This window comes from Gadus morhua, unplaced genomic scaffold (genome assembly GCF_902167405.1).
Source record: "Gadus morhua unplaced genomic scaffold, gadMor3.0, whole genome shotgun sequence".
Classification (NCBI taxonomy): domain Eukaryota; kingdom Metazoa; phylum Chordata; class Actinopteri; order Gadiformes; family Gadidae; genus Gadus; species Gadus morhua.
In genome coordinates this window covers 524948-597036 of record NW_021964142.1, presented here as the reverse complement: position 1 = coordinate 597036, position 72089 = coordinate 524948, and the positions used below count along the sequence as shown (strand labels likewise).

The 72089-nt window shown below is 44.9% G+C and overlaps 2 protein-coding genes across 3 annotated transcripts in view; both read right to left on the bottom strand.

Moving 5' to 3' along the window:
• LOC115539077 (uncharacterized) overlaps nt 1-4980 on the bottom strand; it is a 5533-nt gene extending 553 nt beyond the window's left edge. The window contains exons 1-10 of one of the 2 annotated variants that reach the window (XM_030350277.1): nt 4868-4980; nt 2269-2369; nt 2011-2169; nt 1708-1901; nt 1399-1535; nt 1215-1308; nt 790-1122; nt 515-686; nt 194-321; nt 1-67 (exon numbers count right to left, since the gene is read on the bottom strand). The exon at nt 1-67 is cut by the window's left edge and continues 553 nt beyond it. In XM_030350277.1, coding sequence (XP_030206137.1) covers nt 1-67; nt 194-321; nt 515-686; nt 790-1122; nt 1215-1308; nt 1399-1535; nt 1708-1901; nt 2011-2169; nt 2269-2362 — 1378 coding nt within the window. In that variant the 5' untranslated portion in view covers nt 2363-2369; nt 4868-4980. Of the gene's footprint in view, nt 68-193; nt 322-514; nt 687-789; nt 1123-1214; nt 1309-1398; nt 1536-1707; nt 1902-2010; nt 2170-2268; nt 2370-4863 lie in introns of both variants that reach the window. The other variant, XM_030350278.1, reaches the window with a different exon arrangement.
• A 55382-nt stretch (nt 4981-60362) lies between these two features.
• On the bottom strand, nt 60363-60967 carry LOC115539079 (zinc finger protein 461-like). The gene is made up of 2 exons (XM_030350279.1): nt 60667-60967; nt 60363-60581 (listed from the first exon to the last, which is right to left on the bottom strand). Exons 1-2 carry the CDS (start codon nt 60898-60900, stop codon nt 60366-60368), a joined length of 450 nt encoding a protein of 149 aa, XP_030206139.1. The 5' UTR covers nt 60901-60967; the 3' UTR covers nt 60363-60365.
• Nucleotides 60968-72089: the final 11122 nt, after the last annotated feature.

Sequence of the window (72089 nt, the reverse complement as noted above, 5' to 3'; positions counted from 1 at the left end):
CAGTGCAGAGGAGGAAAGGCTGTCTGGCATCAACTTTCTCCAGGAATGTAGTGAGGCTGGCTCCATGCTATAGTTACAAAGACACAAATGGATATGCTTAGCATACTATAGTAGATAAACAGCTCCCGTCTTAGTCCTTTGTCAACCTACATCTCAAACTTATTTACACACAGTACAAGTTCATGGTACATACCTTAACAAATCTAACAAGATGGTCCTCTGCCTGTGCGGCGCTGATCTTGACAGTTTTCTTATGGCCTCTTGATGTAGGGGGCAGAAGATGCAACAGCAACAGGAGAGCTGACATATCACTATCCCAGCCTTGAAGACAAAAAAGGACAGAACACGGAAAATTAAAAAAAAAGTATCACCTTTCTTATAGGGTTAGGGTTAATACATTTGCCATTTAGCTAAAAGAGCAGCTGATCATTATGTTAAAAAAAGCTGAACTGCATATGTGAATAATTAAAACAAATTGAGATATTATTGATACAGGAAGACTATCCACATTTACCATGATCATTCTCAGTCTCAGGGTTGCAACCTGCCCGCAGTTCCTCAACATGAAGACTGAAAGGAAGACTCTGGCTTTCTCTGATGACTTTGGGCTTGAAATATGAAGGCCACTTTGCAAGAAACTTTCCAGACACTTCGTCCCCAAACATCAGTGAGAAATCCTGGTCAATCTTTAAACAGAGATACACCATCCATTTACAGGTTACTTGCATTTAGAAGGATTCAGTATTCAAATATTTATAACACTATCAAATAGTCTATAGATATCCTTACCAGTCCGGGTATGTCAAGGAAACGAGGGAAGACGTCAAAGACTGAAGATGTTGCATCCTGGTCATGAACCAGCTTCTGTCTGTATTCAAAGGTGGCTCTCATCTTCTCTTTGACCACGGATTCATCTGTGGAGTGTCTTATTACAGACACGGCCTCTCTGCACTCCTCATCCTTGAGCTGTTCAGCAATCAACAAAGATTCTCGTTGGGTTGTTGGGCTGCCCTGGGGATTGGGCCTGGAATGCCCACGGAGGCCATCGTGCGTGTTGCGTTGGACCGTCTTGAGTCTCCAAGCAAGATAGCCAGTATTCGCCTCAGGGTCATAGTAATGTTCCTGTTCACACACAAACAAAACATTTAGAAATATAAGGCAGAAATATAGATTGATGATGAAAACAACTGTTTTTGGATATCAAAAAGACTTACATATCCATGCTCTGAGTACGGATCTTGTAGATATGGGAAAAGGTTCACAATTCCGAGCGCATAACTAGTCCTGACACTTCTGGGGGGAATCCTCCTTTGAAAAAATAAATAGATACACACATACAGTTTATTACATTTGTTTCTTATTAATGTTTTTGCTCTGTCATTTGAAAGGATTTCTTACCCATGTGAATCTGTCATTTCTGCAACCAGAATGTTGATCATATGTCTGCGTGTTGTGTCTGACAGCGTCTTAGTTTTGTCATATTCTTTGAAGATTTCTTCACCTTTCGGGTTGGACCTCAGAATAGTATCAACTTTCTGCAAAAACATTTTTTTTTTTAAGTAACCAGTAGCTTCACGTTTAAACAAATGTATTATTTAATTAGGGCCCTAAGCTTTGTTACATTAGTTTAGTAACACTATATACTGTTATAAATTAATCTAATAATCTTAAAATCCAGTACATTTTACAGACAGTTTCAAGGTTTACCTGTCTTGCTTCATTACGTTCCAGCTCTACCAGGCCTCTCTTCCTCCTCTCTTTAGTGGATGGGAGGATGATGGTCGAATCTGAATTTGCAGAAGCTGGTGATGCGGGGGGTCCTGGCAATGAAACTGGTGATGCTGTGGAGTCTGACAATACGGAGGACTGCGAGTTGTATTCCACCAATTCAATGTCCAACTCTAGAAATGAAGTCAAAAATACATACACACCGATTAGTGGAAAAGCATGAACATGAACACCCTGCCTCCATAATATACGGGTGCTTGGACTCAAAAGGTTTATCCTTACCCGTCACTGAGTACTTGCGGTATCCAACCTTGAAGTTTCGGACCCCTGACTTTATCAGCTCATCAAATGTGTCTGCATCAACCTCGGTATCTGATGCATCAGTCAAGGCTAACACACCCTCGGATAGAGGTTGAGCCTGCAGACTAAATTTGTCCGTTGCTGGGAGAAATAAAAAATAAATAAAAACTTAAGCCACCTCATCCATTATCAATATAGCTATTTGAGCAATAATTATTCCTTTGTTTGAATTACACAGACCTTCTTGAAGAAACTGGAGGAAATGGAAATTGTCATCAGTTTGAGGAACTTTAATGTATTTTTGGACTCCCCCATATTCCACTTTTGCCAGCATTTTCAGCCTGCAATCAAATAAATGAATGAGGTTAGCATTCTGCACAATAGACTACGCAAGTTAAACCTAACCATTTCAGTGGTATTTATTCTATGCATGTACTATTGTGATAGATGTAATAATAATAATTAATTCCCTTATGTAATAAATGTACATTATTATTTTTTTAACAATGAGCAATAAATATACTCAACTAAAACAGTAATCATTTCAGAATGACTTACAGTACCAAGACATAAGATTTCACTTTAAGCTAATATAGTCTACACAATAGGCTAACCCGTATAGGCTTTTAGCACAACACATACACCATATTAACCAGGGACGGCTGGTATTAATGGGCTAACAGGGCTAAGCCCTCCCTACCTTTTACAGTAAACATGTTTTATTTTATATAATTATTATTAAAAAACGTAGAACATATTCTTTTATATTTTGGTAGAACCTAAAGCAGCAACAGCAGCAAAAAGTGACAGAAAAACCCAGGATATATGATATATCTTGGGTTTTTCCCCGTGAATGGGCTAAATGTATTCAGCCCAAGCGGTAGCGTAAGCTTCCATAAAATTTTGAATGACAGGTATCGTGACACGCCCCCTTCATATGCTTCCCATATGGGCTAAAGTCATTTAAACCAGAATGTTTAAATGTGTGTTCGAAACCACCTACTTGCTTACTACCTACTCAATACTTGGCTTACTTCTCGAATCCTTAAATAATGATTGAGTAATCCATTTTGAGTAATCGACGTTCGGAAGACCGTTCTTACTTAACCACCTCAGATGACGTGAATCAAATGACGCGTCAATAACCTACCGGCCGGGCGCCGTTAATAAATATTATAAATAAATATATAAACGTCACATTTAACGTCACAGTACATCTTCAACCTAAGGATTTGCGGTGATATGTTAAAAACAATTATTAAACAATTATTAAAAGCACTGCTGCTGCGGCTCCCCGTTTAGCGCCATTGCTTCCACTGTTCTTTTGAATAGACGCAGTGCATTCTGGGGCAGTTGAGTACGTCTAGTAAGCTAGCGATGCTTACACAAAATCTTTCCGGAAGTAGAAGACATTCGGATACTACTCGCTTACCTAAAACTCGCTTACTACGTTCTGCATACTCAATTTGACGTCATAGTTAGTAAGAGTAGTAAGCAAGTACGCGGTTTCGAAAACACCGACCCGGTGTGTTCGAAACCGCGTACTTGCTTACTTCAGCCCAAGCACATGGGTAAGCGGCCATTTCATTGTGATTGGCAGGTGTCGTGACACGCCCCTATTTGGGCTAATTTCATTTAGCCCGCCAGAATATGGCCGGTAATAGTGCATTTGTAAGCGGGTCAACAACGTTTCGTATCGATACATTAAAACAGCATATGTCTAAATAACCCAACATGACGAGTGTGGAGAGCTGCATTTCAGCGACAGGCAGTAACAATAAGGTTCTCTAAGGAATCAGAAATGATCAAATATAATGTGGCATACAACATTGCCAAAGAGGAGTTGCCCTTCACCAAATTTAAATCCGAAATTATTCTCATGAAGAAAAATGGATTAAACGTCAACCCAACGTATAGCAATGAGATGGCATGTGCACAATTCATTGCAGTAATAGGCGACACCTTAAAGCAAAAGACAGCTGCGGACGTCGGAAACGCCACATACATGTCCTTCACGATCATGTTCACGATTCACGGCGAGACAGACGTCTCGACCAAAGAGTGTGTGATCGTCTACAGCCGCATTTTTTCGCAAAGGGAGACCGGTCAACATTTTAATTGTTTAATACTTTAAGCACGAAAAAATGTTTTATTTTGCTTAATGGTTTAGTTCGAAATGTTCAATTTCAGCTCAGTGAAGCACTTTAAACACCTTACTTTTCTTTATAATTGTGCTTCAAATAAAGACACGCATTTCTCTACAACTTATTCTTAAAAATCATTCACATTATATGAAAGTTATGAACAGAGATATAAAGGTGACCTCATGGCGTCTGGCCCTGTGAAGTATTGATAAATGTTAGCCCACCCACCTAAAAGCACCACCAGCCGTCACTGATATTAAGGCCACACTCACACTGGCAGATTTTAGCACGGTTAGGTGTGAAAACGGCCACGGCAAGATGGCCTAGTGTGAGTGCACCCTAACACATTGAAAAGTAGCTAACAATTAGCATCAAGCTAGCAGACATTAGCATGTCCAATTTATACATTAGCCACACTACATCTGTCCTACATCATGACGCAATATTGATCCCCTTTATATGAGGAAGGATGCATATTATATACTGAACTTGTAATACCGAAGCCAAGTCATACACCTTGAAAACAAGTAGGCCTAAAGATAGCAAAATATGCGTGACCATTTTATCAGTTTGACCACCAAATGAAATAGGCCTACAAATGATCCCGGTTTAAAATACACAGGGGGCCGGAGGCGAAATATAGCCTTAATATGAGAAACTAATGTTAAAAGAAATACAAAAGTTGACTTACTTACCGAATCACAAGAGGATGCAGGTTTCAAACAGACTCCTTGCACCGTTGAGACAAGACTGCGTAGTGTGTACCACGTCGGCTTTATAGGCTATGGTGGGGGAGGGTCAATTTACCAGAAATTACACCTGAAGTGTCACTTCCAGGTTTGGAGTTAAGTGTTCAATTATTCAGAGTTAATTTTACTACAATGACACTTACAGATTTGATTTGAAGATAATTCGTTTTGACACCCTGTTTTAACACCAACTCTTTGAAAAATTAGAGTTAAATATACGGGATTTGACTCTTTTCAGAGTATATTTAACTATGCTCTAACTCAAACTTCCTCAACACCAACATTTTAACTCTCCTCAATTTGCTGTGTACCTTTATTTTTGAACAGATCCTGTGGCTAGAGCATTTGTCTCGTGGGCACTCCGAGGCATTGGTGGAATCGCCAGTTTTCTGGTTGTTTTGCGATACCTCCGGGCTTGGTGCTTAATTCATCCCACCACGAGCCTGTTTGAAGATCCGCGTTTAGTTGCAATTTGGGTTTAAATTTGAATGTTTTTTTGCTTATGTTATCGCTGGGCTTCCCTGTTTAGTTTTCATTGTTTGGTGGCGTGGAGATTTGGCTGATTCCGTTGATCAGCAGGTGTGACGCGTTAATCACTAAAAGGATGACGTCACTTGTTGCACAGTTTGTTGAGGAACCCTCCAGGGCTGTCTTCAATGCGTTAACTAAGGATCAGTTAATGCAGTTGGCTGCCCATTATAGCATCGAACTTCCTTCCACTCGGCTTAAAAGTTACGTCAAACTTTCGGTGAAGTTGGCGTTGTGCGCGAAGGGTCTGATTAACGCGCCCGACTTTAGACCCGAGTCTGACGAAGAGGATGAGGAAGAACCTCTCGATAATTTAGTTGAGGACCTCGGAAACCCTTCGTTTGCAGACGAAGAGGAAGGTCCGTCTCGTAAACCTGCGGCAATGCTGTCTTTTGAGCAGCAGAAAGAGTTGCTTCAGATGCAGCTGGATAACAGTAAAGTTTTGCAGCAGTTGCAGTTCGAAAGGCTCCGCTTCACTGAGGAGAATGAACGCGCACGGAGGTCGTTGGAACACAAAAAGATGGAGCTTGAGGCTCAGCGTTTGGATCTCATTCGGCAGGGGAAAATAACGTCACCTGGTGCAGCAGGTCATAGGCTCGATATAGCAACTAGTCTACACTTGCTTTTCGATACATTTTTTCTTCTGTTTGAGCGTGTGGCTGATACACAGGACTGGCCTGGTTCACACCGTGCGCTTCTGCTCCAGAGCCGTCTCACAGGAAAGGCACAGCGGGCTTTCTGCCTTTACTGTGAAAGAGGCCCGTGATTACGACCTGGTGAAAGCTTCAGTGTTGCGGGCATATGAATTAATTCCGGAGGCGTATCCTCAACGCTTTAGGAATATGCGGAGACGTTCGGACCAGACGAACGTTGAGTTGGCAAGGGAGTTGCGTCTGCAATGTCAGCGATGGTGTGTTGCTTGTAAGGTTGAGTCTTACGTTGATAGATTTAATTGTCCTCGAACAATTCAAGAACACATTGCCAGAGCGTGTTGCAACGTACGTTGTGGAGAAGCAGGCAACTAGTGAGTCTGTCGCTGCGGTGTTGGTAGATGAGTACGAGTTGACTCACAAAGCTCATATGCGCTCATTCTCCGTGACACAGGAGCGTCAGAGTCGTTCATTATGGAGTCTGTTTTGCCATTTTCTCCCACTTCAAGTTCTGGAAGATCTCTTTTAGTTTGGGGAATTGACCTCACTACTTTTGAAGTTCCATTACATAGAGTCATGTTGTTTTCTGAGTTGGTTGAGGGGGAGCTTGAGTTGGGAATTCGCCCTGCCCTCCCTGTGGATGATGTCCACGTGATTCTTGGGAATAATTACGCGGGAGGAGCTGTTTGGCGGAGTAATCCTGTGTCTGTAGTATCTTCTTCTCCTCAGCTGAGAGCGGAGACTGCTGATTCGAAGCAGTTCCCTGACGTGTTTGCAGCTTGCGCCGTGACCCGCTCAGCTACTCGTGCTGCGGCGGACGCCGTGCAGCTCAAGGTACCTCCCGAGAAGACTAGGTTTGCCTTACCAGATTTTCCATTGAATCTCTCGTATGGAGACCTAGTCAAAGAACAGCTTGCCGATCAGTCTCTCTGTTCATTGTTTGAACGTGCTGTCCCAGCTGACACTTTTGAGAGCTTGGCTCATGGCTGCTGTGTAAAAAATGGTCTGCTTGTGAGAAAATGGACGCCGTCCACTGACACTTCGATGGGTGAGCCATGGTTACAGGTTGTGGTGCCTGAAACCGCTAGACGAGCAGTCATGAAGACTGCCCATGACATGTTGGGGCACTCTGGTGTTAAGAAGACGTATGACCGCATTATGCGTCATTTTTTTTGGCCGAAATTGAAAAAAGACGTGGCTGCATACATAAAGACTTGCCACATCTGTCAGATGACTGGTAAGCCAAACCAGGTTGTTCAGCCTGCGCCTTTGCAGCCAATACCAGTGGAGGCTGCTCCGTTTGAGTACTTGCAGTTGGACTGTGTTGGGCCTTTGCCTTCGTCGAAAACTGGGTGTAAATATTTGTTGACCATCATGTGTCAGGCTACTCGTTACCCTGCTGCCTACCCATTGCATGCGATTACCACCAGGTCCATTGTGAAGGCTCTTTCCCAGTTTTTCTCAATTTTTGGTATTCCGAAAGTCGTTCAGACTGACCAAGGCTCTAATTTTATGTCTCGTGTTTTTTCTCAGGTCATGCGTCAGCTTTTTATCAAGCATCACACTTCCTCGGCTTATCACCCTCAGAGCCAGGGAGCCCTTGAGCGTTTCCACCAGACGTTAAAGTCTCTGCTTCGTGCTTACTGTATGGAGTTGGGACGGGGCTGGGAAGAAGGCCTTCCTTGGTTGCTGCTGGCCTCTAGGGAGGTAGTACAGGAGAGCGCAGGGTTTAGCCCTAATGAGCTTGTCTTTGGCCATTCAGTGCGTGGTCCTTTGGCTGTGCTTAAGGATGGTGCAGGCCTCCAGGAGCCACCACTTGCCTTAAGTGATTATGCTAATGGATTTAAAAGACGTCTGTATGAGGCAGTTCGTCGAGCTCGGGAAAATCTGACAGCCACTCAGGCTAAGATGAAGCAGCGCTACGATCAGAAAGCTAAGCGCCGTGTGTTTGAAGTGGGGGATAAAGTCCTCGCTATTTTGCCGGTCCTGTCCTCACCATTTCAGGCAAAGTTTGCTGGTCCGTATACGGTGACCAAAAAGGTGTCGGATCTTAATTATCTGCTGGCTACCCCTGACAGGAGAAAGAGCTCGCAGCTATGTCATGCCAACTTGCTAAAGCCGTATCATGAACGTCCGAACGTGCCTGCAGGAGGCGCTGTTAGTGCTGTGGCTCTGAGTGAGGGTGTTCTAGCGCCTACTTCTCTTGTAAATCCTTCGGTGGAACCACAGGAACAAGAAGAGATCAGGGCTCCTGACGATGACGTCTTGCGTGCCCGCTTAGATAATTCTGAGACCCTGAAGCAGCTTCCCCATATGCTGCAGCACCTGTCTGGGGACAAGCGTGCAGAGTTAATTCGTCTTATTCAAGAATTTCCAATGTTGTTTTCGGATACCCCAACTCAGACACATTTGGTGGAACACGATATTGATGTTGGCGATAGCTTGCCGATCAGACAACGTTTTTATCGCGTTTCTCCCCAGAAAAAGAAACACATAGACAAAGAGGTGGCCTATCTCCTCGAAAATGGACTTGCTGGCCCGTCTTCATCAGCCTGGGCGTCGCCGTGCCTTCTAGTTGGCAAGCCGGACGGTACTTTCAGGTTCTGCACAGACTATCGTAAACTCAACGCTGTTACAAAACCAGACAGTTTTCCACTCCCGAGGATCGAGGACTGTGTAGACCAGGTCGGTGCCGCCAGGTTTGTCAGCAAGTTTGACCTACTAAAAGGTTATTGGCAGGTGCCCTTGACTGACCGTGCGAAGGAAGTCTCCTCTTTCATTACGTCAGAGGGATTGTTCTCGTACAATGTGATGAGTTTTGGGTTAAGGAACGCACCAGCCACCTTCCAGCGGCTTATGAACACCGTTGTAGCTGGACTGGACGGCTGTGCTGTGTATCTAGCCAAGTGTGAGTTTGCGAGGGCAACAGTCACTTATCTAGGAAAGGTGGTAGGACAAGGACAGGTGCGTCCTGTTCGGGCAAAAACTTTGGCCATTGACCGGTACCCATCACCCACAAGTAAAAAGGACTTGATGCGTTTCTTGGGCATGGTGGGGTTTTACCGTGGTTTCTGTCCTAGTTTCTCATCTGTTGTTGCGCCGTTGACGGATCTTTTGAGGTCCTCGTGAAGTTCGACTGGACTCCGGTATGCCAGTCTGCTTTTGAGAAAGTAAAAGCGCTCCTAACATCTTCTCCTGTTTTGGCCGCGCCGCAGTTGGACAGGCCGTTCAAGCTGCATGTGGACGCGAGCCAGGTAGGAGCTGGTGCTGTGTTGCTCCAGGAAGATGAGCAAGGCATCGATCGCCCAGTTAGTTTTTTTTCGAGGAAGTTTCTCTCCTATCAGTACAGTTACTCTGTGATTGAAAAAGAAGAGGCGTTGGCGTTAATTTGGGCGCTTCAACATTTTGATGTTTATGTAGGGGGTGCTGTTTCTCTGGTGGTCTATTCTGACCATAATCCTTTGACTTTTTTACAGACACTTCAGAACCCCAACCAGCGGTTGATGCGCTGGGCTCTTTTTCTTCAACCATTTAGTTTAGATATACGTCATATTAAGGGTTCGCTTAATGTGATTGCTGATACCCTGTCTCGTGCTCCCACTGACTAGGTGTGGTCATGTGGTTTCTCCATGTTTTCCTTTGTCTGCTTTGTTTTCCAGAGCCCTGATGACAACGTTTTGGACAAAGTGGAAAACGCCTACCAGGGAAAGGGGTTTTAGTTGGAGATGGGTTCGGAAATTTAGTTGTTTTGTAATTGTGGTGTCTTTTGATACTCTGCAAGCTCCTTCTTAAGGGGGGGGGGGTGTTACGGCCACATTGGCCTTTCGGTTGTCGTGGTATGTGTGCTCCGTGTTTTGTCTGCCTTTGCTCTAATAGGCCTGGACCCGCATGTTCCAGGATGGGGGTGTGCCCGCGTACGGGGTGTGTCCCCGTGTACGGGATAAAAGGGGGCCTGGCCTGTAGAGAGGCGGAGCGGGAGCGGGAGATTTGATTTGTGCTTTGCACCATGGTTGTTCTTATCTGTAGTTTGATTCATTGCTTTGAGGCAATTAAATTAAGAAACATTGACTTTCCGCGCTGTCTCCTGCCCCGTTTCTTTGTTGCGTTTGAGCCGCGTAACACTGCTGTTGCCTCAGCAGGCTCAGCCCGATTTTGGGGGGCTATTTCCGGGCAAGTTCTGACTAAATGCCCTTCTTTCCCGCAGCCTAAACACTTCAGAGTTCCAGAGTTTACAAACACAGCATAGTCAAAGTCATCCACCCTTAATTGAAAAACTAAACTCAGTTCACTGTCCTTCTTGTTCAGAATCATGTGCACTTGCCGTCTGTGTGACACTACATGCCGCAGCAGGAGAGACTTGGATCCCGACGGCAGCTTCCTGATTGCAGACACTATTTTCCCGTGCCTCGATAGTTCCCGAACCAGAACCTGGTCGCCGATGAACGGAGGGATGTTAGAAATAGAAATCCTCGCTGCCGGCGTTGTAAGCGATCCCAGATTCCACCACTTGGTATGCCTTGGCCACGCTGTCCACAAATATAATGACCCCTCCGTTCATCCGGGCCGCGGACCTGATGCTGCTGTGCCCGACAACGTCTGCCACTCCCAGACTGCAGTCCTCCCCTGACATGGGAAGGTGGTGGAGATCTTGAAGCCATGCTTGCGGCTGAGCTCCCCGAACGCCGCCATACTCCAGGCGCACCGACCACCTGGTCGATCGCGAAAAAAACACCCCAAAGTAGCACCAAAAAACCACCAAGCACCTTGCAAAACCTTCACCCAACCATATTTACAACATTTACCGAAGAAAAAATTACGTAAAAGGTTTGCAAAAACTTCTCAATCGCTCTCACACGCGCTCCGCAAAACTTACTCCTTCCGCTCAGAGAGAGAGAGAGAGAGAGAGAGAGAGAGAGAGAGAGAGAGAGAGAGAGAGAGAGAGAGAGAGAGAGAGAGAGAGAGAGAGAGAGAGAGAGACGGGGAGAGAGAGAGAGAGAGAGAGTGTGTATCCGGGCGTTTCTTTCTACAACAGACACAGAAACACTGAGGCACCCCCCCCCCAACCAAAACCCAGGGAGGTGGTCCAAGAATAATATCGGAAAAACATTTGTTGTTCTATTAATAATTTTTCTTAAGGCACTTATGGAAGCATTATTAACTAATGCAACGAGAAATCATCGGCTAAACACACGAGAACATTCAGTTGGATCCAATGAGTTGTTTATTGCAATTATGCTTCATTAACAAATAAGACAGAAAAATAGTCCCTTACATGTACACAATTAACACGAGGACTAAAACAATAGAAGCAGCAGACTTTACAAATCATCTACAGGTGAGCACGTATCTTTAATAACTGAACATGTTCTGCGACCGCTTGGTTCCGAACAGAACACAAAAAATCAAGATTCAGACTTAAGTAATTTACAACATTATCCCATCTTGGTTACTATGAATAAAATATAAAATCTGCTTTAAATCAGGTCGTAAATCAGGATTATGACAAAAATGAATTCTGAAAATATACAAACATTGACCATCAATAGGTATTTTATGTACATTTCAAATAATAAATGTGCTTATCTAACTATGGGAGATCTTAAAAGCCTTTTCATGGTTTATCATGCTATACCGAGAGAGAGTGAGAGAGAGTGAGAGTGAGAGTGAGAGAGAGAGAGAGAGAGAGAAAGAGAGAGGGGGGAGAGAGAGAGAGAGAGATGGGGGGAGAGAGAGAGGAGGGGGGGGGAGAGAGAGAGAGAGACTATGTGTGTGTGTGTGTGTGTGTGGTGTGTGTGTGTGTGCGCGCCTGTGCGTGTTCGTTTGTGTGCGCGCCGGGGCGGAGGGGGCTGCACTTTTTTTTTGTCTGCACCCCCCCCCCCCCCCCCCCCCACAGAGGCCCCGGGGCCCGGCGGCCATTTTGTTTTTCTACAACCGACACAGAGAGGCTGAGGACCCCCCTAGGGCCCACCCTACCCCCAACCCCGGGAGGAGGTCCTCCTGGGTGAAGGAGGACCAGAAGGTGTGGATGTGTGTCAGTGTGTCTGAGGACCCTCCTCCACCTGGGGACACTCTGTAGAAGGACAGAGAGCCAGCAGGCCGGTCCAGATACACTCCTACTCTGGTGGAGCCAGCGGGGGGGAGAGGGAGGGCTGTCTCTATACCGTTGTACCGGGCAGAGTAACCAACATGAGAACAATGAAGACTCCAGGACTTGTTGTTCCATCCAAGCCTGCTGTCATCACCACCTCCTCTCCTTGTGATTCCTCTGTATGTCACTCCTATATCAACCCATCCTTCCCACTCTACCTCCCAGTAACAGCGGCCAGTCAGAGCCTCTCTACCCAACACCTGGGCCCAGGAGTCAAATCTCTCTGGGTGATCCGGATACGACTGGACCTCTCCACCCCCCGTCACCTTCCTGTTGTCCTCAGACAGAGGGAGTCGTCTGTAGGCCGTGTTGGGGTCCAGTGTGAGGTCACAGGCATCTGAGGGAGAACCAGACATGATGAGCTGCTGAACCGCTCTTCATCCTCATCATCATCACTAGTACTGTTCTCCTGCGCTCTGTGTACATATACATAAATATGAACACATACATACATATACATATGTACACAAACATAGATACACACACCTCAACAATAACGTTATGAAAACATCAACAACAATATTATGAATACATCAACAACAGTGTTATGAATACACTCATTCATCACTAGCACTGTTCTCCTGAACATGACATGTGGGTGGGGGGGGTCATGTGATGATAGTTACACTATTGCTTCAGACTCCACCTCCCCCCTCCTCAGCCCCCTCCCCCTAACCGACCCCCGTAGCCCCCCTCCCCCTCCTCAGCCCCCTCCCTCCCCCTCACCGCCCCCCCGTAGCCCCCCTCTCCTTCCTCAGCCCCCTCCCGCTCACCGCCCCCCGTAGCCCCCCTCCCCCCTCCTCAGCCCCCTCCCCATATCAGACCCCCTCACCCAGGACCGGGACCCTCAGCACCCCCCCTCCCCTCAACGCCCCCCCCCCCCCCCCCCCCCCCCTCAGTAATGTGAGGGGGGGGGGGGTTCATGTGATGTTATAGTTACTCTATTGTTACATTAGTTTCACTATAGTCCGGGATCCGGGACAGGACCCTCAGCCCCCACTCAGCACCCCCACCGCCCCCATCACCGCCCCCCCCAGCCCCGTCACCCCCCCTCTCACCCACCTCCCCCCCCTCCCCCGAGCCCAGACGTTAGCTTCATGATGATTATCATGATTATGTCTGATAATAATCACTACACTATTAACTATCTGATACATAATATATCAATGTAATACCTGCTGGGTTTTATACAAGCAGGTTTAATGTGATGGTGGACAGTATTAATATACGTAAGATACATGATGTCAGCCATCATCTTCATTCCCAGTAGGATGTGACCTCACTTCCTGCTGTGTGGACGGACTTTCCATCTCAATAGTGTGTGTGTCATGGGATGAATCAAACAGACACTCACATCTCTGTGGAGCTGGTTTAAGCCTCCACACTCCACCGTGCTCCACACTGGGGGGGAATCAAAGTGATAGCAGCATGTTGAAACATTAACCTTCATCATCTGCTGTCTCATAACGTTCTACACAACATGAGTGACAGCTGCCTCTTCAAACCACTTCATCTAGCAGCGACATGAATCCTTGTAGGAGACTCTGTCCCTGAGTGGTGAGCAGTCCTCTCCATACCTGAGAGTGTCCAGTCTCCAGCGTGGATCCTCCAGTCCAGCAGAGAGCAGCGCAGCTCCAGAGTCTCCTGGGTGATTGTAGCTCAGGTCCAGCTCTCTCAGATGGGAGGGGTTGGAGCTCAGAGCTGAGGCCAGAGAAGCACAGCCTTCCTGTGTGACCAGGCAGCCAGACAAGCTACACACACACACACACACACACACACACACACACACACACACACACACACCACACACACACACACACACACGTAAAATCCTGTGTTTTTCCAGTCTGCCAACCACTTAGTAAACGTCCTACTCCAAACACAAGTGCCGTTGCCTTGATGAAGTATTTGTGGATAAAGAATTAGCAATTAAGATAATGAGTACTGGATATTAGGGGTGTGAACGGTTACAATAAATTGTAAACGTTTACACAACCCCTACTTTTTCGTGTACACGGTTAACCGTTTCTTTATTAATGAATGAAGCTTTAATTTAATTTTAAAGTGGACCGCAGTCGCGCTATAGGGGGATTATTTGTTTATCAACACGGCGGATGCGCGAGCAGAATGATCGCAGAAAGAACATTTGTTTGACCGGTTGCCATGGTTATCTCCATGTGGTTCATTTGCAGTTGTGGTGTTAATTAGGATGTTGTCAGCTTACTGTTACATTAAACTGTAATAAAAAAAACACGGTTATAGTATAGACCCTATAGTATCCGTGGTATAAAGGCTGGGACGAATTTCAAATAATAAATATGTACACTTTATGTTGAAAGTATAGACCGTCGCCAGGGGCGGATCTACTGGGGTGGCATGGGGTGGCAACTGCCACCCTAAAAAAAGCATTGCCACCCCAGCTGCCACCCCAGTTGGCAGCGCAAAATTCATTATTTATTTTTTTTTTTTGATTTACAAAAGCGAGTTTCAAAAGTCTGACTGCAAGTCAGGCACTGATTTTGAATACAAGGAAGGCGATAGAGTCCTCCAAACGAACGAAGCAAGCGGCACGGCAGAGAGACTACATTCTTCAGGTAATACTGATCAACCGTCTATCTATAAAGAAATTATAATGATTAGAAGAGAGCAGGGCTGTGTATTACAGAAACATCATAGTTAAAGACTTAAGTTAAGATTGGAATGCCTTATAGCTGCATAGCAGGCGCATGCCGTATGGGCAGGTGGGGCGGCGAACTCCCTGCAAAAGCATTCTCCCAAAAAAATACTTCCTCAGTAAATCATTGCTCCAAGTTTATTTTTAATAATGTGATTGTCACATTAACTATCTATAGTTTCTGTAGGCTTTCCGACTATTTTTGTTCTGTTGATATCAAATTGATGGTGGCGATTCTAGTTGAGTTTAACGTGTCATGCAATGTGGGGCGGCGGAGCTCAACGACCGCGTCCCTCCGTATGTTTCTCGCATAACCCTGCAGGCTGCAATAAGAATTGCAATCCGCGCTAAAGACGCGCTAACAAACACAAACCCTTCTACACTCAGCTGGTTTTCCTGACCGTTAACTTCATGTGCCTCCTTTTGTATCAACAGTCATTCGATTTGATTATATTAAACTTTATTGTCATTGAACCAAGTAACAGGTACTTGGACAACAAAATGCAAGTCATCTTCTGTAAATTATTTACAAATGGCCATCTCTAATCTACTTGGTTGCACACCTGTCTGAACTTTTATAAACCAATATAAGTCATCAATAATTAATAATAAACAAGCTTCACATCAAGAGCAAAAAAAATAATAAGGTCAACCCAAAAGGTCTTAAATACTTAGAAATTAAAGATATAAAAAAAGAAAGAGCGGGAAATCTTTGATAGCACTTCCCCTGAATCCCCATTTGGCTCTTCCAAGCATGCAGGTAATACACTCTACTTTGGGAGTTATTCTATGTCACCGCACTTTGAGGGTGGCATTGTATGTAAATTATTGGAATTGGTGAATAAAGTGATATTTGCACTCAAGTTGGGCTGATGATTGACATCTGATAGGAATATCTCATGGACCAATGCCAACTTATTGTTAACTAAAGTACATATTGCAGCTCTCTTTGCATATATTTTTAGCCCCATGCCCTGCTGGTGTAATAGTGCAGGTGTTTGTTGTAAGGCAGGTTGATTTTGCAACTATTCAGTAGTAATTTATAACATTTTCTCTGAAACCTTTTATGTTTAAAATGTAAGGCTTAACTCATCCCACAATAAATTAAATATAATGTTATTGAGTCAAATATCTAAATGTGGGGGCTTTCCAAGTAAATATTGATTGATATGGCTTTAATTAAATCGGCATATTGTATATAGTTCTGTCAGAGGGTGCCACCCCTCAAAAATCTCCTGTCCCCCTCTTGCCACCCCTCTGAATATTTTTCTAGATCCCGCCCCTGACCGTCGCTATTCCCATTGAAACGAATGGTGCGGTGATTATTCTTCATAACGTGAGCTGGTAAATTGGGAAAATGAATTACACTGTAATCAGACAACGCGGTTATATGCTATAGACCAGTGGTTCTCAACCTTTTTTGAGCAAACGCCCCCCTGACCTTACCCTGATTCTCTGGCGACCCCCCGCCCAATCATTTTTTTTTAATAAACTAACAACCCCACTCACACTCGTGTTATATTGCTTAAAGCTGTTATTGCATATTTTTTCAATGATTTTGCAGGGGTCACTAATAGCAATGAATGCCCTCTGAGTCTGTTTTGGTGAAAAAAATACACAAATATTAATGAATATTCATGACATGCTAATCTCTCACCTCTGATTGGCTAACAGCACTGTCCATCACTGTAATAAACCCAAGTAAATTTCCAGAGCGACGAGAGCGAGAGAGCGAGAGAGAGCGAGAGAGCGAGAGCGAGAGAGCGAGAGCGAGAGCGAGAGCGAGAGCGAGAGAGAGAGGCCACGTCTCCCATCTTCCTTTGGCACAGTGACCGTGACCACGGCACTCCCGCGACTCCCGCCGTGCCCCGTGAACGAATGAAAAAATGGCCCGGAAACCACGGGCACCGCGGCCCGGGCAACTTGGGCACCACGAAAACAGATCGCGCACATAGGCCTAATTAGGCCTATATATTTTGTACTTGAAATGCAATGTTTTTTCACCCCAAAATGTAGAAAACCATGACAGTTAAAAAAAAATCACGTTCCCAGCGCCCCCCCCCCCAGGTTGTGCGAACGCCCCCGTTGAGAAACCATGCTATAGACCTAGAGTATCTTTGGTATAAAGGCTGAGACGAATATCAAATTATAAATATGTAAACTTTATGTTGAAAGTATGGACCGTCGTGATTCCCATTGAAACAATGGCGCAGTGAATATTATTATTTCTTTACGGTTTTTCGTTTACTTATTTTTCCTAAATAGTTATGATTTACTAACCAGTTACACGTGTACCCGTGAACACCCCTACTGGATATATTAAGCTTTAAAATAAGTTTTGAGTGACAATTGCAAGTTTCAAATCTTTTTTTTTATATCTTTCCAGAGACCCTCTAAAATGTTTCTGTTGAGGCTTTCAGGGGGTCTGAGGTGTCCAGCTAGGGGTAAGACCGTCCAAAGACCCCCTGTACTTCACCCTGCTCTAAACTATCACCGTCCCGTATACGGGGGACAATATAATTTTATTTTGAGCTCATTTTTATTTTTATAATTGAAAGGTTGCAGGCATATGGATGTATTAGAATATCCACCTGATCAAAAGGTGTTACAATGATACAAAATCATGGATGCAGTCATCACAGGTACTGAGTTGTAAGCTGAGTTATATAACCGTCCTCTGATGTAGAACTTGTGGTGTAACTGTTTGACCATTGAGTAAAACTGACCTGAGAGTTTCCAGTGTACAGTGTGGACTCCCCAGTCCAGCAGAGAGCAGCTTCACTCCTGAATCCTGCAGATCATTGGTACTCAGGTCCAGCTCTCTCAAGCTAGAGGAGTTGGAGCTGAGAACTGAGGCCACAGCTTCACAGCATCTCTCTGACAGATCACAGCCCTTCATCCTTCACACAAACAATAAAAAACAAAATGTTAGGAACAGTGATGCATTTCTTATTTGAAATTTGTCATAAGACATGTTTTATTAGTTTAACTAAATTTCAATACAGTAGATATTTAAAATATGACATACTAAGAGGTCAGATAACTGAAGATTTAAAATAACTCCTGAAAATGTCCATAAAAAGAGGCAGTTCTGACTTCCGGTATGATAATGACATGATAGGTAGCAAAGGAGAAGCACTCGCGACCAATTGAGCAAAAAAAATAAAAATAAAGCTTCCACTCAAACTTTGAATAATATAGGTCATGCGTACATCTCAAAGTGTAAAGGTAAAAGAGAAAAGAAGAAAGCAGAGAAAACAGAGATATGCACATGAGGTAGAAGGCAAACAGGTGCTCCGGTCTAGCGCAGAGGTAGCTAGCAATGCCGACCAACCTAGCTGGGTGTCTGAGCTACAGGCTAGCTTACAGGCTGGTCTGGACAAGATACAGGCTAAAATGGATATAGCCCAGCACAGAATGGATGACAAAGTGGACAAAATTGGAAAGCAAATGGAGGAGATGAAGCAGGGGATGGAAGCCTCGGAGAGGAAACTGATCGAAAATTCGAATCCGTGGACGTTTACACGCGGGCACAAAGAAAGAATTCCCAGAAGATCCTAGAAGAACGTACAGTTGAGGTGGAGGAATGGACTTCAGAGGTACAGGACATTCTCACTACTCCACTCGAACAACAAAGTAGGCTACAAGAGAAATTAACCGACTTGGAAGGGAGGTCAAGGAGAAGCAATATTCAAATTTGGGGGCTTAAGGAAGGGGTTGAGGGAGACTCGGTTGCTGATTACCTGGATAAATTTATTCCCAAGGAGCTGGGAATGTCTGAGGATATTGAATTGGATATTCAAAGGGCACACAGAGCATTAACACCGAAACCACTCGCGCTATGACTTGCGCTAGGACCATGGGTCCTTTCCCCCTCTGGACGGAAACAGGCGGGCGGTGCAGTGAGCGCAATGCACTGTTGTAGTTGGAGGGTTTCTTACTTTGAGCCAGAGAGACACTTTCTGCCTTTTCTCAGGCTAGGATGAACTGATTTCAATTTTTTTTGCACATTTAGAATACATATAATTATTTACTTCATATAACCTTCATATCTCCACTGGTGAAGTATCCCTTTAAGACATTTAGAGTATCCCAACTTTTGCCAGCACCACTACACCACTGCTTACAGTAGGGATGGTAATCGAGAACCAGTTCTTGTTCAGAACCGGTGCCCAGTGAACCAATTCCTTCGAATCCTTAGCATGCCTGCTTAACGATTCCACTTATCGGTTCTGGTCATTCCAAATGCGTCACGACGTCACACACGTGCCACCTTGTTTTGGTTCAGAACGCAGCAAGCAGGCGCCGAGGCAGAAGCGCTCTAAAGCTTGGTTGTATTTCACGCGAAAAGATGACAATATGGCCATTTGCAACAATTGTATAGTTTTCAATTTCGTCAAAATGAATAACTACCTCCAATATGCGAAACATTTGGCTACACAGCATGCAATTCATTTGCAGGAATGTTGCGTTTTTGATACACTACTTACTAGCGACGCAAGTGAGTCAAAAAGCAGCGGAGCTATCGGGAGGCCATCTGTTATTAATGCTAAATGTGTGTGTATACATATATACATCAGTGGCGGCTGTTGGTTTTTAAAGTGAGGGAGGAAGGACTGCGCGCTTGGTTGCCATTGGCCTTCTTGCACTGTTAGTATATGGTGGCATAAGAATGTGAGACTCAAGTTGTTTCAGGGTGTTTTGGTGAACTACAAAATAGTAGGGAGGGATAGTTATGTGAATAAAATTGATACAAAGCCATCAGTGGCATCACTGTAATTTGAAAGCTGGTTGGCTTGTCTTTGAAGGAAATGCAGCCATCACAGGTACTGAGTTATAAGTTGAGTTATATAAGTGTCCTCTGATGTGGAACTTGTGGTGTAACTGTTTGACCATTGAGTAAAACTGACCTGAGAGTTTCCAGTGTACAGTGTGGACTCCCCAGTCCAGCAGAGAGCAGCTTCACTCCTGAATCCTGCAGATCATTGGTACTCAGGTCCAGCTCTCTCAGACTAGAGGAGTTGGAGCTGAGAACTGAGGCTAGAGCTTCACAGCATCTCTCTGACAGATGACAGGCATTCAGCCTGCAAACACAATAAAGAGGACAGGTTAGGAACTGTGATTAACATAAATTACATCTAAAACTTATTACAAAATGAAGAAATGTGTCATTCAATATTGGGTGTAAAATGTATAACTATATCAAAGTTGTTGTGAAGGGGCGGCAGTTGCTCCGGAGGTACAGCGGGTTGGCTGGTAATCTGCAGGTTGCTGGTTCAATCCCCGGCTCCTCCTAGCTGAGTGTTGAGGTTGTCCTTGAGCAAGGCACCTAACCCTAACTGCTTCCAGACGAGCTGGCTGTCGCCTTGCATGGTTGACTCCGCCATCGGTTGTGTGTGAATGTGTGTGTGAATAGTGAATGTGATGCAATATTGTAGAGCGCTTTGGTGGCCAATGGTTAGAAAAGCGCTATATAAATGCAGTCCATTTACATTTGTTTTGCAGTGCTTGAAAACCGTTTTGTATATTAGTATTACCTATTTTTATCAGTATTATGTATATTATGTATTGTATTGTAATTCATGTTATTAGTTAATCTAAAGCAATGTTTTGTATATAATAAGAATTCTTCTTCCAATAATTATGGTACATTATGGTTTGAGGAGAATAAATATCATAGCGGAATAGGAAAACACTTTGCGAGCACGAGAACTAAAACAGCATTTGTGCGCTTGGGGGGTCAGTTTGCGTGCTGCTTCACTTTATGCACATACTGTTTATGGATGTATATCTGTTAAATGTCTTCTGATATTGAACCTTGTGGTGGAACTGTTTGACCATTGGGTAAAACTGACCTGAGAGTTTCCAGTGTACAGTGTGGACTCCCCAGTCCAGCAGAGAGCAGCTTCACTCCAGATTCCCGCAGATCATTGGTACTCAGGTCCAGCTCACTCAGACTAGAGGAGTTGGAGCTGAGAACTGAGGCCAGAGCTTCACAGCATCTCTCTGACAGATCACAGCCCTTCAGCCTTCACACAAAATAAAGAGAACAGGTGAGGAACTGTGATTAAAATAACATACATCTTTAACTTATTTAAATAATGAAGGAATGTTATTGGTTTAACAAAAAATACTAAATAATTATTAGATGTATAAATTGTTAAATTTTTGTTTAGTTGAGATTGAAAATGTTTTTTAAATGAATACTCCTTCTATATTCTATTGTTGTGAATATTCTCTTATGTGTACTGTAATGCATTACACGTTAAAAGGACACCTACAGAGATGTTTTGTATATTATTACATCTTTATTCTGTTATGAGAAGAATAGTAATACATGTTGTTATGAACCTACAGAGATCTTTTTTCATATCATTTAACCTTATATTCCAGTTGTAACTATATTGTGTAGTGTGTATGTAATACATGTTATTAGTGAACCTACAGAGATGTTTTTGGAGGCTTTGACCAACTGCAGCAGCCTCAGAAGACCATCTTCTGAAGCAGAATATTTCTTCAGGTCAAACACGCCCAGCTCCTCTTCTGATGTCAGTAAAGATGAAGACCAGAGCTGACCACTGAGCAGGGAGAGAGAGATTCTCCGGAGAGACGTCCTGATGTCAGGTACTGTTGGATCTCCTTCACTAGAGAACAGTCGTTCAGCTCATTCAGACAGTGGAACAGATGATGCTTCTCTCTGGAGATAGATCTCCTTCTATTCTTCTCCTTGATGTAAGACACTGTTCCCTCATTGATCGGTGACACTGTTCCCTCATTGATCTGTGACACTGTTCCTCGTTGGTCTGTGACCTACTTCCTGTCATTCGCAGCAGACCTGTTTTAATCTGAGTGGTCAGTGAATCTTTTTTTTCTGTCCCATCAGACCTCGTAGGAAAATCTGATTGGTCTCCAGAGAGAGGCCCAGGAGGAAGCGGGAGGAACAAGTCCAGGTGTCCGTTCTCACTCTGTAGGCCTTGTCCACAGCACTCTGGTAGAAGAGGAGTTTATCTTTCCTTGAGGTTGAGAGCAAATTGACCCATTGTTGATAAAGGACCAGAAGACATAAGGGCAGCCAGAAACTCCTGGATGCGCAGATGGACAAAGCAGAACACCTTGTCCTGGTACAGCCAACACTCCTCTTTAAAATCTGGGTGAACACTCCTGAGTACACTGAGGCTGCTCTGATATTGATGTCACACTCTGTCATATCTTCCTCGTAGAAGATCAGGTTGCCTTCTCCCAGCTGGTTAAAAGCCAGTTTTCCCAGAGAAACAATGATCTTCCTGTTTCTCTGAACTCAGTCTGGATCTGTTTCAGCCCTCCACATGGTACTTCCTGTCCCCCCTGTATGGATTGAACCCTCAGGAAGTGGCTGTACATCTGAGTCACGGTCTTGGGCATCTCTTCAATCTGGGATGTTTTGAAGATGTCCTCCAGAACTGAAGCAGTGATCCAACAGAAGACTGGGATGTGACACATGATGTGGAGGGCTTCGTGATTTCTTGACGTGGGAGATGATTGTGCTGGCCAGCGTCTCCTCTTTAAATGTCTTCCTGAAGGTACTCCTCCTTCTGTTGGTCGGTGAACCCCCCTCACCTCTGTCACCATGTCAACACACTCAGCAGGGATCTGATTGGCTGCCGCAGGGCGGGTGGTTATCAAATGCGAGCAGATGGGAAGCAGGTCGCCCCTGATGAGGTTTGTCAGCAGCACGTCCACCGAGGTGGATTTTGTGACATCATTCCATATCCGGTTGTTCTGGAAGTCCAGAGGAAGTCGACACTCATCCAGTCCATCCAAGATGAAGACAACTTGGAACCGGTCGAATCTGCAGATTCCTGCTTCTTTGGTCTCAAAAAGAGGTGATGAGAAGTTCCACAAGCTAAACTCTTCCCTTTTAGTAAATTCAGCTCTCTGAAAGTGAGGGAGAAATGTGAAATGTGTGTCCTGGTTGGTTTTGCCCATCAGCCCAGTCCAGAGTGAACTTGTGTGTTAAGACGGTTTTTACCAATTCCGCCACTCAGTTGTCATTATCGTCCTGATTGGTTGATCGTGTCCAGGTAAGGGTTTAAAAGATGTCCTCACATCTGATTGGTGTTTCTTCCTTGCCAGTTTCTTGGAAGCTTTTCAATCAGTCGGACCTCATGTTCCTTGTTGACCTCTCCACTGCCTCCCTCTGTGATGAACGATCTCTGTGTAAGAAGTCGTTCAGATCTATTCGCTTTCCTGCTTTAGCGATTCCTCAATAGACACTGAACTTCTTCTTCAATGAGACTGCATTTTATGTTGGCAATCGACAGCAGCAGATCCTAAATGAGAAAACAACAGATGACATCAGTTAGTGGATGGTGATCAGTGGAACCAGGTCAATATTTCTGTTAATTACCAACTTCATGGATATTAGTGCTTCATTACTTGTGGTCGGAAAAGCTGGTTGTGGAGGACTGCATGTTACAGATTCAAAATGTTAAAGACTAGGGCTGTGCGATTAATCAAATTTTGAATCACGATTTCGATTCTTGGGTCAAACTATCTCCAAATTAATAAAATCGAGTTGGAACGATTCTTGGAATTTTCCGTTGTCTATGAGGTTTTGTGAAAAGAGACTCACTCATAGCGCAATTCAGTCCCGCCCCCAGAGCGTTCAACACGGCACCCGCGAGCTGTGTGTGTGTGGTGACCTTATTCAGAAAACCGCGCGAGCGAGATGGCAGAGGGAGTAGACAGCCGCGTTTCCCTCGATAAAAAAGGGTAAAACCATGAAAACTATGCTTTTCGAAGTAAAAAGCATAGTTTTGTATGCTTTTTGTAGTGTAGGGAACAGGTAGACGGAGGCTTTCAGAAACGATGACGTTCGGTTGTCCTTGCCACTGTGCCATGACGCTGCCACAAGCTTGCACTCGGAACTGAGACGCTCATCAAAAAAATGGCAGGTGAAATGCAAAAGATTAACTCTCTGTACAATGTACTAATTTATCTCCAAGATACAACTCGACATTGATGACTTGATGACTTGATGTTCTTAAGTGATGGTAAAAAAACCGAAGACGGCAGTTCAAACCGTACCTTGAAGTACTTGAACCGTACTATACTTCTAGTATATTTATTTTATTCATTGAAAGTTTTATAGAAATAACAGAACAGCTGGATACATAATTTATTTGTTCATTATTTTTTTATTTGAACAGTTTGTGTAGCGTGTAGTTTAAGAATTTTTAAAACTCAGTTAAAGGGCTAGTTCGGAATTTTGGACATAGGGCCTGATTCCCAAGTGAGCATTGGTATTCTATATCACTGGAGACAGTTTTCAACACATTTCATTCAGTCCTTCTAGTTGCAGAGTTCGCAGTCGTGCTAGGCTAAGACGCACGTCAACGGGCAATGCTAGCCTGCTATTAAAAACGTGTTACCCACTCCACAGTACAACCCGAGGTAAATCATTATAACGACAGACTATAAATTTAAAGGTCTGTTTATAGAATAATGTTAGAAATAAAACCAAACCTTGCATTGCATTGCATTTTGAGGAATTGCTGGGTAGCTCAAGCAGCAGTGTTATACTTCCTGTTAGTAGGCTACGGCAGCGCGGACTGATACTAGGTTACCGGCTCTAGTTTTTTACCTGCGCGCTGTCATTGCTACAAACGCAGAGTACAGTGAACGAAGGAATTCTATTAGCGTATTCAATTAACGAGATATGGCACGTTTGGAGAAGTTAGCGATGCATCTGCTTTTGAATGACGATTATGAGGGAATTTGTTTTCCAAAACGAACCGTACGAGCCGGTGTTTGATGTCCAAGCCAGCAGCAACCAAGCCCACAGTTGAGTCCTTTCTGGATCTCGCACTGGAAATTGGTGGAAACTTTGTGTGGTGCCCATCTGTAGCGTTTACTTCTACAATTTCTAAAAGCACACTGAACCACCATGTTGCCTAGTCGTTAAATTGCGCTTCTGTCCCACGCTTCTCTGTTTACGTTCTTCTGTCGTGATTCGGTTACAAACCTAACCAGCCCATATTAAAATTCCGCTTCTTCTGAGAAAGTAGTCCCTCGATGATTCATGCGATGCAAGGTTAGTTTTATTTCTAACATTATTCTATCAACACAGACATTTAAATTTATAGTCTGGCGTTATAATCGATTTACCTCGGGTGTACTGTGGAGTGGGTAAGACTTTTTTTTAATAGCAGGCTAGCATTGCCCGTTGCCGTGCGCTAGCCTAGCACGAGCGAACTCTGCAACTAGAAGGAATGAATGAAATGTGTTGAAAACTGTCTCCAGTGATATAGAATACCAATGCTCACTTGGGAATCAGGCCCTATGTCCAAAATTCCGAACTACCCCTTTAAGTGTTTATTTTTGAAATGCCGAATAAATGCATTTCTATTTTCAAACTCAACAAGAATCGTTTGAAGAAGTCGTGATTTCAATCTTGACCTAAAACAATTCAATTTTTCCAAAATCAAGCTGCCCTGTTAGGACTTTTATTGCACAGCATATGATTGGTCTAATGATAGGTAATAATGATAGCGAATCAGTGTAAAGTGATTTGCTATGCTGATACAACAAGACGAGGGGTTTCATCACTTCCACTGGGTTTTCTGCTGTTGGTCTGCAGTATAATGATTAATATTAATGCGGCTTCATAACTTTTGGTTGGAGAGCTGGTCGTGACAAAGACGCATGTTACAGATTCAAAATGTTCAAGGACTTTTCGTTTTACCACAGCGATATGATTGGTCTAATGATAATAATAATGATAATGAATTGGTGTAAAATGACATGCTGATACAACATGATAGTGCTGCGTCTCTTCCACAGAGTTATTCTGCTGTTGATCTGCAGTTTATGTTTAATATTAATAATAATAATAATAATAATAATAATAATAATAATTACATTGAATAACATTTTATTTCAAGGCGCCTTTCACGACACCCAAAGGTCGCCTTACAATTCATAAAACAATCTAGGGTCAAAAACAGCAACAGCTGCATCGCCAACAGCATGATCAAAACAAGACATAAGACCAAAGTAGGAGGGGTTTAAGTGGTGCTGAGAGCCCTAGCACCCACGGTGCTGAGAGCCCTAGCACCCACGGTGCTGATGCGGGACAACGGGACGGTGAAGACCAGCTGAGGATTACGAAGGGAGCGGCAGGGCCTGTCCTCCTGGAGGAGGTCAGGGGGATAAGTGGGGGCCACGTTGTGGAGGGCTTTGTCGGTGAGCAGAAGGGTTTTTAAGGTCAATCTGGTGATGGACAGGGAGCCAGTGTAGTTGGACGAGAATGGGGGTGATGTGGTCGGGTGATTTGGTGCTGGTAATGATGATGTTTAACATTCTTTAACCTGAGACCCCCACCATTACCCTACATATCCGGATCAAACCATTTAACCTGATACCCCAAAACAACACCGACATACTGGATCAAACCATTTAACCCCAAAGAGGAAAGATTGTCTCCACATGGAAGTTTGAACTGTATAAGCCTCACATTATGTCATTTAGTTTGAACAGAACAAATATAATCCTCTACTGCTCATCAAAATGTGTATTTCTTCTCTGTTTTCAAGATAAGAGTCTCTTACCGCTCAACAGTTTGTCGGCCAGTTCCTCCTGGTTCATCTCCATCAGGCAGAGCTTTGTGATGTCCACCACTCCCTCTATGGCACGCCCTCCTCTGCTCCTCCTTCTCACCATCCAACTCCTCCTCCTCCTCCCTCTGACCCTCTGAGCATTGTGGGTAATCTGAGAAGAGATCCCTCCAGAGCTTCTTCAGCTCCTTGTCTAGGAAAGCGTGTGCGTTCTCCTCAGCCCTCTGGAACAGAACAAACATCAAGGACAACTTTACCCTGAACTACTGAGGACATCAGAAGCCATCTTTCCTGGATTCACTTCCCGCTGGACAAGAGATCTTTCTAATGTTCATGGAGAGCTGAAAGTCAAACGTTTTGGGGGACATTTACACACCTTCATCAGCTCTGTTTGATGCTGCTGTAGAGACTGAGCACTGGTAACCTTTGACCTCTTCTGGTGTCTGTGGGGAACACACACACACACACACACACACACACACACACACACACACACACACACACACACACACACACACACACACACACACACACACACTTATATTTCACCAGACTTTTAGACATCAGTATCAGTAGAGTCTGATTACAACCAACTGGTCTGTTTTCCTCGTCTGTTTGAAACTCCTACCTCTCCTCTCTGGAGGAGCGTCCATCTTTAAAGTCCCATGGTATACCCATAGAGAGATCACTCTTCATGGAGACACAGCTGGGTCCAGGGGAGTCTGCTCTCTCCTGCTGGTCTCTTCTAGAAAAAAAATAACCATGGATTTATGGACGTTGTGATAGAAGCTGTTTCTTTATGATCTCTGATAAATCCTCACCTCTTCTCAATAGACTGATTTCATCTTTAAAGTTAACAGGAAGTCCTCATAGAGTGGTCACTCTTCAAGGAGACCACAGCTGGGTCCAGGGGAGTCTGCTCTCTGCTGCTGCTCTGGGCTTCAATACACCACCGGCATACGCACGCACGGCACACCACGCACACGGCACACGCACACCACACACACACTTTAATTTTCCCTGCCTTGGAAACATCAGTACCAGTAAAGTCCTGATAACACGAGTCTGCTCTCTCCTTCTGGACTCTTCAAGAAACACAAGAACAGGGATTTATGGACGTTCGATAGAAACTGTATCTTTACTGATCTCTGGTAAATCCTCACCTCTTCTCAATAGACTGATTTCCATCTTTAAACTGGCCAGGATGATCCATAGACCAGTCACTCTTCATGGAGACACAGCTGGGTCCAGGGGAGTCTGCTTTTCTCCTGCTGGACTCTTTCTAGAAAAACAAGAAACAGGATTTATGGATGTTTTGATAGAAGCCTGTACCTTTTTAATATGTGATGAATCCTCACCTCTTCTCATAGACTGATTTCCATCTTTAAAGTTAAGAAGATGTCCCATAGAGCGGTCAATCTTCAAGGAGACACAGCTGGGTCCAGGGGAGTCTGCTCTCTGCTGCTGATCTGGGCTTCAACACACACACACACACATAGGCGTCGATTTACGGGGCAGGGGGCGGGGGGACATGTCCCCCGCACTATGTTAAAATACGAATTTTGTCCCCACCACTTTGAACAATGTGCAACCAATTGCGACCTGAAAATATCCCCACACACTCAACCGAAAAAAGTCTAAAATCATGCGATAGGCGCGCACGAAACATCATTTATTAGATAGGCCTACCTAATAAAACCGTTGGAACACCACAAGACCGGAACACCCATAGCACAGCCGGTAAACAAACCCCGACTCCCGAGAAGCCAATCCCTATGGAGCTCCCCGCGCCTACTCGGCCATCCGAGGCACACAGAGTCCGCCTGTCAAGACGAAAGTATTCGGCCGGTTTTCCTCTCGCGAAAATTCGCCACCCGATAAGCATCTGTCCGTTCACTTTGTATGGGATCCGTCGCCCCGTCGCGTTTGGTGTGAAGTTGTGAACGCACTGAGAAGTTTCAAGACAGACAGCCAAATTGTCATTTTTATTCAGAAAATAGCCGGTCCTTTTGCTTACTGTAAAAAGCATGTTTGTGACACTGGATAACGATATGGATACATCTCTAGCCTGCTTGTGGAGGGCCACATAAGGTAGAATTGGTTTACGTAAACTTTGCTGCTGGTTCTGTTTGCTCGTGATGACCTGGCAAAGGTTACCCTGGTCCTAAGCGATTGTGATCTGATTCTGGTTGGTGCTCCGCTAGTAGTGCCATTGTTTGTATTATATAGATTGCAGCTAGTAGCAGCTACACACGATGCGATTGCTATGCCAATGTGGTTATAGTTGTTTGTTCTGATTGAGATATGTGACGACTTGGAGCCTGGTAGGCCTATCCTGACATAAATATGTTCTCGCATAACCTTTGTGATTATCCTAAACTGTAGGGGATTTTATTTGGCGGGCAATTTTTCTTATGATCGTTGTAACGAGTGAAGTCTACATTGGTCCTTCGCAAGTGTTTACTGGTGGTCAGGATTTGACAGATGCAATTCTCCTCTGGGCGCTTGTTTTTTTTTTTCTTATTTTAATGCAGCATAACATATGCTACCAGCAGCCCTTGCTCGTCTTCAAAGGCTGATGCTCAGTACCGCGTTTCAGTTTTCGTACCCCCTTTACAGTCTGGCAATTGTTTGTCTGGTAAACTTTGTGTGATGTCAAGATAAGTGTTAAATTGCCAACACTGTTCTTTGTCCTGTGTGTATTAGTATTACATATCCCGAGCCAATACCCTGGTGTTTCCAACGCCGTTTTGCAAAACACAGCCAAAACACAAACTTTGGTTTTCAACTTTTGTTCGAATAGGATATTCAACACCTGACAAATACGCTGTAGAGCATATTGTAATGCAGCGTTGAAGGAGGAATAGCTTACATAAGGGTACACCAGCAACTTTTTCAAACCACAGCTTATAGTTATTGTCCACACCACTTCCTAAAAACACAAACTGACGCCCTGCTTGCACACACAACACACACACACACACACACACACACACACACACACACACACACACACACACACACACACACACACACACACACACACACACACACACACACACACAGCTTCTTACTCAAGGACTAATGATGGAGTCAGATGCATCACTGCTGAGCTCTGAGATAGACAACAGTCACCGACAGAGAGTTTCCTTTCTTACCTCTTAGCTTTGCTCCGGCGGCCATGTTCCCCGACAGAGTGGTCTTAGAGGTAGGACCCCCCTCGTCCTCTCCCTCATTCATAGTAGACCTGGAGACCTGGACACAACAAACAACTCATCCATCACTTCAATTGCCTTTTGAGCTTTAGCTGTTTATTGAGAGAAGATCATTGTGACTGTGTCACACTAAAGCATTATGGACGTCATAGACCATCAATATGAACCCCACAACATAACCACACTGCCCTTACTACAGTACAGATGTGTACAGCAGATGACAGATTAATTATTAAACACCTTGGAGACTGTAACTGTGCTTAAACTACAACACAAAAAAGATATACAATAAACTTAAAAGAAATGCATTGTGGTACAATTAAAAGAAAAGAACGTTACTTTCATTTGTGTCAAGTACAGTGTTATATTTTTATATGTTAAGCTATATATTTAGATGGCAGTGTGCGAAATACCCGTCAATATTCGGGATGTCCTCATCCCCAGATTGTTGCGCAACATCAAACTAAATAAATATGCATGAATTTCTAACCAATCAGTGAAGGGAAATGCCAGACTAAAGTAATGCATTGTGAGAGCTGCAGTGCCTCCATGTTACGCCTTAACATAAAGCTGTGTCGACTTTACTAGTTTCTATATAGTATAAGTGACTACAATATCTTGACCACCAGTAGCTAGTGGAAAATACATTTGTGTCTAGTACAGTATTAAATTTTTATATGTTGGGCTATATATTGAGATGGCAGTATGCGAAATACCCGTCGATATTTGGGGATGTCCTCATCCCCAGATTGTTGCGCAACACTGATCTAAATGTTGTCAATATGCAGTAGGCCTAGGCAATAACATTACAATATTTCATGGATGCAAGCCAAGTCTATATCTAGCCTACATGACAACACACACACACACACACACACACACACACACACACACACACACACACACACACACACACACACACACAACACACACACACACACACACACACACTTTAAACACACTGGTAAAGCAATAGGAGCCTGCATTGGCTAAAGTTGTTGGGATGTACGTTATTTTATAACAGCTAGAGTCAAAGTTGTGCATTACAATGCAAACACGACAATAATTGGCACCATTCTGGCGCGCTCAGAAGAACAATGAACTGAATAAATGCCAGGTATATAGCATATCGGAGACGGGCACACAATCAGTGCACTTGCAAATGAGAGCCTGCAGTATGTCCGATCTTGTGACATTATTTAACCATCCATCTACAGCTCATACGATCAGACAGATACATCATTGAACACATACACAAAGCCCACAACAAGCCAAACATCACCACGGCAGGTGCGCTCTCTCTCGCACAATCACACAATCACTCCAACTCCAAGGTTAGGCTGTTTCACTAAGACCAGAACCAACCACAACTAACCCTGCAGTAGGCTTATGCACAACAAGGAGAATCAGTTATTACATTGCATCTATCTTCTGTTTGGCGCACATGGCTAATTTGAATATTTGCGCAGGTGTAACGGTTGTGATTGGGTCTAAAGGACTGCAAGACAGGACAAAAACATTGGTCTCTTTCAAAGGTATATTTGTGATTTGTACAGCAGGATCACATGTCACGTCAACTGGTTCTGCTACACATCAAATATACCCAAATAATTTAATTATAACATTACATTTACATTTCGGAGCAACATACCTGAAAGACAGGACAAACACGTTGGTCTCTTTCAAAGGTAGGCCTATATTTATGATTTGTACAGCAGGATCTGCACGAGTAAAACAAAACACTTGTGCTGCTAGCGGACACCCAACATAGCTAACCAGTAACATGTGGTCAAACTAAAAATATGAATAAACTCCCTACCAAGTGACAAACTATAAAAACAATAATAACATATAAATTATACAATCATCTAATATGTCGAGGTTCATAACATAAACATACATTCTCGATCTTAAAACGTATAAACCTTCGGGAACTATTTACAATGTGAACTTACCACATGTCACGTCAACTGGTTCTGACTAGCAACGGCCGCACACACACATAAGGCGGATGCAGATCTGCAATACCCAATCACACCAGCTGATGGCCCTAAAACACCAACAACTGCTCGATCATTAGCGAAACTCATGATAACTAAGAACAGTTTTCCATATCTGTTACACAGGACTGTCTGGCTCCGCTTGGCACAAAAAAAAGAAAAACATTTGTGAATACATTTTTTGAACTCTGAATACTGCACATGGTGAGCTTAAAATCATTTAAGTGACCATAAGGGAGATGGCCTAAAACGGAATACAAATGAATTATTCTAGGAAATAGGCTTTCAGGATCAATTCAGATGTTAAACTGTTCTGTACCGCTTAGAAATTATTTTTTATGAAGCTTGTTTATATGCTATTTCCCATGATGATAAATTAACATTTAATTACTGTGAGTTGTGAAGATTATACAAATAAATATTAAATCCGCTGAATCAGAATACTCTAATCTTTAGTAATGGATTGTAACTGCCCTCACTGAAGTAGCAAACAATAAGTACAACTTGGAGGTACTTGTATTTCACTTGAGTATTTAATTAAACCGAGTTATCTCGAAAATACATTTGTGTCTAATAAAGTGTTGCATTTATATATGTTAGGCTATATATTGAGATGACAGTGTGTGAAATACCTCATCCCCAGATTGTTGAGCAATACCGATCTAAATGTTCTCAATATGCAGTAGTCTAGGCCATAACATTACAATATTTCATGGATGCAAGCCAAGACAATCAATCTATATCTATAGCCTACATGACCACACACACACACACACACACACACACACACACACACACACACACACACACACACACACACACACACACACACACACACACACACACACACACACACACACACACACTCTTACCAATAAAACGTCCACAAGCAGATAAGATACGATCAACTTTATGAATCCCACACGGGGGAATCAATTGTTATTGCAGCTCAAGAGTCAAAAGTACAGCAATAGAGGGATTAAAGGTCCCATGACATGAAAATCTCACTTTATGAGGTTTTCTAACATAAATATGAGTTCCCTTAGCCTGCCTATGGTCCCCCAATGGCTAAAACTTGCGTTTGGTGTAAAACGAGCACTAGCTGTTCTGCTCGCCTTTGAAAAAACGGAGGCTCAAGTGCGCTGATTTGGAATGTCTGTATTCATGACGTCATCAGGAATCTCAGCTCCTCCCCTTACTCTGCCTGGCCCGCCCAGAGACGTTGGCCCGCCAATGAGACTCGACCGTGCGAGCGCCACGTGTGTCTTTGTGTGTGTGTGTGTGTGTGTGTGTTCTGAATACACACACTGGAACGCAAGTGTTTCTTGTCGGTGCTTTGACGTGTCTTGTATTTCCACAACGAGACTGTTGTGGGGGTTATCTGAGCCATGGTTGAGAAGGAATTGGGGGAAAGGAACTTTGGCTTTGACTGGCTGAAGTACATGAACTGCGGCATGCCGCCGGTTGCTGCGAGGCACCATCGCCCGGCAGCGAATTTTTTTTTTGCAGGGTGGTAGCGGGAAGCTCATAAATATTCATGAGGGAACTGATCCCTGATTGGCTGGGACTTGTTGGCTGGGACTTGGCTCGCTGGGACTTTGTCAGAGGGCTTGTGTGAAAATCACGAACGCAAATGAATTAAACGTGTAATGTATTGTTTGATTTACTCGACTACGGTCTGTCCCGCCTGGGTACGCGTAGTGCCGTTGGTACGCATGCGCAGTTCAATAAACTACTGTCAACTCCAAGACTAAAGCGTATCTGTTGACCAGAGTATCTTACATGGTGTCAGAAGTTTTTCAAGAACAGGAACTCTGGAAAAATGGCTTCGTCGCAGTTCGAACATCCCAAAATAGATTGGGACGCCACGGATTTGTATCAAGAGTTTTCAAGATTCCGGAGTCACGTAACGTTCGTCTTTGAGGGTCCCCTCTCCGACTTGGCGCCTAAACAACAGGCAGGCTGGCTAGGTACGTGGATCGGAGAGCAAGGCAGGGAGGTTTATAAGACGCTGCCCTGGGAAGACGGAGAAAAGCAAGATCCGTCTAAGGTACTGGACAAATTTGCCAGGCACCGTTTCAAACAGAGAAAGCAAGGGCCGACGGAAAGTTTTGATAACTTCCTGAAGGATGTAATACTAATTCTGATGGACTGCGAGTATCCTCAGCCTGACGATATGCTAATTGACGCCATAATCTCGGGAGTGAGAGAGAAGCGGGTCCAAGAGCGGCTGCTCGAAAGAGGCAAGAGCCTCACGTTAGATAAAGCCATAGAACTTCCTCAGCAATTCGAATTATCACAAAAACAAATGAAAATAGTTAGAGAAGAGGATTCACAGATGTCAGCAGTGTCTGTTAAACCGAAGCAATTCGTGCCCAGTAAGGCAATGCCCTACAAAGGAAATTCTACTTATCGACAACAAGCATCGGTCAGCTCGTCAAAAAACTGCACCAAGTGTGGAAAAGACCCACAGCACAAGTGGAACCAAGGGAAGTGTCCAGCAAAAGGCTCTGTTTGTTCCTACTGCCACAAACCCAACCACTGGGTGGCAGTGTGCCACAAGCGTGCAGTAAACACTGTGAGTATTGACTCGGACCAAGACTCAACAGATGATGAGGGAATGCTGAGCATGAATATGATGCAGCCCGAAGACCCCACTGTTGATAAATGGGTGGTCAAATTAGAAATTCTGTCTAAAAAGTGAAATTCAGAATTGATACAGGCGCAAAGTGTAACACATTGACTCTAAATAGCTACCAGTTGCTTGCCCACACAGGTGAGCTGCAGCGCTCTGAGACAGTGCTCCGCTCATACTCCAATCACCGGCTGAAGCCTGTAGCTGCTGTTAATCTACAAGTCAAGTCTAAAAAGTGTAAAGAGACCACAGTGTTTGACATTTTGGACATTGCTCAAGAGAATGTGCTCAGTGGCGCTTCAGCTGAAGCGTTGGGGCTGATTGTGCGCCTTGACTTACTGGAGAGTGATGCAGAGAGGCGCTACACACAAAACCCTGACAATACTGAAACACAGCGTGTTCCTGCTGGACTTCTTGAGTTCCCAGAGCTGACGCGCACCACTGGAACCATGCCAGGTAAATACACAATAAAGCTTGAACCAGGTGCAAAAGGTGTAGTTCATCCTCAAGTCCTCCGCCTGTTTCTGTAGTCCCGCGCCCAGCGCCTGGCCCGCACAGCTCTCCGCCATCCCGTTTGCTGCGACTATGCCTCCACTCAATACGGCGGACCATGTCCTGCCACAAAGATGTGCCGGTTAGTCATAGTCAATCAGAACACCACGTTACAGTCCTTCAGATGGTTCATAACATTGGAGTGAGCTGAGTGACGGTGGTATATCATCTCACTGTGTCACTCCCTCCTCAGGGTATGGGGTTAGGGTTAATACCATGTTACAGTTCTTCTTCAGATGGTTCGTTCTAGGGCTGGGCGATATATCGAATATATGCGATGCATCGCGAGATGTTCTCCAGGGGATGTATAAAATGCCCCTATCGCGAACATCGAATATAAATTGGCACGCAATGTTTCTTTTTGCCGCCGCCGGCATACTCGTTGTGCTTTCACGCGACGGGGCGACAAGATCTCGTTCATCATTGGTTTGCTGCGAGTATGCCTCCACTCACTACGGCGGACCATGAGCTGTCCTGCCTGAAGTCAGAGCTTCGCTCCATTGCGACCCTCCTGGATGATGTCCTCCAGCGCCAATCCTCGCTTCTCGCCCGGGTGGAAGCGCTGCAGCAGGATGGTCCAAGCTCGGCCAACGCTGACCACCGCACATCGGATGCTCCCTTTTCCTCCTGGACGACTGCTGTTAAGAAGGGGAGACGGGTCTCTCTCCCCTTCTTTTCCCCTGACTTGGATGAATACGACGATGATTTCATCCCGTTGTCAAACTTCTTCACCCCACTGGAGAAGTTAGCTGGGCTACCGGCTACATCCTCACTCACCGCTCAGGAGCAACCGATCCTGCCAATCTCCCGACGCAGAAAGCGTCGCACCCCTCCATCTAGTCCACTAATGTCCCAGGATAAACGTCCAAGGTGTTCATCCCCTTCATCTGTATCCCTTTCAGAAGACTGGCCTCCTCTACCTGCCCCGCAGCAATCGTTCCCACTGCCTGGAGTGGGTCCGTTCGCCCCGACGCGCAATGATGACGTCATCTGTGTAGGGGGCGCTAATCCCTCTTCTACTGATCCTGAAAACCCTGGCAACTCCCATCTCTCCCTGTCTCCTAAATTGTCAGTCTATGACAATGGCTGCAAGAATCAACCTCCTGAAATTCTTATACTTGGTGACTCTATCATCAGAAATGTGCATCTCCCAGGCTCCATTACTTACTGTCTCTCTGGTGGGATTACTACTGACTTTATAGAACGGATACCTGTCCTTATTGATCTCCACCCATCTGTTCACACTGTTCTATTGCACACTGGCACAAATGACGTCATGTCCAGACGCTCCTGCAAACTTTACCTTGATCTTGAGTCACTGATTCACACTGTTGAAAGCCTCGGGAAGAGGTGTGTTCTCTCTGGCCCTATTCCCACCGTGCTCAAAAGCTCAGAGCGTTTTAGCCGACTTTTCAGTCTGCACACGTGGATGCAGAACTTCACCACTGCAACAGGCCTGGGTTTTTATCAGCAATTTTGACTATTTCTGGACTGAGCGTGATCTCTTCAAATTTGATGGCTTACACTTGAATAGGAAAGGGTCTGAAAGATTAACAAGCAATTTTATTAACTTCATTGCTTTCAGCCTGAAATGATGCTTTTCCCAGCAAGACTTGGCCCTGCACACGTTGTCTTCCTGTCACAACACTGTCTCTGACAGTGCGGGTCCTGCTGTCATCTTTAATGTTTGCACTTCTGGCCCCTTTACTCCACCTAGTTCTTTTGCAGCAGCAAAACCTGCAGCAAATCCTCATGCCTCTTTTCCAATGTCAATTCCAACTTCTATCTGCACTCATATCCCTATTAGAGTTACTGACAGGCGTTGCATCCTGTCGAAACGCTCTCACTGTCCTCATAGCAACAATCTTGATCCCAATAAAGTTAATCGTTCCAGCACTCATGGGAGGGTCACATCTAACCTGATTAGTATAAAATCAGTTCCTGTCCCTCCAGCTCTTCCACCTGCCGACCTCAGCTGTGCTTTACTTAACATTAGGTCACTCTGCAGCAAGACATCCTATATTAATGATTTTATTACTCACTATGGGCTGCATTTATTTTTCCTCACTGAATGTTGGCTTTCCTCCACTGCCAGTGCTGTTCTTATTGAGGCGTCTCCCCCTGACTATAGCTTCTTATTCTCCGCTAGGAAAGACAGAACGGGTGGGGGACTTGCAGTTATCTTCTCTAATCAACTTCCCTGTACAGTATGTTCACTCGGTGACTTCACATCTTTTGAGTACCTGGCCATCCTTATTGGAAACCGCCAACATATCCTGGCATTACTCATTTATAGACCACCCAGGTTTAATCCCATTTTTTTAACCGAGTTCTCTGAATTTTTATCTACCGCCTTGATTAAGTACGACAAAATAGTTCTGCTCGGTGACCTGAACTTTCACATTAATGATGTTTTGGATTCCAAAGCTGCCGAATTTCTGGACCTTCTTTTTAGTCTCAACTTCATCCAACATGTCACTGGCCCCACTCATAATCTCGGTAATACTTTGGATCTGGTATGTACAAAGGATATTACTACTGACCTCCCTTCTATTCTTCAGGTCCCGGTCTCGGATCACTCTTGTATCTTTTTTAACCTTCTCACGCATGCACAGACAAATCGCTCTGAATCTAACCCTCATTTTTTTCGTGTCATTAACAACCATGTTAAGTCCCTTCTAGCTGATCATTTGCCCGATAAACTTGAGTCACTTTCCAACACGTCTATGTCTGTCAACAACCTTACAGATGGCCTAAACAGTGCACTGTCAGAATCGCTTGATTTCTTTGCTCCTCTTAGAACCAGTAGAGGCACACAAACTAAATCTGTACCTTGGTTCTCCGACCTCACTCGCTCTTTAAAACGGGCTTGTCGTAAATTTGAAGACCGATGGCGCACCTGTAAATCAGAGTCCTAACGCCTCGCCTGGACTCTTAGCTTTAAACATTATAAACATACACTTTCTGCTGCCAGATCTTCTTATTTCTCCAATTTGATAAATACCAATAAGAACAATCATCGGGTCCTGTTTAATACTGTGGCCAGGCTTACACACTCTTCACCGGTTCTGAGCTCTTCTTTCACAGCTAATGATTTTCTAGAGTTTTTCACCGACAAAATCTCCCAAATAAGGAACAATATCATTAGCCAGCAGCCCTCTAGTACCATGTCCAGCCAGTGCTCTGTGTCCTGGCCCACGAGTTCACTCTCTCAGTTCAAACCTATTTCTGCTGAGGCCCTGGCCTCAATGGTTGCGCCTCAAGTCAACAACATGTTCACTTGATTCCCATCCCTTCTGACCTCCTTAAGGAACTCTTTCCTATTCTGAGTGCCCCTATACGTGCCATCTTTAACACTTCCCTCTCTGAGGGGTGTGTCCCCTTAACCTATAAATCTGCTATCATTAAACCACTCCTCAAGAAACCCAATAGCGATCCACTGGTTCTTGCAAATTATCGACCTGTTTCCGCTCTGCCTTTCTTATCTAAAATACTTGAGAGAATTGTTGCTGATCAACTGACTCTCCACCTTTCTGCCAATAATCTCTTTGACCAATTTTCAGTCTGGTTTCCGCTCCTGCCACTTCTACTGAGACTGCCCTAAATAGAGTAGTTAACGGACCTACTTGTCACTGCTGACTCTGGATCAGCCTCCTTACTTTTAATTCTTGACTTAAGTTCGGCCTTCGATACAGTAGATCATTGTGTGCTTCTACACCAACGTGGAGCATTACGTTGGTATCCACGGGCTGGCGCTCTCCTGGTTCCAGTCCTACTTATCTAGTAGAACCCAACGTGTCAGTTTCAATAACTCTTTGTCAGAATGCTCTACGGTTACCACTGGTGTGCCCCAGGGGTCTGTCCTGGGGCCCCTGCTGTTTTGGTATCTACATGCTCCCTCTGGGTATGATAATTGCCGAATAATGGTATAAAGTTCCATTTCTATGCTGACGACACACAGCTGTACATCCCACTACAGCCTAATGACCCCTCCATATACAAATCTGGAATCATGTGTTCGCCGAATCAAGACCTGGATGAGTCAAAACTTTCTCATGCTTAATACTGCTAAGACTGATTTGCTGGTGATTAAGCCCAATAACTACAAGTACTTCTCTGAGAGTCTCTGTCTTAATATCGATGGCTGTTCAATCTCTGAAAGCACGCACATTAGAAACCTAGGCATTACTTTTGACCCAACCCTGACTTTCCGGACTCACATCAAGGAAACCACCAGGTCGGCCTTCTTTCATCTGCGCAACATTGCTAAAATCCTCCCTGCTCTGTCCCGGCGTAGCGCCGAGGTGGTTCTCCATGCCCTTGTGTCTTCCCGTTTGGATTACTGTAATGTCCTTTTTTCTGGCCTCACCCATCTGTTTCTACTAGGAGCCTTCAGCTTGTGCAAAATTCAGCCGCCAGACTCTTAACAAAAACAAGTAGGTACTGTCACATAACTCCTGTCCTGGCATCATTACATTGGCTGCCCATTCAGGCTAGAGCCGATTTTAAAAGTTCTTCTTTTAACTTATAAGGCATTAAATGGACTTGCACCTTCTTATTTAACTGAACTACTTTTACCCTACATTCCGCCACGTCCACTCCGTTCTCTTAGTTCTAACCTCCTTGTCATCCCACCAATCAATAAAAAGTCTGCTGGTGGCAGGGCCTTTTCCTACCGTTGCTCCTTTCTATGGAATGGCCTCCCACTATGTATCAAAGAAGCTTCATCCACTGCAATTTTCAAGTCCAGTCTTAAAACATACCTTTTTACTCAATACTTTGGTTTAAACTAATTTTTAACTGTTTTATCATATTCCTGTGGTGTTTTAATATTGTTTTAAATATTGTTATTATTGTACTTGATATTTTGTAAAGTGTATTGAGACCATGTAGCCATGGTGATTTTGCACTTTAAATAATAAATTGATTGATTGATTGATTGATCCTGTACGGAGGCAACCAGCCGCTCTCAGAGGCAAGATACTGGAGAAAACTGCATGAAATGGAAGAAGATGGCTACATTACCGAAGTTGAGCAGCCTACTGAGTGGGTGAGGTTCCATGGTCGCCGTAGTAAAAAATGGCAAGGTGAGAATCTGCATCGACCCAAGTGACCTAAATAAAGTCATAAGAGAGAACATCACCCCATGTGAACCGTAGAGGAGGTTGTCTCAATGATACCAGGTGCTAACGTCTTCTCAGTCCTAGATGCAAAATCAGGATTTCTGCAGATAGAGTTGGATGAATCTTCGTCCTTCCTCACAACCTTCAATACACCAATAGGTCGGTTTAGATGGCTTAGACTCCCCTTTGGTATAAATGGCGCTCTGAAATCTACCAACGCATCATGGACCCAGATGCTCGAGGGCATTGAAGGAGCTGTAAGCGTGATGGACGACATCCTTATAGCTGCCCCCACAGTGCAGGAACACGATGCAATTCTGCGCAGAGTGGTCGAGAAAGCTACGAGCTACAACCTGAAGCTTAACTTCAATAAATGCCACATACGCCAGCCTTCTGTGCCATACGTGGGACACCTGATAACAGCTGATGGTCTGAAGCCTGACCAGCGAAAGTGGAAGCTGTTCAGGGCATGTCACCACCTGTTGGATAAAGAAAGGTGTCCACCGCTTCTTGGGCTTCGTCACTTACCTGTCGAAGTTCATCCCTAACCTCAGTGAAGTGGATGCGCCGCTGCGCCAGCTCTAAAGAGAGATGTGGAGTTTGCATGGCAGCCAGCTCAGCAACAGGCGTTCGAAAAACTAAAAGAGCTGTGCACACATCCCCCAGTGCTGAAGTATTTTGATCCTGCAAAGCCTGTTGTGATATTCTGTGATGCCAGCAGCAGCGGACTAGGAGCGGTCCTGCTGCAAGAGGATCAGCCCATCGCTTTCTCCTCAAGGTCACTCACTGACGCAGAGACGCGCTATGCGCAAATTGAAAAAGAGACACTCTCCATTGTCCATGCCTGCACTAAGTTCCACAATTACATATTTGGAACACATGTCACAGTGTACAACGATCACAAACCTCTCGAAGACATCTTCAAGAAATCCCTGTTGTCTACACCCATGCGGATTCAGAGAATGCGTCTTCGCTTGCAGTGGTATGATCTCACTGTAAAGTATAGAAGAGGAAAAGACATGGAGCTCCCGGACACACTGTCCAGAGCACAGCTATCGGAGAACACACCAGAGATGGATGGCTTAGAGTGCATCTCCATGCTGAACTTTGTCTCTGTCAGTGATCAGAAATATACAGAACTACAAGTACGCACAAAAGAAGAGCTCAGCTGTCTCCAACAGATTATTCAGTGTGGCTGGCCAGAGAACAGGCGTGAGGTGCCTGTTCAGATTCAGCCATATTGGGACTCGAGAAGCCAGCTCGCGTTGTCCGATGGACTCATCTTCAAGGGACTCAGAATAGTAGTACCCCCCACCATGCGTGAGCACATGCTGAGGCTCATACACCAATCACACCTGGGAATAGTGAAAAGCAAACAGCGAGCTCGTGAAGCCCTCTACTGGCCAGGTATGAGTGCACAAATTGAAGAAGTAGTCAGAAACTGCAGTTTGTGTGCAGATTTTCAAAATAAACTGCCCAGACAACCGCTCAAACCAACGGAAACACCCCACCTTCCCTTTGAGAAGGTAGCATCAGACCTTTTCGAATTTGAAGGGAAACAGTACATACTGCTTGTGGACTACTACTCAAAGTTCATTGAAGTGGACGGATTGAGAGACGCGCGCAGTCGCACCGTCATAGACACACTTAAGGCGCAGTTTGGAAGGCACGGCATCCCTGCAACGATGAGAACCGACAATGGCCCACAGTACTCCTCAGAGGAGTTTAAAGACTTTTGCAAGAGTTACAGCATCCTACACGTCACGTCTTCCCCACACACGCCACACTCAAACGGTGAAGCGGAGCGTGCCGTGTAAACTGGGAAGAGGCTGTGGAACAAGGCACCAGACAAACATCTTGCACTACTGGATTACAGGACTACTCCCCTTGAGTCGGTAGGCCTTTCACCAGCTCAACTGCTCATGGGAAGGAGGCCACGCAACAAGCTGCCTATGGCACGTTAGCACCTTGCACCAACGGCCTATGACCCACTGAAAGTCAAGCGTCTGCTAGATCAGACTAAGGACAATCAAAAGTACTATTATGACCGCAAGAGAGCAGGCAAACCTCGTGTCGCTCTCGAGCCTGGAGATGAGGTCAGAATGCAGCCTTATCCTGGTAGCCGCACATGGTCCCCAGCGGTTGTAGTCAGACAGCACAGTGCTCCGCGATCCTATATCGTGGACAGTGGAAACAAGGAGTACCGCCGCAACAGCCAACATCTTCGCACAAGCACTCCAGCCGCCAACCGTCCACGCCACTGTATAAGTAATGAGTTATGGACTGAGCCGCCAGAGCAGACAGCTGAAAAGGAACTGACAGCTGAAAAGGAACAGCTTTCTCCTACCCCATCTGAACAGCCTCGCTCGCCTCCCAGAGAACCCTTGAGCCATGCACAGGCCCGGGCAGGTGAACTGTACATCACCAGGCGAGTCAGAGCGGTCAAGCCGCCCGACAGACTGACTTTATGAGTTGTGTGCATGAAGTTAGTTAGGGACAAGGTGTGGTAAAGACACCTATGGAAGTGAAGTGCTGGTAACCTCTCCTTCCCAGTTAGCCTGATCAAAAGTTCAAAGTATTAACTTCCAAGTTACTGTGATCAGATTTAAAGTTAAAGAGTTACTTTGTTTACTTAAGTCAAATGGATGTCAAGGTTAATTTGACATGAAGTCACGACATTTAAGCTGCTAACATGTTTCTGAGTTGTTCCTAGATTGTATGCCTTTTCTTTGATAAGAAGGGAGATGTAATGTATTGTTTGATTTACTCGACTACGGTCTGTCCCGCCTGGGTACGCGTAGTGCCGTTGGTACGCATGCACAGTTCAATAAACTACTGTCAACTCCAAGACTAAAGCGTATCTGTTGACCAGAGTATCTTACAAAATGTTGTTATAAATCAACACGAATAATGTGACACATGATACCCACCTACTACACGGCAACTCTATAGCTACCTTTCTGTAAGTACAAACGTTAGCTCACTCGTCTAAAAGCCCCTGTGAAACTGTTATGTGTCACAGCCTGGGCTACTGTAGTAAATCATTTTTTTATTTATTATATTTGATAACGTTATGTATAGCGCATCGCAGTGCTTTCGGCAGCTGGTGATTGTTTCCAAGTTTTTTTTTTCTAATTGTTGTCCATCCATGTCTTGATATTTCCATTAAGATTCCATTCTGTTCTGTTTCTAGAAGTAGTGAGCATAATGGCAGGATTTATTAAAGCTTGCAACATTTGCCAGACCCATGTCAACTTTGAGGAGATTGAGCTGCTGGAGGTTAGGTAGATGGATAAGAATAAACCGTATGATTTCTGATATTTGTTCATAGTGGTTCTGCCACACCCCACAACCAATTACATTATAGAAGGAAGGGCCATAAAATCTGTAGGCCTATCCATAGAATATTTTCTCGTAGGGCTAAATTAATTTTAATATTGATTTTCACCTATCAATCCACCTACTGCGGCAACTCTATAGCTACCTTTCTATAAGTGCCAAAACAAACGTTAGCTCGTAATGCCAACTCGTCTAAAAACAACTACTATATAACATGTGTCCCACTATTGATACAATGATTTGTGTTGATTTATAATAACGTTTCATTTATTTGCGTTCGTGATTTTCACAAGCCCTCTGTTTTCACAAGCCCTCTGACAAAGTCCCAGCGAGCCAAGTCCCAGCCAATGAGGGATGAGTTCCCTCATGAATATTCACGAGCTTCCCGCTACCACCCTGCAAAAAATAAACTCGCCGCCCGGCAGCAGGCAGCCGGCAGCAGGCAGCGCCCGGTTCAGTCGACTTCAGGTTGATGTGAATGTGGAAGAACCAGAGACGTCGCAGGACCCGACAAAGTCGTTTGTGATTCATAATATCGTCTGGAGGCGCACACAGCTTTTGGCCGTGATAATATGTATTGAATGATATAGATTTCTATGTATTATATGATATTATTTAGATATAGAGCTCCAGGACTGTAACGCAAGTGTTGTACACTTCCTTATTATTTGGATAACCGTTCTGCTTTTGGCGTTATGGCGCATAACACGTCGGACTCTCGTCTCTGGTATTTCTACAACGAGACTCGTATTGGGGATTATCTCAGCCATGGTTGAGAAGGAATTGGGGGAAAGGAACTTTGGCTTTGACTGGCTGAAGTACATGAACTGCGTCATGACGCCGGTTGCCGCGAGGCACCATCGCCCGGCATCGAGCAGCCGGCAGCCGGCAGCAGGCAGCAGGCAGCGCGCGGTTCAGTCGACTTCAGGTTGATGTGAAAGTGGAAGAACCAGAGACGTCGCAGAACCCGACAAAGTCGTTTGTGATTCATTATATCGTCTGGAGGCGCACACAGCTTTTGGCCGTGATAATATGTATTAAATTATATAGATTTCTATGTATTATATGATATTATTTAGATATAGAGCTCCAGGACTGTAACGCAAGAATACATAAAATAGCATGTCATGGGACCTTTAAGGGAAAAATATAAAAAAAAACAATATGCATCAAAAAAGTTTTAATAAAAATGTAGCTAGTTATTGATGTTCTGACCTATATTCCTTGTTCAGAAATGTTGTCTCTCTGAGATCAATATCACTTTTACAGCAGGAACCTGGAAACAATCAACCTGGACTGGTTACCAATTCATTTAGAATATATTAATACAGTGAGAATATATGACCAATAATCTTAAGAAAAAATGACGTTTAGCAAACTGTACCTTAGCTTCTCTGTGGTGAAAAGTGCGCTGTCCCGTGTTGTATGAAAGCACAAACGGATGGAAAGTAAGATCAGTTGAAGGAGGAGATTTAGGTCTTCGCCAAAACACAAAGTAAGTGTTCAGAACGGAGAAAGAACGTGAACACGGTTCTAAAGGTTCTGAGTACAGATTGAGCTGCTGGGCTCCTCAGTGAAGACAGATGGAATGAGGAAGGAGGCTTTGAACGACAGCTGACTGCACCTGGAACCTTTATGATGGTCAGGGCTGGGCTTCACCAGAACACACCCATAACTGTATCAAGACAGAGCAAAGGTTTGAGGAGGTCCATATAAAGCTATAAAACCACCACGACCCAGTCACGATGGTGGAGGTTAAAACAGTGGAACTAAAGTCACGTCAAGGGTATTAAGTTCTGCTGTACTTTGTATCGTCTGCAGTGATAGCATGGGACTCCCAACGTATCAAAATACAATCGGATAAGGAAAATACTTTTATCACTTTGAAGTAGAAGAAAATGATTACAGACTATTCAAAGTTAGGAAACAGAAAAGACAACAAACCAAGCAAACATAGAAAAGAGATCTTATCCACGCTGTCAGAAACTCCTCAGATCAAACAGACCTGTAGCTGAGTTAGAGCTGTCGTTAATCAATCCTTAACTAACTAAAGAGGATAACTGGTTTATCCGTGCACATACACACACACACACACACACACACACACACACACACACACACACACACACACACACACACACACACACACACACACACACACACACACATTTTTACCTATCAAACATCCACAAGCAGATAAGATACGATCAACTTTATGAATCCCACACGGGGAATCAATTGTTATTGCAGCTCAAGAGTCAAAAGTACAGCGAAAGAGATAAGGGAAGAATACAAAATAAATGTACAAATGAAATATGTCTTTCTCTCCGTCTATATGTCTCTCTCTCTCTCTCTCTCTCTCTCTCTCTCTCTCTCTCTCTCTCTCTCTCTCTCTCTCGCTCTCTCTCTCTCTCTCTCTCTCTCTCTCTCTCTCTCTCTCTCTCTCTCTCTCTCTCTCTCTCTCTCTCTCTCTCTCTCTCTCTGTGTCTCTATGTCTCTTTCTCTCTTTCTCTCTTTCCCTCTCTCAGTTTGGCAATAATAAGACAGGTATAATGCTATAGGATATATGAATAATAATAGTAAAACTTACAGTGATAGAGCTAGTGTTGATATAACTATGGTTAACTTGAATGTGAGTGTGAGATATAAATAATAATACTACCTGCCAGTGATAGAGCTAGTGTTGATATAACTATGGTTAACTTGAATGTGAATGTGTCTGTATTCTGTCTGGCGCCCCCATAGCTCAGCTCTGCTATTGCAGGACCGCTGTCATAATTAAGGGATGGAATCCACCTGAGTGTGACACAAATCAGAGTGAGTCGGGGAAACTGAACAGTTTTATTTTTATCTCACGGTTTTTGTCAGCAAAGGTTTGTTTAAAGGTATATTGCAATTTAGTGACTGGAACTATCATGTTTTACCTGTAAAAAATGAGGATGACGGATGACTTTGATCGAAGCTTTGTTTGATAAGCATTTTTGTTTAACTCTGAACCAGCTATTGCTTTGTTTTTGTTTTTTAATTTGCGTCATCTAACTCGCTCCTATAGTGGCTTTTTAATCTGGAAAAAAGGCCTCTATAGAGAGAGAGAGAGAGAGAGAGAGAGAGAGAGAGAGAGAGAGAGAGAGAGAGGGAGAGGGAGAGGGAGAGAGAGAGAGAGAGAGAGAGAGAGAGAGAGAGAGAGAGAGAGAGAGAGAAAAGGAGAGAGGAGAGACACAAAGAGAGAGAGAGAGAGAGAGAGAGAGAGAGAGAGAGAGAGAGAGAGAGAGAGAGAGAGAAGGAGAGAGGAGAGACAGAGAGAGAGAGAGAGAGCCTAGGGCCTAGCCTGAGAAAAGGCAGAAAGTGTCTCTCTGGCTCAAAGTAAGAAATCCTCCAACTACCACAGCGCATTGCGCTCGCTGCCCCGCCCACCTGTTTCCGTTTGGAGGGGGAAGGACCTATAGCGCGAGTGGTAGAGCGAGCAAACTTTGTGTGAACAAATCCCTGTGATACGTTGACTAGTTTATACTTCTGCTCTCGTTTTTTCAAACGCAATAATGCCCGGTGGTTGTTTGGTACCCGGTTGCACCGAAAAGTCGAGGATGGGACAGAAAGTAAGGTGTCACGTTTTGCCAGTGAAAGACGATCAGCGTTGCACACTAGCCCTGCGGGCGAGGAACAACCCCACAATTGGAGAAATTATGAAAGGAAAAATGATATGCAGTCTCCATTTCAAACTGGAGGATAATGATATAAATCTTTTTTGGCGAAACCGACAGCTGTTCCGTCCATCTTCACTGTGTTCCCAGATGACCAGCAGGCCAGGGCTACTAATGCACCTCCCTCAGCAGAACGCACTCGCCTACAGGTGAGACCGCCGTAATATTCTACTATATCACAATAATAGAGAGACGCCGAGATCGTTTATTGGCCTGTGGCGTGTGCCCCCGCGACCACTGACACACCATGGCCTACGCCGCTCAGGAACGGTACCTGCCGTTCCCAACATGGTATATGACGCCAGCACATTAGTAGGAGTAGGTAACATCGAAAGCATTTATTGCCAGGAAGTTGCGAATGTACTCTTTCAGACACATTTCCAGGAAAAGATTTTATGCGGTTCAATACGGTTTGTGACCAATAATCTAAAGAAAATATGAAATTACGCAAGCTGAAATTATGTGACTCCCAACGTATCAAAATACGGTGGGAAAAAAGACAAGAAAAGCAACCAAAGAAACATAGTAAAAATATATTTTTAAATGCTGTCAGAAACATCTTGGATCAAACCAGATCCCAGACCTGGGCCTGAGTAAGAGCTTTCATTAAAACAATCAATCATTAATTAAGAGGACTGCTGTTTTACCTGTACTACACACGCACACACACACACACACACACACACACACACACACACACACACACACACACACACACACACACACACACACACACACACACATAACCAGATAAGATAACTGCATAAATCCCACAAGGGAGATGGTTCCACCTCTTAAGGAGGTCAATGTGGTCAAGGCCGCCTTAATGCGCAGGCTTAGCCCCAGGGCCTACGGCTATCAGGGGGCCTCTCTGTTAGAGAGACGTATATGAATCAATCATTAACCAACTCAAGAGGTTTTACCTGTACTCCACACACACACACACAGACACACACACACACACACACACACACACAGACACACACACACACACACACACACACACACACACACACACACACACACACACACACACACACACACACACACACACACACACAACCAGCCCCTAACACACTCCCCCTACCTCCACTCCCCCACATCACCAAGACATACTTTAAAACGATACAAGCAGTTCAGCACCAAGCAGTCACCCCCCACGCCGTCACCACCAACACCCCCCATCAGGGACGGTCAGACAGGGGAACCAATGAGCAGAGTCCATTAAACCTGCTTGCCCCCCCCCCCCCCCCCCAGGGACGGGCAGACAGGGGAACCAATGAGCAGAGTCCATTAAACCTGCTTGCCCCCCCCCCCCCCCCCATCAGGGACGGTCAGACAGGGGAACCAATGAGCAGAGTCTATTAAACCTGCTTGCCCCCCCCCCCCCCCCCCATCAGGGACGGTCAGACAGGGGAACCAATGAGCAGAGTCCATTAAACCTGCTTGCCCCCCCCCCCCCCCCCCATCAGGGACGGTCAGACAGGGGAACCAATGAGCAGAGTCCATTAAACCTGCTTGGCCCCCCCCCCCATCAGGGACGGTCAGACAGGGGAACCAATGAGCAGAGTCCATTAAACCTGCTTGCCCCCCCCCCCATCAGGGACGGTCAGACAGGGGAACCAATGAGCAGAGTCCATTAAACCTGCCTGGCCCCCCCCCCCCATCAGGGACGGTCAGACAGGGGAACCAATGAGCAGAGTCCATTAAACCTGCTTGGCCCCCCCCCCCATCAGGGACGGTCAGACAGGGGAACCAATGAGCAGAGTCCATTAAACCTGCTTGCCCCCCCCCCCATCAGGGACGGTCAGACAGGGGAACCAATGAGCAGAGTCCATTAAACCTGCTTGCCCCCCCCCCTTGCCCCCCCCCCCCCCCCCCCCATACCTTCCACAGGGGGGAGCAGAACACGGACGACTGGCTGAAGCAGAACCTTATTCTACCACAGCCCCCCCCCACACTTTAACCCCCTCCTCCAACAGGCTTCCCCTCTGAGGGGGGGGGGGGGGGGGGGTGGCTGTGAGGTGGGCCCCCCCCCGGTACAGACCCCGGTTCCGGCCCCCCCCCCTCCCTCAGACACACACACTGCTCACTACTGCCCCCCCTGTCCTCTCCTCACCCCCTCCTAGACCCCCTACCCCTCTCAACACCCCTAGCACCCCCCTCCATAGCCCCCCACCCGCCCCTCGCCCCCCCATGATATGCGCTATCGCGCGACGTGTAACCAGGATGTAGATTTAAATAATGAAAAAATAATCTTCCCAGACTGTTTCTGTTACTTGCTTATGCTGTATGCACGTTGTTTAAGAAGCTTATCTCCATATAAATCTGAGCTGTACATGAATCTGTTAATGAAGTCTCATTTCGACTCCTTCCTCCACTTCACTATTCATGTTCTGTTGCTTGCAGTTAACTACAGCCGCCCTTCCTGGGTAACGCCACCACCAATCCCTGGTCATCCATTGAAGCCATCTCTCTCACTCTGCACAGTCACACTGTTGCCGCTTCATTCTCATTGTCTCATAATCTCATTATTATGGCTGCTGTGGATGCTTTAAAAAATAAACATTTTTCTCTTAGGAAAAAATCAAACCAGTGGGATGTTAGATTGAAAACCTCCAAAGCAATGTATTACAAATTGAAAGTCCTATGTGAAGTTTCTTTTTTGGGGATTTTCAAAATGAGGTAGGACCTACCAGAATGGATTGTCAACCCACTGTTTCTCAACCCTCTCCGATTCTTACTATGAGTAGTAGTATTGCATGCATACAGTACTCACATCAGCGCCACAGTAAGCCTATAGAGGCTGCAACCATTTGCTTCTCAAAAGATTGTAGTGTTTTAGAATGAACAACCACTAGAGAGACAAGACAAGACTAATTTTGATTGACAAGTTGGCTAGATTTATATATGTAGGCCTATTTATATTATTTTTTTATTTATAAGAATGAAAGAAATTGTGTAATGAGCATTTTTGTTTGAATAACATCTTGCTCCCGCGGCCAGTGCCAGCGCCGGCATTGCAAGGGGAGGGATATTACGTATATTTGCAGGAGGCGGGATAAGTGCGGCCGCTGTCACTCAGGTTTGTTTTGGTTTGACGCAGACAGCATGGAGGCAGAACAGACCGCAGAAGTCAACGCGATCGTCTTCAATGTTGCTGCAACGATGCAGCATATATTCAGAAGAGCAGCCAGTACTTACGTGTATGAAAGCAGCTATATATGTATATATATACATAATTTTTTTTTTTTTTTAAATTTTTTTTTTTTACGGCTGAGATCCGGGGCTGATCCCAAAAGATCCGGGGCCATAGCCCCGAATGCCCAGGTCTAACGACGCGCCTGTGCAACACATCGATTTTCTAATCACAACCGTTTCTTTCCCAGACACAAACGCACCACACAGTCCTTCACACAGAAGTTGGTCTGAAACCAGCGACCCTCACGCACTCCTCCATGAAGTAGCTCTCACCCCTAGCCCACGTTGGTGGGTATTATTAAATCACAAAGCATCGGGTTTCACAGACTCTGCCCGGAGGAGACGGACATGTGGAGGGCGACCGGGACCCTCTTCAGGGTCCCCCCCTGAACATCAGGGAGTGGGGGCCGCACTGGGACGCTGCTGGGGGCGCTGGGGGGTCCTGGGACTCCTCCTGGGGGGTTCCCTGCATGGCGTCGGGTCCATTGTGTGTTTTAATATGCTGCATGTTTTTATCTTCACTGTGTGCTTCCTTTACATCATGATGTTATTGAGGCCTTCCACCTGTTTTACTCCCCATTTATTACATTGGAGGCTTCTGTTATGTGAAAGGATGGTATGAATGTGTGAATGGTTTCACTATGCCTTATTTATCTTTAATATATATTTATTGACCTATTTACTTATTCAATTTATCTTTTTTGTCTTTTTTATTTTATCTATTTCTATCTTATTCGCCAGCACATATTTTTCCCTGTGTTTTGAATACTTCTTGCATGCTTTTACCATGTCTTTTTAGATAGGTATGTGTGTGTGCATTGTCTTATTTATCTTTAATATATATTTATTTACCTATTTACTTATTCATTTTATCTATTTTTTTTTTAGATAGGTATGTGTGTGTGCATTGTTACATTAAAGGGGTTCCTGCATTATTCAACCATGAATTCTGATTCAGATTGCAGTGTGCTCCTTTTTATTCCTATATTTACGATTTACGCGCATGATTCACTATTTATGAGAGGATATATATGGGTGGGTCGGGATGCGTGGATTTATGGGTGTGTGTGTGTGTGTGTGTGTCTCTCTCTATATGTTTATATTGGTGCCGTCAAGCGAATATTTATTGGCGATAAATCACATTAATGTCATAGTTATCCTGGATCCCCATTTTACCCGGCCAGAGGACGGGCTCTGACCTCTGACCTCCCCCCTGGAGCCCCATGTGACCCGGCCATAGGACGGGCTCTGACCTCTGACCTCCCCCCTGGAGCCCCATGTGACCCGGCCATAGGACGGGCTCTGACCTCTGACCACCCACCTGGAGCCCCATGTGACCCGGCCAGAGGACGGGCTCTGACCTCTGACCTCCCACCCGGATCCCCATTTTACCCGGCCAGAGGACGGGTTCTGACCTCTGACCTCCCACCCGGAGCCCCATGTGACCCGGCCAGAGGACGGGCTCTGACCTCTGACCTCCCACCCGGAGCCCCATGTGACCCGGACAGAGGACGGGCTCTGACCTCTGACCTCCCACCTGGAGCCCCATGTGACCCGGCCAGAGGACGGGCTCTGACCTCCCACCTGGGGCCCCATGTGACCCGGCCAGAGGACGGGCTCTGACCTCTGACCTCCCACCTGGAGCCCCATGGGACCCGGCCAGAGGACGGGCTCTGACCTCCCCCCTGGAGCCCCATGTGACCCGGCCAGAGGACGGGCTCCTGATCAACTCTCATCATCACATCACTCATGATCACCGAGCGTCGTGTCCAGGAATGTTTTAATAAAGCGCTGAGAGCAGAGCGCTGGGACTCCTGTGAGCTCATTACACCAAACGTAAACAACGCCTTTAGCTTCATGTTAGCTTTAGTGATAGCCACCTCGGAATAGAGCGCCATCTAGAACGACCTCACGCTCTAGCCTCAACGTCAATGAGACTAACTGGAAATACAAGCCGGTATTAAATTCAACTCTTAAGCTGGGATTCAGTAAATGCAATTTTAGTTTTGATGAACACTATTACAATATAACTATCACTGTTGAATACTGTTATAATATTACTATCACTAATGAATACTGTTATAATATTACTATTGTCAAGTTCTTTCCTTTTTTGTGCATTCTCCACTTGAACGAGATTGGTGCATCCACTCAGAGTTCCTTCTGGGTTTCACTCAATAAACAAACTGTTTCCTCTTTATCTTCTTTTATTGAAGTCTCAATTGATGGTCAGTTGTAAGTAATTCAGTTGTTAACAAGGTGAAAAACCATCAACTAAACAAGAAAAAGGTTGTGAAAATCAAATGCAAACAGAATTTTTTTTTTTTTTTACGATTATTTCCCATTAATTAATCAAAGTGTAAAATAAATTCTCCCACTGTTTATCATTCTTAATGTTATTCAGGGATTTTTTAACTTACTCTTACAGTTCTAAACATAATATATATATAATATTTACTTCTTTTTTAAATAATAACATCCCACCATAATCCTTTTAAACATGAGCCCACTAGACAATCATGTTCCATAATTCAATCCGTTTAACTTCAACAATCATATTGTGGTGAGCAGCAGGTGAAGGACGAGACGGGAGCCCAGGTTTAGCAGTCGGCCGCAGCTCCGCGCCCCATACACCGCTGGACAACGGAGCTGCCTTTAATAACACCAGCACGGTACACACTAGAACACACGCCACCATTCAACCACACTAACACTTTCAGTAATGGTGCAATGAACACAACATGAACACAAGAGTCACCAACACACCCCGACATCGATAAACCCCAACCCATGAACCCTGATTAGTTTACCAACCACAAATGACCCAGGAGGGCCCCGAAACGGTCCCGCCCCCTAGAACAGGAGAACCCCCAGAATCCTTAGCGAAGGCCCTCGTCTGCCAGACCCCAGAGTCAGCAGGAGCCCTGGGGGTGTGGTCGGGGACCACCTCCTTCGGGGCCCCCACCTGATCCGTCGTAGGGGGCCGTTGGAGCGCCGTTCGGGGACCCCGTCCTCCGCCGCCCTCCGACGTCTGGCCCGTCGACGGCCACGCCGGCGGCTGGGACGAGGAGGGGTGGCGCGCCCCGTCCCCCCGCAGCCCTCCCCCAGCCCCAGCTGCCCACACTGCGGCGGTTGGTGTTTAGTCCCGTTAACACGGCAACAGTTTGACGTTATCCCGGGTAAAGTGTTGGGCAAGACGTTAGCCTAGGGCTAGTCATGGACCTACAGAGTGGCGAAGCCACGCCCCTTCCGGTAGAGCCCATGGGACCTATGAGATCGGAGAATATGAATGGGTTTCAATGGAGAGAAAGTAATTATTGTCTGGTCCCAGTCTTTATATGCCCCGGGTTACACATATGATGTTTGTGGATTTAAATGATAATTTTTCATGCAAAGAAAACTAAACATTTTCGTGAAGAAGTTTGATACTGTTAGGTTTTTTCCAAGGGGAGGATACAAGCATCAAAAGAGGTGAACACCATTATGAGTTTGGGCATGTGGAGAGTTTCAGTTAAGCCGGTGGGGAGATTGGCGGCCTTGTCCACGCTAGTTACGGGAGCGTGATGGCACATACGAGACATGTAGTCTATCTCATTGTGTTTTATCTACAGCCTTTAATTGAACAATTGCAAAATAATAGAGACTGGGAGAGAGAGAGAGAGAGAGAGAGAGAGAGAGAGAGAGAGAGAGAGAGAGAGAGAGAGAGAGAGAGAGAGAGAGAGAGAGAGTATCCGGCCGTCTGTCTGTGGTTTCTTTCTACAACCGACACAGAGAGACTGAGCCCCCCCCCCCAACCAAAACCCAGCGAGAAGGTCCAAGAATAATATCGGTCTAGAACAAACATTTTTTGTTCCATTTATAATTTTTCATAAGGCTTTTATGGACTTATTATTCACTAATAAAACGAGAAATCATCTGCGAGAACATTCAGTTGGATCCACTGAGTTGTTTATTACAATTATGCTTCATTAACAAATAAGACAGAAAAATAGTCCCTTACATGAACACAATAAACACGAGGACTAAAACAATAGAAGCAGCAGACTTTACAAATCATCTACAGGTGAGCACGTATCTTTAATAACTGAACATGTTCTGCGGCCGCTTGGTTCCCAACAGAACACAAAAAATCAAGATTCAGTTTAAAGTCATTTACAACATGCAACATTATCCCATAGACATCTCGGTTATTATGAATACAAAATAACATCTGCTTTAAATCTGGTCGCAAATCAGGATTATGACAAAAATCATATCAGAGACATTAAGACTTAAACTGGTGAAGTCTGAAAATATAAAAAGATTTACCATCAATGTATTTGATATCCAATTACCATAAAAAATGTGCTTATCTAACTATGGGAGATAGAGAGAGAGAGAGAGAGAGAGAGAGAGAGAGAGAGAGAGAGAGAGAGAGAGAGAGAGAGAGAGAGAGAGAGAGAGAGAGAGAGAGAGAGAGAGACTATAACTATGACTGCCACAGTCATCAGTCCTCTCAGTCAGTGTGTGTGTGCATGCGCGCTCGCGCATGCATGCGTGTGCGTGTTTTTGTGTGTATGTGTGTTTTTGTGTGTGTGCGCGTGTGTGTGTGTTTTTTGTGTACGTGTGTATGTGTGTGTGTGTGTGTGTTTTGTGAGAGAGAGACTATAACTGCCACAGAGACAGTCATCAGTCCTCTCAGTGTGTGTGTGTGTGTGTGTGTGTGTGTGTGTGTGTGTGTGTGTGTGTGTGTGTGTGTGTGTGTGCGTCTGCCGGGGCGGACACTGAATATGAGGCACCCCGCTGACCCCCCCCCATTTTTCTACAACTGAGGGATCACAGAGACGCTGCCCCCCCAGAACGTGATGACGTGAACTGGGGGGGCTCCCCCTCCTGCTGGGGCTCCTGCTCCCTAATCGGCCAAAAAAAAAAATCTACAACCGACACAGAGACGCTGAGGACCCCCCCCCATACCCCCACCCCCGGGAGGAGGTCCTCCTGGGTGAAGGAGGACCAGAAGGTGTGGAGGTGTGTCAGTGTGTCTGAGGACCCTCCTCCACCTGGGGACACTCTGTAGAAGGACAGAGAGCCAGCAGGCCGGTCCAGATACACTCCTACTCTGGTGGAGCCAGCGGGGCGGAGAGGGAGGGCTGTCTCTGTACCGTTGTACCGGGCAGAGTAACCACCATCAGAACAATAAAGAACCCAGGACTTGTTGTTCCATCCAAGCCTGCTGTCACCACCCACTCCTCTCCTTGTGATTCCTCTGTATGTCACTCCTATCTCAACATGTCCTTCCCACTCTACCTCCCAGTAACAGCGGCCAGTCAGAGCCTCTCTACCCAACACCTGGGCCCAGGAGTCAATCTTTCTGGTGATCCGGATACGACTGGTCCTCTCCAAACTTCGTCACCTTCCTGTTGTCCTCAGACAGAGAGAGTCGTCTGTGGGCCGTGTTGGGGTCCAGTGTGAGGTCACAGGCATCTGAGGGAGAACCAGACATGATGAGCTGCTGAACCGCTCTTCATCCTCTTCATCATCATCATCACTAGTACTGTTCTCCTGCGCTCTGTGTACATATACATAGATATGAACACATACATACATACATATACATATGTACACATACATAGATACACACACCTCAACAATAACGTTATGAACACATCAACAATAATGTTCTAAAAACATCAACAACAGTGTTATGAATACACTCATTCATCACTAGTACTGTTCTCCTGAACATGACATGTGTGTGGGGAGGGGGGGGGGGGGTCATGTGATGATAGTTACACTATTGCTTCATCAACAACAAACATCTCTCCTTGGATCCAGGACTTACCAAAGACAAGCAGCTCAGCGCTGTGATTGGCCGTGCCAGCGCTGTTGCTCGCCATGCAGCAGACCGTGTTCACGCCGTACCTCCCACCTCTGACGAAGAGGAAGCCCCTCTCCACCCAGGCCTCTGATTGGTCGACTGTGCCGTCCCTCTCCAGGGGCCTGCCGTTGTGGAGCCACTCTACTGTGGGCTCCGGCGTGCCGCCGGCGTGGCAGGTGTAGCGGGCCGTTTGGCCCACGGGCAACACGTGGGTAGAGGAGTGGAACTCTGTGATGCTGGGTGCGTCCTCCTCCTCCTCCGTGGGCATCACTGAACCTGAAGAAACCAGGAGGAGAGGAGTGAACGTCTACAACACGGATCTAGAGATGCAGCGTCAGACACTCCCTTCACTCTCTCCTAACACCTGTCCACTAGAGGGCGACCCAGGAGTTTCACACCGAGTATTCTCGCCTGCCATTTCAAACATGATTGTAGACACAGCAGTGTCTACAAAGATTACCCAGGGAGATTAACGAGTCAGGGGCAGAGCTTGCAGAGAAGAAAGCAAATCCTTTAACCAGCTCCAATTGAACCCAACGAAAGCAATCGCAGAAAAAGATGCTACGTAAACACTAGAGATGTGCAGACAGAGTAAGAGTTTATTGTTTCATATTTTAAACTGTTTAAAATATGCAATGGATTTGTGGTTAATTAAATGTAACTTTTGACTATCAGCTATTTCTTGTATGCATCCTAATTATCTCTTACAAGTTTTGTATTGCATATCTTTTAAGGCCATTATAACCTGTTCAAAAGGTACGGTACTACCATTTTCTTTTTTCTGTAAGCCTGAAAAGAAATGAATCGAATGAAATAACTAATTAATTTAATAACTCTCATAAGAGAGAGATTAAGAGAATACTCAGCAGTCCGAATATAATATCAGCAAGACAATGTTGCAGGACTTTAGGGCTGTTCAGGAATAGGACACACACACACACACACACACACACACACACACACACACACACACACACACACACTACACACACACACACACACACACACACACAGTTATGTACACAGGGATATATTCATACTGCGTGGCTGTCATTCACAGTCCAGACAGTCTTCCTACGGTCTGCAGAATCCCTCCCCATCTAGAAGAAACATCAGAAGTACTGTAGCTCTCGTGTTGAATTATGAACACACTTAAGCAGAACAAGAATTGGTCTCCAGCATACTTGTTATTATTCCTGATTATTGACATGTACACACACAGTTACACAGTAATACATTCATGCACACAGTTATACAGTAATACATAAACATAATACATGAAAGTATTTATTTGAGAGGTTTATTTATTTTAAATGCTCTAAAAAGAGTCACCTACCAAATCTTCTGTGGCTGGTCTTCCTCGGGTCCAAAGACTTGTCCTCAGGTTCCATAGTGAGTCCAGGGTCCGGTTCAGAGACAGTGTCCATGGCTCCTCTCTGACAGCTTCCAGGGCTTCTGCTCTCAGCCTTCAGCCCTGCTATATTAGCTGGAAAAACGGTGTCACATGTTTTAACAAGCCAATCATTGGCTTGCAATGATTGGTCAACACAAACACACACCACACACACAAAGCTGAAATGTCAGAAGATTATTTGTCTTGTATGCACTTTAGACTTCCTACAAGGCTTTGCTTATTTATACAAGGCTTTATTTAGTTAAGCTTTATTTGTCTGAATAAATGCCTTGCTTAAACGTAACTGATTTGTGCCTTGTGAAAATATTCTCATTGGTTTTTGCTTTGTAGAATACAGCATTCTGGGGTTTGATTCTTAATACTTTACCTGTCACAGCAGCAAACCATTAAAATAACGTTCATGTAATGTCTTTGCAGCAAAAAAATGTAAGTTTTTCAGTGCCTGTCGTTGCTTGGACTCTAATTGACAGCATTTATTAATTAATCTACTCACAGCAGTTAGCTTCCCACTGTAGTTGCCCGCTAAAGCTGCTAGCACACCGCCGCGCGGCAGCCGCCCTGATAACGCCTCGCTGCCGGAGGTTCACGCGGCCGTGGGAAGGGCCAGGCGTTCTTAAAGCGGCTGCTACTGCGCCGCTGCGGGCGGCTGGCGCCGAAAGTTTCTGCGCAGGAAAAGATGAGCGGTAGGGCAAAAATCTGTGCGTGTTCACCGGTGCGCGGCAACCGCTTCCTGGTCCAACAGCAGACCAGTTATTCATTAACTCACCTGGACCAGAGCTCTATTGGTAACAAACCACTGTCTGGGACCAGAGCTCTACTGGTAACAGACACTGTCTGACCAGAGCTCTACTGGTAACAGACCACTGTCTGGACCAGAGCTCTACTGGTAACAAAACCACTGTCTGGACCAGAGCTCTACTGGTAACAAACCACTGTCTGGACCAGAGCTTCTACTGGGAACAAAACCACTGTCTGGACCAGAGCTCTACTGGTAACAGACCACTGTCTGGACCAGAGCTCTACTGGTAACAAACCACTGTCTGGACCAGAGCTCTACTGGTAACAAACCACTGTCTGGACCAGAGCTCTACTGGGTAACAAACCCCTGTCTGGACCAGAGAATCTACTGGTCACAAACCACTGTCTGGACCTGAGCTCTACTGGTAACAAACTACTGTCTGGACCAGAGCTCTACTGGTAACAAACCACTGTCTGGACCAGAGCTCTACTGGTAACAAACCAGTCTGGACCAGAGCTCTACTGGTAACAAAACACTGTCTGGACCAGAGCTCTACTGGTCACAAAACACTGTCTGGACCAGAGCTCTACTGGTCACAAACCACTGTCTGGACCAGAGCTCTACTGGTAACAAACCACTGTCTGGACCAGAGCTCTACTGGTAATAAACCACTGTCTGGACCAGAGCTCTACTGGTAACAAACCACTGTCTGGACCAGAGCTCTACTGGTAATAAACCACTGTCTGGACCAGAGCTCTACTGTAACAAACCACTGTCTGGGACCAGAGAATCTACTGGTAACAAAACACTGTCTGGACCTGAGCTCTACTGGTAACAAAACACTGTCTGGACCAGAGCTACTACTGGTAACAAACCCTCTATTAACCCACCGCCACTGGTTGATATATCTATCATTTGTTCACTGTATCAGCCTACCAAATCACACTGCCTCTTCACACGGTTTTGAAATCAGACATCCTTTTTTTCTCACTTCCATTGAAGGACGGTAAATAGTAATTATTGGAAGATTGAAACATAATTATCAATAATTAATTCAAAATGTCACTGAATCCGGGGAAGGGGAACATCTTCGTGGGGGTGTGGTTCCCTCTGGTGGTCAGTAACGGGACCTCAGCTCATCCTTTGAATTCTACGTTATACATAACAGCATATCAAATATAATTCACCAACGTGTCGGACTGTTCTATTTCTATCCAGACAAAACCAGACTTCTCCACACTGCATATCTGATTTTATTTGAATTTCTACAAGATAAATAAATAAATACATACAAATGTAATAAATATAACAATGACGTCAGAGAATAATTCAGTTAACATTATCTCTCTCAAACTATTTTTCTTCTGAACATTTTTCGGGTAAAAAACCTTCACTCATACAGACATGAATATAAATAAATACATAAAGTTGATAAGATAAACAATTAACCGTTCATGGTGCCCTTTTAACATATAACAGCAAGAACCATGTTTGATTTGATTGAATAACAGATGTCTGGGAACCATTTATGCCGCTTTTCCACTGCATGGTACCAGCTCGACACGACTCGACTCGACTCAGCTCGCCCTTTTTTTGCGTTTCCACCGCGAAACATGGTATCTGGTACCTGAAGTGGCTGCTTTTTCTAGTACCCGCCTCGCTCTAGGTTCCAAGCGGCTGAGCCGATGCTAAAAGGTGACGTCGGCAGACGGCCGGCCACTGATTGGCCAGAGAGTGTGACGAAGTCACGAGAGCGACATGGCAACCATGCTGGTAACAGCCATAGCAGCGCCGCAGCCAACATATTCCACTTCTTCAACATGCCAGCTAATAATACGAACACGAATACCATCGCATCGATGTTTCTCCATTGTTGTTATGTGGGTTCTGTCCATGTGTGGGTTACGTAGGTGTTGTTTGCGTCGCGTACAAAATACGTCACGGCCCTTTCGCGCAGCCGACCCCGCCCACGTCCCAGAGGTACTATTTGCGGTGGAAAAGGACCCGCGCTGCTACCGTGTCGAGTCGTGTCGAGTCGAGCTACATGTGCGGTGGAAAAGCGGCATTAGTTTCTTCACATGGTTGTTTGGGTGGAGACTCCTCTGTGAAGTTGTTGGTGACGCTTGAGAGTACCAGATTGACTAAATGTTTTCCCACACTGTTTACAGTGGTATGGTTTCTCTCCTGTGTGGATGCGTTGGTGTTCCTTCAGATCACCAGATAGACTAAATGTTTTCCCACACTGTTTACAGTGGTATGGTTTCTCTCCTGCGTGGATGCGCTGGTGTACCTTCAGATAACCAGATGTACTAAATGTTTTCCCACACTGTTGACAGTGGTATGGTTTCTCTCCTGTCTGGATGCGCTGGTTGTACCGTCAGATAACTAGATTGTCTAAATGTTTTCCCACACTGTTTGCAGTGGTATGGTTTCTCTCCCGTGTGGATGCGCTGGTGTCTCTTGAGTTCGTCAGATCTATTACATGTTTCCCCACACTGTTGACAGTGGTATGGTTTATCTCCCGTGTGGATGCGCTGGTGTTTCTTCAGATCACCAGATGTACTAAATGTTTTCCCACACTGTTGACAGTGGTATGGTTTCTCTCCCATGTGGATGCGCTGGTGTCTCTTCAGATGATCAGAGCGACTAAAGGTTTTTACTGCACTTCTCACATCTGTGGCGGTCCGGCTCCTTCTGGCTGGAATCTGGCTCGTGCTTTGGACGGTTCCCGGGGAGGCTCCGATCGGTTCTTGATAGGAGGCTGCGAAGTATGGGAGGAGGCTAGGCTCCACCTTGATTTCTCCACTCCTCAGCAGTCGGCCGTACAGGTCGCCATGGCTCCTCTTCACGTGTTTGTGGAGGAAGATCTGAGACGTGTAGGAGTACGGACACGTCGGGACAGGGGAAAGCCTGTGCTGGTGTCAGCTGGGATTTCCCTCCTAGGAGAAAGAGTCATATGTATTTTATTTTTGAGAGTGCTTCTGATGGCTGGTTTAAGCAGCCTAACCTGGCCAGAGTCAGGTGGTTTTAGGCTTTGGGCTTGATAAGGCTGCACAGCCTAATCAAGCATACCTGAATTTGTATGATTGGATTGTTTTTTTGAAACCTCCATGGTACTGTATATTTTTATTTAGACATTTTTCCAAGTAAGAATATATTTCCTATTATGTTGTCATCTTTTGTTTATTATATTTAAATTTATGTTAAAACTTTACTATTTCCTGTATAATTTCTTGACTGCTTTGTTAATGTAGATTTTTATTGTCCAAGCTCTTTTGTATTAAAATGAGAGATGTGGTCATGAAGTGCCGCATAGAAACCAAACCCTGACAGAAAGACAGACTTGAAGGCAAGACCTTTAGTAGAGCTCTTGTTGTTCCACAGTCGATCAATCCGATTCCCAGATGTCTGGCGTATTCGTCCCCATACCAGACCAAGAGCTCTGCTCCTGAAGTCACGAGGCCACAGGAGCGATACAGAATCCCTCCTTGTGCTGAAACGCCTATTTAGGTTCTGTTCCTCTTCATTACGAGCACATTGACGTACCTAACACACAGAGGGGTACGTCAACACACCTTTACAGTGTATCTTCTGCATATGTCATAGCAACACAGAAAATATTGTGGATCTAATCAGATAACAGACATGGAGAAATATAAATGTTAAACAATAAAGTAATGTAAGTAAGAAAATTGTGAACATTATTCATGCAGTAGATCAGGGGTACTCAAGTAGAAATGAGGGGCCACAATTTTTTTTTCAGTGACTCAAGGGGCGGTCGGTATACGTGTGACTGAGGCCGATATATGCTCTGTTTAGACGTAATGCGTCAGCACGTAAGTTACATAACCCCCCCTTGCGCGGTAAATATCCCCCCTTACGTGCTTAAGTGCGTCGGCCAAAAATTCCTGACTATGCGACTAAAACACTACGGCCCCTACGCAGCTCGCAAAGACTGTGATTGGCCAGCTAACCACATCCTTTCAGGAGTCTCACATTTCCGGTTTTACAGCATAATAGCGCCATTTTTAAAAGGACCGTGACAGAAGCGAATGAAGAATTTTGAAGAAGGAGAAGAAGAAAAACACAAGACGAATTATGATAATTATAAATATAAACAAGGCCAGCGATTTCACTTCCACGCCCACAGATTCGTTCGTTGCTCCCCTACTGTTCTGGCGGAGAATCCCCTTGCAACACGCGCATCCTTAAGGAACCTTAAAGGAACCCGTAAATCAAACTTGTCTAAAACTAGTCCCTTGTGTAATTTACGTGCTTATGTCTCTGCGTCTTAAAACGACCCTTAATCGGCCTTGACTTGCTGCTGAGATGGACTGTCTGCCTCGAGTTTGGGAGGGCTGGAGCGGTCTGTGGGCTGGAGTGCTATCGTTTATTCGGTGCCGACCCCCAGACTCGTATTGAGATCGCGGCGCGCGGTTTTCAAAAATTAAGAGCGCCCAGCACGACTTATTATTATTTTTTTTATAATTAAAAAAACTTTCCAAAAACAGCTCGAGGGCCATTAATAGACACCCCGCGGGCCACAAATGGCCCGCGGGCCGCTACTTGAGTATGACTGCAGTAGATGGTATAAAAGTGAATAGGGTCCTACCTCATCCAGTTAGAAAGTGTCTCTCTCTTTGCATCAATGTAATCACTGTGTCTGCTCTTGTAGATCTGGAGAAATGTGTTAATCAGACTCTATGCCATCCAATAAACTCACACAAGCACACATACAAGACAAGATCAAAATAAATGAATACAAACACACTGACCTCCCAGGAGTATCCACTCTCCAGGGCTCCCTCTTCATCGGTCCTGTGTCCTTCGTAGGGTCCAAAGTGTGTTCCAATGGGAAGGCCACCGTCTCCACAGTAAAACACCCCTAGACCGGCCCCAGGGATCCCAGAATCTCTGATCTACCCCACATGAGACAGAGATGGAGAGAGGAGGAGAGTCGTACAGTGAGAGGAATACATAGAGGGAGGGAGGGAGGGAGGGAGGGAGAAGGGGGGAGAGATAGAATACAAAAGAGGTAGAGGAGAGCGAGATGGAGAGGCAAGGAGAAGAGAGATGTAGAGAGAATGAGGCAGGGAGAGACAAAGAGAGGTGAGAGGAATGGAGAGAGGAAGAGACGTGGTGAGATGGAGGGGGGGAGAGGAAGATAAGATATGATAAGAAATTAATGGAGATGTGTAGTTGGGAAACAAGTGAGAAAGAGAGAGATTTAGACAGGAAGAGGGAGGGAGGAAAGGAAAGAGGGGGGTGGGACAGGGGGGGGGGGAGTTCAGAGAGGGAGTCACAAAGAGAGGCAGATAGAGGGAAATGGGGGGGAGAGGGAGAGATAGACGGAAAGAACGATTCAGGAAAAAGAACCATTGGGGGAGAGATATATCCATCTGCTTTGGCAATATAACTGTTCACATTACTGTTTTTATATACATTAGCTGGGAAATGTATTAAACAATGAATGTTATACCGTCTCATTGGACGGGGAGAACTTTGTTGTGTTAAAGTACGACATATACCTCAAACCCAGCGGGGCAGCGTCTTCTTGGCTCGTCTTTCTCTCTGACAGACAACGGGGCGATCAGCCATGAAGACGATAGGACCGTGGACCCGCGCACTCTTCGAGGCAAGAAAGTCCTACACCTCATCACAGACTGGAGAGAGTTCATTATTTATACGTCCAAAAGAGCTTCAGCTTACAAATCTATATTAAATAGACAGAATCAGGAAGATTAAAAAATTGGTTTGTGAATGAAAAAGAGGTGGGGAAAACAGAGGGTGGGGAGAGAGAGACAGAGACAGAGAGAACAGAGAGACAGAGACAGAGAGACAGAGAGAGAGAGCCCTCTTACAGAAGTAGTCGTCATCCTTAGGTACTTCCGGTTCTTGGTAGTTAACCTCTGAGAACATTTCTCAGGTTCGTCTCTCTTGAATAAACACTTGAGCCCTGCCAATGTTCAGGAGAACTGATTCACACACACACACACACACACACACACGCACACACACACACACACACACACGCACACACATACGCGCACAAAAAGTTTTGTTATGCAGGGAAGCAGTGGTGGGATCAGAGCTAAACCCAAGGAGGACCTCCTCCTGACTGCAGAGCCCCTCTCTACTCCTCCTCCGGGGGGGTTGATCTCTGGATGAGAAGGAGTGGTCCCTCCAGAGACCTCCTGGTCACTCCAGCCCCGCCCTGAGAGACTCTGACAGACAGAACGTCTAGTTAGGAGTACTCCTTGTTTTATTAACAGGGGTGCAAACTCATCAGGGATGAAAAAGGTGACAAGGACCCAAACCCCCTCGCGGAATATATATATATATATATATATATATATGAAGGTATAAATAATGGGAGACCAATGCCAGGGCTAAAAGGTTTGCTTCAGACGACGGAACATAAAATAACTCGATCGACTCCTCACATTGAAAGAAAAAACTGCTTTGAAAATATTTGGAACCTCAAGAATAGATTTGACTCTGGACGAACGGAATAAATATTAGCAAGGGGAGGTAGGGGGCTTCTCACCCCTCATTCGCTAACATTACATTGATATCAGAGTAAGCCTTTGCTCCGTTGATTTTCCATTATTTATTTTAGTTTTTTTTTTTTAATGTGAAGGTATGGTAGGTACATTTAACGTTGTTTTCTCGCTTAGATTTTTCAAAGGTCCTGAGAAATAGACACTGTACTATCCGATAACACCGTTATTGTAACCAGCAAAAATGGTTGTGATTTGCGATGCGTATGTCAGCGAACTGTCTGACATTAGCACGTTAAGCCCAGTTCAGACCAAAGATTCACCTTGCAACGGCTTGCAACGAGACGGTTTTAGAACGTCGCAGGGGCGGTGTGAACGGGTCGTTGCAAGCCGTTGCAAGGAGTTGCAAGGTGACGCAAGGAGTTGCAAGGAGTCGCCAGAGATTGAACATGTCAAATCGCAAGGTCCAGTTTTAGAACGCGGCGATTTAACTATTCCTCTTCAGCCAATCACAGCACAGAACAACTTGTACGTCACGGCCTTACTCCGTCCCGGTACCGTACTGTCCACTCCAGCATACAAATATCCGAAGATGGCAGACTTCTGGTCCGAGGAGAGGGAGGAGAATTGAATTCGCTTGCTGGAGGAGCAACCTGTCCTTTGCGATGTTGGCATGTTGTTGCGACATTGCGGTGGCACTTGGTGTGGTGTTTTAAAGCGTCTTAGAGTACCATATTAAGCGCTATATAAATGTCATTTATTATTATTATTAAGTTCAACTCGTGACCGTGTTAACTGGTGACCATTAGCCGAATGCGTCGTTTGTTGTCGTGGCTACGCCAGCTGTTGGAAATCGTAAAGGACAAGGACACGTAGCTGTCCTTGCAAATGCCTCTTTGATTTGTCTTTCAATAAAATGTCAAAAACATTCCCATCTCATTCGTATTTGGAGTGTAATTGGAAGAAACCTGTCACGTAGAACCGTTTAAAGCCGAAATAAATGAAAAACGAATGCTTAAAATATGATACTTTACGGGATTCGAACTCATACTATCGTGAGGGGGAATATTAATAAGGTCGGATTTCATTCTGTTGTACCGTAGACCAACATAGAAATTTTTCGCAAAAAAAATATAAATTCTTCGTGAAAACACGAAAGGCAGCCAGATCAACTTGTGAACTTGCGTTCACAGTTGCTAGGGAAACAGCGCGTTGCAGCCAGTGTGAACTGCCCAGTTTTAGAACGTCGCAGCCTGTCTTGTTGCAAGGCGTCGCAAGGAGTTGCGAGTTGCAAGTCGTTGCAAGGTGAATCTTTGGTCTGAACTGGGCTTTAGCCTATGTTAGAAAGCCTGACGTTTTTGAAGCGTACCAACGTCACTCCTGTCTAGTACGGCATCAAGGCAGCTACAGACCCGAAGATGACATGATTACACGGGTTGGCCAAACGAACAAGCTTGGAATAAATATTTATGACAGCTTGCGTTCGCCGATTACTTGGACGCCCCCCCCCCCCCCCCCCCCGAAATATTTTATTGCAGATCTCCATGAATCACACAAATGACCTTTTTCGAACAAAAAACGGCGAATTCGCCGAAAGGGTGACAAGTTTGCATCCCTGATTAATGTGGGTAGGTGCTAGGGCTGTACGAGTATGGACTAAAATGTATATCACGGTATGATTTGAGGAATAGACGGTAACGGTAAAATTATATCACGGTATGTTAATTGTATCTTCTAATTTCGATAATAAATGCCTCTGAAGGGGGAAGAGAAAATACTGGAAAGGCAGCAAAAACCACATCAAAAAAATAAAAATTTTTCTGAAGTTACTTCCATCTCTGAAAAACACTAATTGTTTAATAGTATGGATTTGTTTCTCCACTTGCTTGCGGACCTTGCCTAGTTTTGGCATCTCAATTTGGCTGAAGTGTGTAACGCGTACCTGGGATCGAGTGTATTTGACCATCTCTTTAAAGCCCTTTCTATCAACATTTGAAAGGGAACCATGTCCTTAGACAGGTAAAACAGTGACAACGTTTGTCATCTCGTTCCACCACTGGCATTTTGTTGTAAGGACTGGCTTTCAAAATGCCTGCGGAAGCAATGTCTGATTGCAGCGACGGCTTCACCCTACCAGCGTCTGTCTCGTACGTTGTGGATTGGGAGCTTGTGAAGGGACTATTGCGCAACGCAGGAGTGCTTGCTGCGCGCCTGCGTGCTCGCGCAATAGCATACTGCCTGAGAAGGCAGTATCGCTTTCAATCTGTCCTTGGGAAAAGTAACGTGGTGCCGAATTGAAAAAGGAACTATGTTTCGTTACCATATTTTCAGTAGTTGCTCGTAACTTTACTTTTTACATGAAAAAGTAGTCAGGGAACTGTATTAACGCATTACTTACTTTGTTACGCGTTACACACAACATTGTCTACCGGTCACACCGGTCCCGAGGTAACTTCAAAATCCATACCGTAGCGCAAATTCACACCGGTATACGTTCAGCACCGTTTATACCGTACACCCCTAGTAGGTATTATTATAACTTTATTCAAGACACAGGAAGGTCCACATAGACAGCACACTACATATATACACATATACATATATATACACATATAAACACACACACACACGCACACACACACACACACACACACACACACACACACACACACACACACACACACATATAAAACAATATAAAACATTTAAGAAGGAATGCAAATGAGGCATTATCAATTATAATACAAACATAATTAAAACACATAATTAAAACACATACAAGCTTCGGGTCCAATGTTTCCAGAAGCAAGATGAGAACCTTGTGTCACTCTGAGAGATATCAATTAGAGACACATAATCGTATTGAAAGACCCAGTCAATCTGCCCATGAATCTATACATAAAATTTCTCAGAACAGCATTGAAAGTGGGCACATTGTTTGTCACGAACATTTCACTGGCACTACCCCCCCTGGGAGTTTTAAGCAAAATTCTCAGAGCATCATTATATGCCACATGAAGTTTTTTCATTTTCGCTTTACTGTAATTACACCACAGGTGGGCAGTATACATTGGAGTGCAATACGCTTTGAAGAGCGATATTTTAACATCAGTAGTACACATGTAGAATTTGCGCGCCAGCATGTTTGCCTGCCCATACAGTATACCACACTGACGCTGCACAACATCATCATCACAGAGGTCATCTCTTATCACGTGTCCCAGATATTTAACCTTCTTTACAACCACTAGCGGTTCACCTGCCAGTGAGAAAGAAGGAAAGACAAGCTTCCTATCCTCCTTGGTTCTAGCAATCAGTACCACACTCTTCGTGGAGTTAAATTTGATGTCATACATTAAGCCATATTGAGAGCATATTCTAAGAAGCTGCTGCAGGCCAGCACTGGAGGGAGACAGTACCACCAAATCATCAGCGTAAAGCATATGATTAATGAGGTTATCCCCCACCAAACAGCCAGTTCTACACTCCTTTAGCTCTTCAGATAGATGATCCATGTACAGATTGAATAGTAGCGGGGACAGAATTCCGCCCTGCCGCACTCCATTGGAGACATAGAAGGGTGTGGATATACTCATCCCCCACCTAACTTGCATAGTTTGGTGAGAGTACCAGAACTGCAGTATCCTAATTATATAAGAGGGGACCCCTCGCTCAAGTAGTTTAGCAAACAGTTTCCCATGATTGATACGGTCAAAGGCTTTTGACGCATCCAGGAAACACATGAAGACTGTGCTATTTCGTGATCTGTACCTATGGACAATTTCTTACTATGGTACCTATGGTACCTTACCTCCTAGCAACAATACGTCTAAGGTTATACATCGTGCTGGTGTCATTAATACCCTTAATCCATGAGTCTGCTGTCACACGGACATGAAGCAGGTCTCGTACCATAGAGGACAGGACATGGTAAGGCTGCTGAAGGTGATGTGTGCTGTTTATACCTGTACCGAAACTGCATCTGACGTACTGGGCTGTTGTAGAGACCCCTGTCTGACTGTTGGTGGCTTCCACACTCGAGCACCTGCTGACATAATTGGCTTTAGGTTAGGATGTAACCTGCTAACTATTACCAACTGACTATATGAGTTAGGATGTGACCTATTAACTACAACAAACAGACCATATGTAAGGATGTACTATATTAACTATGACTAACTGACTTAAAGGTAGCTTAGAAGCTATTAACAACCGAGGCAGTATAAAACCTATTACTATTAACTTACTATAAGGTAGTATTTAACTTTCTGACTTACGATCAATTAATATTTAACCAAATAACTACTTATTGACTCTAAGTAAGGAAGTATCCTACTCACTACTAACTGACTAAAAAGGTAGTATAAGCTACTAACAACCAATGAAGTATAAAACCTAACTTACATACTATATCTGACTAACTATAAGTAAGGATGTATGCTACTAACTGACTATTAGGGCTTTGACTTTTGCCCAAAAATCATATTCGAAGTTTGTTTGTTTATTAATATTAATATTCAAATATATTCAAATATTTATTAATAATATTTTGACCATTAAATGCCTTCAGTAAGACCTGGGCTGAATCCGAATACTTAGTACATACTATTTCGGTCTACAACTATGCGTAGACCGCCACTGAACGCTCCGAACACCGCCGAAACTCCACCGGATGTTTGGAGATGACGTATCTCCCCTCAGATGCCGGCAAGATTACCTTGATAAATTACCTGTTTTCCGTCTTGTCATCGTTGCTATTAAATTAAAAATGTCTCTTTTTACTTAACTACTTACTTTACTTTTTTACTCTTTTTAATGACTCTTTTTTTCGCCGCTTTCTACGACGTCTTTCTAAGCCGCTGTTGGCAGCCATCTCTTCTTCGTTCGTTACCAGATTCCGGTTGCATTGTGGGATAGTGTAGTGACCTACCATAGTACTGAGCCTTCGGACGCGCTATATTTGTGGCGTACTAGAAATTGCATACTATAAGTATGAGTATTCGGATTCAGCCCTGGATTGGGCTTTGCGAGGTTTGTTTACCGGCGATGCTATGGTTACCGGTCTTGCGTGTTCCAACGGTTTATTAGGTTTCTAATAAATCGCTGTCTAATCAATACTTCATTCACTGCCTCTTCCGTGGTCATTACAATATTATGAACAGACTGCGTCGGGTTCTCCGACGTCTCTCCCTCTTGGCCTGCCCATAACAGGTTCGAATATTAAGGGCTGGCTAATATTCGTTTGAATTTTGATTTATTTTTTGATATTCGAGTTATATTCGAATAACGAAGTTCGGAGTCAAAACCCTACTGACTATAAAGTACCGTAATTTTCGGACTATAAGCCGCGCCCTTTTCCCCATTTTTCGAGTCTGCGGCTTATATAACGGTGCGGCTAATCTATGGATTTTACAGGTTACAGACGAGTCCACCGACTTTAACTCTATGGGCTCTATGACCGGTCCGCGCCCCGCCACCAGTGGCGGGCTCCAGCAGGAAACGCTGGAAGTAGTAGTGGGGACAGAAAATGCAGCTGCAATAGTTTGCTGACCTGCAATAGGTTTCATCTTTTTCTTTGGTGGCATTTTTGCGTTCTCTCTTCTCTGCCTGTTTCTCGAGAAAAACGGGATCTCGTTGGAAGCGCGATGTATGCGCAGGCGCCGTTTGGGCATAACAATATGGCGGCTGCCGTTCAATGTAGTTTTCATCACCACCACCGGATTATGTAAACGTTACAACATAATCGACACGAATGAGCACAGCATCGAGCAGTGGAAACGTGGGTTTATTTACTATGAAGTTCGTATTTTTAATTGTTGAAATGAAATCAGCGGTGACGAGCTAGTTGTTTTGGTAGCGGCTAAATTAGCATGTCGCGATACTTTGTACAGGGGATCACGTCTGCGCAGAGTAGATGCGAGTAGTTAATAATTACCACCCCCTGGGCATGTTTATGAAAATAGGAACTTCCGGTTGGGGGGAGGGGGGGTGGTGGGGGTGTTTATGACGGCACTTCCGGTTGGTGTTGTTATGTCATGTATAATGTCTGCGTTGCGCCTGTAGGGGTCGCAGGGTGCAGGGATCTGTAAGGGCCTAGTGTGCACTTAGGGGGCTTGTGAGATTGTATTGTGGGTGTGTACCTCAAATAGTTTAAAAGGGGTGAGACGCCTGCTGTAGGGTCATAGCATTCAGCAGATTGTCGTCAGTGTTCTTTTCGTTCAAACATGGACTGCTCATCAGAAGATACCCAAGGATCAAACAGCGCTAACTGGATGTATAGGGACCCTCGCACCCTGTCGCCCCTGTCTTCTCCCGCCAAGGACTACTCGGCATCGAGCATTGTGGACGGTGAAAGCCAGTTGTCTGAGGGTATGTCCGGCTTTAGTACACCTGTGTCTAACTATGTCGATAGGGGTGGTGATGAGGCACTGCTAAATGCTCCGCTCAAAAAGACGAGGCCTGTTCCAGGCTTGAGAGACCGGACTGCTGGGGATTCATTCACACACGTTGGCGAATACGGATTGGAGTACGTAATATCATGGGTCGATGGATGGATCATTTTGAAAGTTAAAGATTGTGCTACAGAGTGGCGGTTGAACGTTCATGAGTGGAATTTTTTCTGAGATATTATGCCCCATGCTAGATGGTGTCAGGGGCACTTGGCATGTAGGAACCCATGTATTCCAATGGACTTTTCAGCATGAATTGAGGCTTCATCGCATGGATGCAAACCATCATACAAAGAGACCCCAGGAGTTCATTTTTTTCAGACGCAGTGTTGATACAGACGAGCTACCACAGTGCTATGATATGCATTGCATCGGTAGCTCTCCTCTACGCAACAGTGCTTTAAAAGCTGCTGATTATTTTGATAATGTCTTTTTCATACAGTGGGCTGATTTGTCAACCCTACGTGGAATTTTTGCAGAGATTGATTCATTGGTTAAGACGAATGAAGAGCCAGGGCACACATCTGATGAATACAGAATGCGCCTGTTTGAGCCGACTGAAGCTGATGAGGGGGTATATGGTGTGTTTGAGTATGTTTAGGGCTATGTTAGCATTAGAAAATGTCATAGAGGTATAAGAAAGTGGGCTACATGCTAGTATTACTAAGTGTGTTTTGATAGGTTGTGTATAATATGTGCGTTGTGTGTTTTGTTTTTGTTCATATTCTAATGGTATATTCTGATACGCTATGCAGCACAGGACAATGATGAACATGTACAAAGTGGGGGCGTGGCTATGGAGACTGGTGATTTAAAGGCCGTACAACCCGTACACCACTGGCTTCAGGA

What these genes read in the sequence shown, in the direction of transcription:
- LOC115539079 (XM_030350279.1), bottom strand. Translation starts at nt 60,900, where the DNA reads ATGGGAGAGAAACCATACCACTGTCAACAGTGTGGGAAAACATTTAGT. An exon ending in GACAATCTAGTTATCTGACG is followed by an intron (nt 60,582 to 60,666) that starts GTACAACCAGCG and finishes GGTTATCTGAAG; the next exon opens with GTACACCAGCGCATCCACGC.